The following is a 71,868-nucleotide window of genomic DNA, read 5'->3' as shown; positions in this document are numbered from 1 at the left end:
GTCTGGCGAAAGCGTGAGCGGAAGAACAAATGGCTAGAAATGTAAGGAGGGGTGACAAAAATTTCTTCAGGTATATTAGTGAAAGGAGGAAGACTAAAAAGGGAATTGTGAGACTGAAAGATGCTGAGAACCACTATATACTGTAGATAATGATGAAGAAAAAGCAAATTTGCTAAATAGATACTTTTGTTCTGTTTTCACAGAAGAAAATCCTGGAGCAGGACCGCGATGGACTGGCAAAAGTACATGTGAGAATGGAATGGATATAGCACCGTTCACGGAAGAGAGTGTGTATGAACAACTTAAAAATCTAAAGGTGGACAAAGCAGTGGGACCGGACGGGATCCACCCCAGGATATTGAGGGAGCTCAGAGAGGTTCTGGCGGGTCCTCTTAAAGATTTGTTTAATAAATCCTTGGAGACGGGAGAGGTTCCGTGGGATTGGAGAACGGCGGATGTGGTCCCTCTTCACAAAAGTGGTGATAGGGAAGAAGCTGGAAACTACAGGCCGGTAAGCCTCACTTCGATTATTGGAAAAGTAATGGAAGCCATGCTGAAGGAAAGGATAGTGAATTTCCTGGAAGCAAATAAGTTGCAAGATCCGAGACAACATGGTTTTACCAAAGGGAAATCGTGCCAAACGAATCTCATTGAATTCTTTGACTGGGTGACCGGAGAATTAAATCAAGGACGTGCTATGGACGTAATCTACTTAGATTTCAGCAAAGCTTTTGACACGGTTCCCCACAGGAGGCTCTTGAATAAACTAGACGGGCTGAAGATAGGACCCGAAGTGGTGAACTGGATTAGGAACTGGTTGACGGGCAGACGCCAGAGGGTGGTGGTAAATGGAGTTCGCTCGGAGGAGAGAAAGGTGAGTAGTGGAGTGCCTCAGGGATCGGTGCTGGGGCTGATTCTATTCAATATATTTGTGAGTGATATTGCCAAAGGGTTAGAAGGTAAAGTTTGCCTTTTTGCGGATGACACTAAGATTTGCAACAGAGTGGACACCCCGGAGGGAGTGGAAAGCATGAAAAAAGATCTGCGGAAGCTAGAAGAATGGTCTAACATTTGGCAATTAAAATTCAATGCGAAGAAATGCAAAGTGATGCACTTAGGGAGTAGAAATCCACGGGAGACGTATGTGTTAGGCGGTGAGAATCTGATAGGTACAGACGGGGAGAGGGATCTTGGGGTGATAGTATCTGAGGACCTGAAGGCGACGAAACAGTGTGACAAGGCGGTGGCCGTAGTGTGATAAGTAAGGAGGGTGTCCTATACGGTGTAGGCCACTAGAGGGCGCTAGAAGAAGATGGAGGTCGCTAGGACCGGGGAGAGCCCTGGGAGGTCCACAGGTGCAGGCGGTTATGGGCTGGGTCCTGTGTAGCTAATTAACCACGTTATACCCCACCTGAGTTGTGAAAGGAAGGGAAGTGAGCTAGCAGCAGAAGAGAGAAGCCCCTGAAAGACACTGGCTAAACTTATGGATTTGGGGTGGACTGGGTGTCCAAAGGAGATCAGCAGGCTGAAAGTCCTGGGGTAAGAAGTCCCTAAAGCATTAGTGTTTGACTGTGTGTCCTCAGTACCTATAGGAACTGTGTCCGAAGAAGAAAAGACTGTGTGTCTAGAACTGTGTGTTGAAAGAGGGACTGTGTGTCTAGAACTGTGTGTTCAAAGGAGAGACTGTGTGTCTAAAGTACTGAGAGAAGCAGGCTGCAAAGCCTGGGGTTGAGAGTCCCCAAAGTATTGGTGTTGTACTGAGCCCATGTATCTGTGTGGGGAGGCTCAGTGTGAAGATCTATGAAAGTATAAAGTATTAAGCTGGAAGAAGTGTGCCCAGGGGCTGGAATAAAGAGTTGGCTGAGAAATATGCAGTTGGTGAGACCTGTTTAATTTGCTGAGTGGAAACCAGGTCACACTGAGTGAGAAGGGGTAGCACACTAATCTGCATATGATTTGCATATTGAGAACCAGGTCACCCTGAGTGAGAAGGGGGATATCACAGTAGCTAGAAGATGCTAGGCTGTATAGAGAGAGGTGTGACCAGCAGAAGAAAAGTGGTTTTAATACCCCTGTACAAGACATTGGTGAGGCCCCACCTGGAGTATTGTGTTTAGTTTTGGAGGCCGTATCTTGTGAAGGATGTGAAAAAAATGGAAGGGGTGCAAAGAAAAGCTACGAGAATGGTATGGGATTTGCATTTCAAAACGTATGAGGAGAGACTTGCGGACCTGAGGACCCTGGAGGAAAGGAGAAACAGGGGTGGTATGATACAGATGTTCAAATATTTGAAAAGTATTAATCCGCAAACGAACCTTTTCCGCAGGTGCGAAGGCGGTAGAACGAGAGGACATGAAATGAGATTGAAGGGGGGCAGACTCAAGAAAAATGTCAGGAAGTATTTTTTCACGGAGAGAGTAGTGGATGCTTGGAATGCCCTCCCGCGGGAGGTGGTGGAAATGAAAATGGTAACAGAATTCAAACACGCGTGGGATAAACATAAAGGAATCCTGTTCAGAAGGAATGGATCCTAAGGAGCTTAGCCGAGATTGGGTGGCAGAGCCGGTGGCGGAAGGCGGGGATAGTGCTGGGCAGACTTATACGGTCTGTGCCAGAGCCGTTGGTGGGAGGCGGGGATAGTGCTTGGCACACTTACACGGTCTGTGCCCTGAAAAGGACAGGTACAAATCAAGGTAAGGTATACACAAAAAGTAGCACATATGAGTTTATCTTGTTGGGCAGACTGGATGGACCATGCAGGTCTTTTTCTGCCGTCATTTACTATGTTACTATGATTCCCACTGTAGCTCCTTGTGACTATGGACAAGTCACTTAACCCTCCATTGTCCCAGATACAAAAAAAGTACCTGTATATAATTGTAAACCGCTTTGAATGTAGTTGGAAAAACCACAGAAAGACGGTATATAAGTCCCATTCCCTTTCCCCTAATATAGATGTAGCATGTTGAGAAATAGGTAAAACATATATGAAATCTATAAAATATGAACTGTGACTAAAAGCAAGCATATATAAAAAATATATAGCTCAAAGAGCTATAAATAGTGCTGAGCATAATATTGTAAACAGAATATAAAAGAAAAAATGAAACTGGAGTTGAAAAGTAACAGCTGGATGAATGACATGTACTCAAAAATAGCAGCTTTTTAGTGTTGTCATGGTGTTCAAAAAATATATTCAAAACCAAATGAATAGAGAAGAGGAGGTATGTAAAATAAATATTCAAATTAAAAATATATAATATAAATGAGAGTAGTATTCACATCTAAAAGAACTTATAAATTGGGTATCCTGAGGTATATAGAGAGTACAATGTCTGTAGAGAGCAGCCAGGTGAAAAAATGCCAAAACCAATGTGAATATATAAATAAAAACACAAAAAAGTATGGGAGTCAATGAAAAGACAATTACAAAACCTTCTTCCGACAAAGGTAAGAAATGTTGACCGCAGTGTATAGTGAAAATTACACTAAACATCGGTAAAAGAACAAAGAAATAAGAAAATGCTAATTGAAACAAAACAAAAAATGTGGACAGAAGTGAAAAAGGTTGCTCGTAGTGAAGGAAACGTATGTGAAAAATAAATAAATAAAGGAACAGCGCAAAAAATTGAGACGGTGCCGTATGTCCAGGGTTAAAAAATGGAAAATAAGTATGTAAATACACAAAAAATATGAGTCACTGAAAAGACTAAAACCAAACTGCCTTCCGAAAAAAGGCTGAGAAAAGCTGCCGCAGTGTATTGTAGTGAAGTTAATGTAGCACTAAACGTGAAAAAAAAATTAAAAAGAGGAACTAATAATGACACGGCAGTAGCAGGAAGTGGTTACAGGAGAGATGGGTGGAGTTTGGAAAGGGATTCACTGCTTTTGGGGTGTGTGACCTGTATGGTTGTGCAGGTCACCATAAATGAGAGGGTACTGCTAGAGTGGTGTGCCACCCCCATATCCTTCCACATCATCAAGTGTGTGTTTGGAGGAAATTCAAAACTGTGTTTTTGTTGTTGCTGGTCCCCATTTGTGGAATTCTCTTCCTTTGGCCACTGTGTCCCAGTGTAAAATGCAGTTGAAAACTTGGTTGTTTGATAAAGCGTTTGCCAGATGGGAGGGTTTTCAGGACTTTTTGGGGCATTGGATAATGTTTTATGTGTTATTTTATGAGCCTTGTACTCAGCCTAAATGTCTTGATAGGCAGGTTATAAATGTATTAAATAAATAAATCATGTGGGACAAGGAAAGAGGGGGAGTGGGGTGGGGGATAATGGTGCTGGGCAGGGAATGGAAGAGAAAGAAGGGGTGATGTTTGGTAAAAGGAGAGAGAAAGAGGGATGTTGTGCTGGAATTACCACAATAAAGGGGGGCACTGTGCCAAAGCTGTTACTACCAAACGAGGTGCCAATTTCCATTTTTGCCGAAGGCACTAGTCAGTACTAACTCAGCTCCTCAAGCCAACCACATATTCTGTGACTGCTAGAACTTTGGCAGGTAGGCTGGCACAGAGTGGGTTGACATGAATACATGCCTGTGGATTCATTGATTTTCTGCTCAGCATATGATCTTTGGGGATTTCAGCAGTGGCATACCAAGGTGGGGGCGGTCCGCCCAGGGTGCATGCCGCTGGGGGGTGCTGCGCGCACCCAGGAAGGAACCTGTTCTGGAGCAGAGGGAGCATGGAAACGAACGAAGCTGACCGGCACGCGGCACCCCCCAGTGGCGTGCACCCGGGGGGTTATTTTGCCGGGGGGGGGGGGGTTCGCGCTGCACCGGGAGGGCAGGGCACATCGGCGATCCGCCCCGGGTGTCAGCCCCCCTAGGAACGCCACTGGGTTTCGGTCTGAGAGCAGGAAGCATCACATGCAAATGTGGCCCTTGAGGCTGTGGAGCAACTGATTGCTGAGCTTCCAAGGTTTGTACATGCAGGTGGTGAAGCAGCTCATAAAGCCTTTCTGGATGTGAAACTGCTATTGTATTTCAGTCTGTGAGGTCCAGATATTAATCAGGTCTGGGGCACTGGGAATGGTGTCAGCCTGTGCATCTTATCTCACTGAAAGTATTGATCATATTGGTGGAGTTCCTGGTGTAAGAGGGTATTTTTTTTGTACAAGAGGTCTTAAAAACTGAGGAGTACACAGTTATGGAACGCACTACCCACAGCCCTGAAAACCATGGATGATCTAATTAACTTTCACAAATCTTTGAAGACACACCTCTTCAACAAAGCCTACAAAGAGAACCCTTAATGACACAAAATCACCACACTAATCCACCCAGATATCAAAATACAACTCGGGCATTACCCTATCTAACACCTTCTTCTCTAATTCCTCACCCAATCTTTGCTTATCACTGATTGTATCTAAGATCCTGTCATGACTATGTCATAACAACACTCTGTAAGCCACATTGAGCCTGCAAATAGGTGGGATAATGTGGGGTACAAATACAATAAATAATAATCTCTCTATATAAAACGCACCTCCAACGTTCTAATGAAGCCTCACTTTCCCAACGTTCCAAAAGTGAGGTGGCTGAGACCAATTTTCCTCCATGAGTGTTTGCCCCGCCCACGCGTCAAACGTGATGACGTCAAGGGTGGAGCAATGACACTCACCAAGTCTGGGGCAGGAGGAGGCGTGGTCTGCAGGGGACGAAGGGCACACCGAGGTACATGAGGGCGGGTGCGCTGTTGATGTTCATCATTTGCTCTGCACTGAATTCCCTTGCCTGCCCTCCGGTGTTTCTGCTTTGTTCCCTGCCATTAGGAGGACAGATTACGTATGTAGGATTTAATCATCTCTCCTCAGAAGCAGAAATCCGGTCCCTCTCTCTGGCAAATAACAAAAGAAAGTCTTCTATGTGCTCGCTAGATACTTTCACTTCTACAGAAAACAAGATATTTCTAAAAGAAGGGGGCATTCGGAGTACAGAAGCCATACGGGAAACACCTGCTTTCAGGCTTATATTAAAGGGTCTTATGCAATGCAAAAATCACTCCCCTTCCCCCCACCGTACAAACTGACTGTGTTGGGAAAAAGGTATTCAGTAAGAGATCACACACAAAGCAGGAAGCACCCGAAAATGTCTCATTTTAATGTATCCCTTTTCACAGCACTGCTACTAATGAGGCAGCCATGGGCATAATTATATATATATAAGAAATGATATTAAAAGCTTGAAGTTTGAATTCTCTTCAGTCCTGCAGGTAAAGGAATGCAGGCTGGATTTAATTACTTAGAGAGTCTGGCTCTGTTGAGCTGGAGGTTAAAAGGGTCAGAGAGACTTTCTTTGATTCTTTTGTGAATAATGAAGGCTAGTTCAACATCTGTATGCTATTAGGCATGCTGAGCAGCCTTTGTAAGCGGGCATGAGTCAGATATATTGTAGTTTAAAGATTAGGCAGAAATACTGTTTAGAGAGAGGCAATAGATTAGAATTTAGAAGTTCTTGATATTTAGAATATGTCTTATAAGGATGCTTATTTTAGAATATGTTTTATTCTGTAATTTCTATGTAGAATATTTGTTCAATTCTTTGTCTGACTTTCTAAGCAAAGACTGCAGTGAAGAGGCCAACATGTGTTTTGAGTTTTCTGTGGTCCTAGCAAGTTCTGTGTAAGAAGCTGATAGGTGAAAAAGGTCAGGAAAAGCTTCTCTTTGATTGATTAGCTAAGTATAGGAATGGTCCTGAAAGTAACAACAAGCTATGCCATTAAGAAAGACTGGCTTTTGACCCCTTTAATGAATGCCAGAGTTCAGCTAGCAGGTAGTATGAAGCTGACTAGGAATATGAGAATAACCAATGTCAGATTGGGCCTCTTAGTCTCTAAGGGAACCCAGTTTAAGCTATAGATGAGAAATCAATCATAATGAGAAATGTAAGAGTTCTAGTGCCATATTGTCTGGCTTGAGGGGCCCCAGGTCAGAGGTCAGTTTGAGAAATATCAAACCTATGTAACTGATATTTTAAAAGTAATGATTGGTTGAGGCAAGGTAGCCAATCTATTCCTTAACCAATTGGAGAGTAGAGGGGGGCTAGGCTAGGAGGGGGATAGAACAGTATTTAAGTGAGAGCAGAAGCAGTTTACGTCAGAAAAAAGCTGGAAGATAACAGGAGAGACAGCAGAAGAGAAGCAGCTGAGACAGAAGCCACAAAGACACAGAGAGCTGAGAAAGAGAGAAGAGAGCTAGAACTGATGTCCTACTTTGTTTGCTGGCAAATAAAGAAGATTTCTCTCTCATTCTGGTGTGCTGTCTGACTCCTGAAGTATCATAAATTCATGCCTCCATTCCTGCAACACTAATAAGCCATCTATCGCAGTCAGGGAATGGATTTTCACTAAATGCTGCCAGAAACAAAGTAGCTTTTCCAGAACAAACAGAGACATTCTTCAAGGTGTGTCTCAGAAACTAAAATCTTCTCTCTATATAAAAGGCACCTATTTTAATGCTGACACCTGGCGATGGTGCTGCAGGAACAGGCACAAACTGGGACAGACAGAGGGGGAGGAAGGAAGGGTGGGTGATGACCCTGGAACTAGGAGGGGGGTGGGAAAACCATGGAACTGCGAGGGGGGAGGGAAAACACTGCAACTGGGACGCAAAACCCTGTAACTGGGAGTGAGGGGGGGAGAGGAAAACACAGGTACTGGGACAAAAAACCCTGTAACTGGGAGGGAGGGAGGACCATGGAACTGGAAGGGAGGGAGGGGGGTTCAGGACCCTGGAACTGGGAGGGAGGCAGGGAGGGGGTGGGAAAACTAGAACTGGGAGGGAGGGAAGGGGGGTACAAAAACCATGGCAATGCGAGGGAGGGAGGGGTTTGACAACCCTAGAACTGGGAGGGAAGGAGGGAGGGGGTGGCACACTGTCGCCCCCAGTCTCACTCTCTCTGTCACACACACTCACTCTCAAACACTCTGTAAAACACACACACTCCGAGGAAAAGCTTGCTAGCGCCCGTTTCATTGCTTTCACTCACTCACTCACTGTCTCTCACATATACTCTCTCTGACACACTCCCTGTCTATCACACTCTATCTCTCTGTCACACACACACAGTCGCACACACACAGACACTGTCTCTCACACACTCTCTCTCACACAAACACACACACACGCTGTCTCTGTCTCTCTCTCATTCTCTCTATGACACACACACTCCATCTCTCACACACACACTCTCTGAAACATACACACTCCGAGGAAAACCTTGCTAGCGCCCGTTTCATTTGTGTCAGAAACGGGCCTTTTTTACTAGTAATAAATAATAACAAAAACAGATAAAAGGTTCTAAAATGGATCCTATTGCTGATATAATAGGTCTACCTGGGTGTGACTAAAAGGACATCTATAATCTTTGGAAGTATGTAGATGGATAATACGACAGGGTGGGGGACACTGAGGAAGTCAGTTTCTTTCTGAGTTAGGAATTGGCCATCCTTAACCAAACTGATCACTTTAATGATCTTTTTTTTTTTTTTTTTTTAGGAATGACAGTGGGGTCACTTTTCAATTTCTTATAAAAAGTTTCATCATTAAGTTGTCTCTTAATTTCAGATATATAATCTTTCTTGTCCATGACAACCACCACTCTTCCTTTTGTCAGCAGGCTTGATAATTATGGATTTATCATTCTTCAGAGTTTTAATAGCATGATGTTATAGAAAATTGTTATTTTTCTCTTCATAGGAGCCAACTTTTCAGAATCATTGGGGGTGCTCAATTTAATACAAAATACCAAGTACATTTAAAGGAAATTAAAGCATGGTGGATTGTGAACACAATTGGCCAGGCTATCTCTACATGTACAGGGATGTCTTGTGGGTAAAAAAAAGACATTAGGGGAAGCACTGCAAGTCTCAGTAGTCTCTCTTCCTCCCCAACCCCAACTCATTGCTGCAGCTTACCACCCTACATCCAGCCCAACTACACCACACTCACACTATGCTTTCCATTCCACCCAGGCCCATCTATAAAATCCATATTCTCTCCCTCCCAGCTCAAGTCCCTTTTCCCTATCTAACCTGTGCACACCATACACTATCACTTCTCTGACTATCCCCACTTCTTTCTCAGTCCCTTCCTGCCTTAGAGGCCCTGCGCCGGTGGCAGGGGCTGTTTTTCCCCACGTGCCGGGGCCCTTTTTATCACAGCTGGCCTTACCGCATGGCCATGCAACAGGGAGCCCTTACCACCACTCATTTAGGTGGTGATAAGGGCTCCCGCGATAACCTGGCAGTAACCAGCGCACACATGGTGATGCCTGATTACCATTGGGTTATTGCCGCGCAAGCCATTTCTGGGGGGGGGGGGGGGGGTGTTCTTTTTCCCCCAGAAATGGCGCATGGTCAGGGCGGGACCACCGCTGGTGACCTTGTTGGGCCGGTGGTAGTCCCGAAAGAGTGAGCAGTAAGCTCGCATTGGGCTTATTGCCACTCTTGTAAAAGGGCCCCTTAATGTCATCTTCTTCCTCTCATCATCTTATTTTTTCCCCTCACTTCTTTCTCCCAATATAGTTTTGCTTTTGTTTTGGGGTAGTATGTTTAATACCCCCCCTCCTGTATCTACACTACTTCCCCGTTCTATACTTCTTCTGACCTGACCTACCCCCTACTAATTTCTCCCCTCCACCCCCATTAGATTCCCTCTCACACCACCTTGATCAGTGCCCCTCTCCTGCAGGCTAGGCTCACCCATCCCTCATACCCTCTAAGCAGAGTCATCTCACATTTCAAATTTTTTATCCCCCACCCTTCCTGGTAAGGATCATATTCCTACTCCCCCTTCCCACTGAGCTTACCTGATGAAGGTAACTGGCTAAGTCTGAATATTGATGTAGCTGCCCAAAAATAAACCGGATATTCAATGCTGGTCACTGGAAACAACCTGGTAATGAATATTCGGGTTTAGCGTTGACCGCTGGAGTTAGCCGGGCTAACTCCCACAGTCTGAGTATCGGCCCCAATGTTCCTACAACTTGGAAACGAGAAAGTGAGGAAGTTCCTAGACTGAGGATTAGAGTTACTATCAGACTGTTGAATAGGTCCTTGCATATACTGTAGCTAGGTGCAATCCCGTAAACTAACTGGCCAAAGATATCCTACAGAAATTCACGTGGCCAAATGTAGCCACTAAAGTGGGGCTCAAAAACGGGCGGATACCTGGTTATGTCGGATGATATAACTGGCTATCTGCTAGCCACTAACAAGTGAAATTCAGCTGGAGATAGCCAGCTATCCCCCTCTGAATATCATCGGATAGCCAGTTACAAGGCATTTAACCGGCCAGTTAAATTCTTTTCAATATCCGGAGGGGGGGGGGGGGGGGGGGGGGATTGTGTATAAATCTTTGCATTCAACCAGTTTTTATTATATGGCATCACACTGATGGAATACTTTGCCATCTAAAATCAGGCTCTGAGATCCTATGGACTGTTTCAAAAGGTGCTGAAATCTTTTTTTTTTTATTTTGGAGATTTTTGGATTTATAATAAGACACTGTGTTTCTTTTAGTCCTACCATAATTCTATTGTGCTTATTTAGCTTTTTACAAAGTGTAAGCCACATTGCGGATATTGTTGGATAGAAATGGCCAATAATGTAATGAACGTAGAGGGAACTGCAGAGTAAATGCATGTGCATGTAAAGGGTCATGGATTTGATATACTGTCTTTCTGTGGGTACTTTTTCTGTCCCTAGTGGGCTACAATCTAAGTTTTGTACTTGGGGCAATGGAGGGTTTGGAGACATGCGCAGGATCATAGGCAGGGCCGGTCTTAGGGCGAGGCGACCGAGGCAGCCGCATAGGGCCCCGCGCGGCACGCCTGGGGTCGCCCTGCCCGCCGCTCCGCCTCGACGATCGATTGCTGTTCCATAAAAAGTTTGAGAAGCGCCGAGTAGCAGGCAGCGCCTCGCGTCTGCCCTGCTAGTAAAAATCTCCTGCACGTCGTCGGGCCGGCCTTCCCGCATTAAGTCCCGCCCTCCTCTGAGGTAATAGGCTATTACCTCAGAGGAGCTATTACCTCAGAGGAGGGTGGGACTTAATGCGGGAAGAGCCTATTACCTCAGAGGAGGGCGGGACTTAATGCGGGAAGAGCCTATTACCTCAGAGGAGGGCGGGACTTAATGCGGGAAGGCCGGCCCGACGACGTGCAGGAGATTTTTACTAGCAGGGCAGACGCGAGGCGCTGCCTGCTACTCAGCAATTCTCAATTTTTTTAAAAAAGTTAGTGGGTGCAGCAGGAGTTGGTAGGTGGGTCGGGTCGGGGGGGGGGGGACAGATGGGAGAAGGGTGTGGGATGGGGGTTCTCAGTTGGGGGGAGGGGGTAAGGGGGACAGATGGGAGAAGGGGGTGGGATGGGGGTTCTCAGTTGGGGGAAGGGGGTAAGGGGGACTCAGATGGGAGAAGGTTGCAGGGTGGGGGTTCTCAGATGGGGGGAGGGGGTAAGGGGGACTCAGATGGGAGAAGGGTGTGGGATGGGGGTTCTCAGATGGGAGAAGGGGGCTGGAACTGGGGTTTGAGAAGGGGCCATATGGGAAATGGGGGCCATGCATGGGGCTGGTGGGAAAATAGGGCATGCGTGGGTCAGGTGGGAGAATGGTTCTGGGGCTGAAAAGGGGGGCTCTAATACAAGGCATGTGGATGAAGGGGGCTGGAACTGGGGGCTGAAAAGGAGGGTAGGTGGGATAAGGGGGCTAGTACTGGGACTGGAGGCTGAAAAGGGGCAGGGGCTGAAACTGTGGGTACTGGGGGCTGAAAAGGAGATAGGGAGAAGTGGCTGGGGCTGAAGCTTGGGACTGGTGAGAGAAAAGGGATGGGGACTGGGGTTGAAACTGGGGGCTGAAAAGGGGGCAGGGAGGAGTGGCTGGGGGCTGAAGCTCGGGACTGGTGGGAGAAAAGGGCTGGGGCTGAAACGGGGGACTGGTGGGATAGTGGGGATGGAACTGGGGGTTGATAAAAAGGGGCAGAGAGAGGGGCAGATCCTGGATGGAAGGGGGAGCGAGAGGGAGGGCAGACCCGGATGGATGGGAGAGGGAGGGCAAATGGTGGATTGAAGGGGCAGAGAGAAAGGGCAGACAGTGGATGGAAGGGATAGAAAGGGCAGACAGTGAATGGAAGGGGCAGAGATAGAGGGCAGATGTGCACGAAAGGGGCAGGGAGAGAGGGCAGACATTGGATGGAGGGGACAGCAGAGAGGGCAGACACTGGATGGCAGAGAGAGGGCGAAGACAGATGCTGGATGGAAGGAAGACAGTGAAAAGAAGATGAGGAAAGCAGAAACCAGAGACGACAAACTGCAAATAAAATATATATTTTTCTTTTTTTGCTTTAGGATATAGTATTGTAGCTGTGTTAATAAATGTTTATAATAGAACATGTAAATAAGGTAATCTTTTTATTGGACTAATTTTAATACATTTTGACAAACTTTCGGAGAACAAAGCCCCCTTCCTCAGGTCAGGATAGGATACTGTAACAGCTCTATACTGTTGACCTGAGGACGGAGGTTTTGGCCTCTGAAAGCTAAATGTATTAGTCCAATAAAATGGTATTATTTTATTTTCTATATTTGTTTTATTTCTATTTGTTAATTTGTAAAGTGGTGATTGGTATTTGTTAGTTTTTTTTTCAAATTTACATCTGTTGTCTTTATATTTTGCACAGTACTAGGGGGCATTTTCTGTTTCTGTGGTGTTGTATTGTATGCAGAATCTGGCATCTTGGGGGTTCAGTTTAATTTTTGTCTAAATAGAAAGTTTAAATATTACTACTTATTCTATAGTGGATTAGGGTGTATCTGTGTTTGTGAAAAAGACATGGTTTTCAGTTGGCATTGACTGTGCAGGATCGACAAGCCTTGGAGCTGGGGGCCTTGGAGCTCGGAGGGAGGGGTGGCCGGCTCTGGAGTTAGGGTGGGTGTGGAGCTAGGGTGGGGGCGGAGCTAGGGTGGGGCGGGGCGAGGGTGGGGCCCCGTCAAATTGGTCTGCATAGGGCCCCGCACTTGCTAAGACCGGCCCTGATCATAGGGAGCTGAAGTGGGAATTAAACCCATTCCCCCAGGTTCTCAATTTACTGTCCTAACCATAAGGATGCTCCTCCAGGATGCACACTGTCCTCCCAATATTCAGTGCTATTTAACCTATCAGGAATGGCTCCTGGCCAGTTAAATAGTGTTTAACCTGTTATCCACAAATATTCAGCGGGAGATAGCCACCCCTCCATCCATCCATGCCCAGCAATTCTCCTCTCCTATGCCCCCTGTCCTTCCCTCCATCCATGTCAAGGAATTCTCCTCTCTCTCCTGCTCTCTTCTCTTCCCTTGCCCTCCCCTCCATCCATCCATGTCCAGCAATTCTCCTGTGCCCCTGTCCTCCCATGTCCAGCAATTCTCCTTCCCCCCGTCCTCCCCTGCTATCAATGTCCAGCGATTCTCCCTCCCTCTGCCCATCCTCCTCCTCCCGCTGCCTGCCTGCTTGAGAGTCCATGCCCCTGCCCCACCATCAGCCAGTGTAGCAATTAAGAGAGGCTGCCGGCGTTGGGGTCTTCCCTCTGCGAGTCCCGCCTACTTTGTTTCAACTTCCTGTTTCCGCATAGGCAGAACTTGCAAAGGGAAGTCCATGACCCTGGCAGCCTCTTTTAATCACTGCACTGCGCTGCTGAGTTACTAAAAAAAAAAGTAAGGAGGGTCATGGGGAAGAGGGGAGTGAGAGGAAGCGTGCAGGACTCGCTGGGGAAAAAAAAGGTGCCAGTACGCTGCGTACCAGCACAAAAAAAGCCCTGCTCTTACCTCTCCATACACTCCTTCCTGCCAATTCCAGACTCCATTTCTTTTATCTTGCTGCACCATACACCTGGAATAAACTTCCTGAGCCAGTACGTCAAGCTCCATCTCTAGCCGTCTTCAAATGTAGGCTAAAAGCCCACCTTTCTGAGGTTGCTTTTAACTCCTAACCCCTATTCACTTGTTCAGTACCCATGTCTGTTTTATCATTCCCACCTTAAGTAATTCCCTTATCCCTTATTTGTCCTCTTTCGTGCAGGGACTGTCTCCTTATATTCAAGTGTACAGCGCTGGGTACGTCTAGTAGAGCTATAGAAATGATAAGTAGTAACATCCAGTCTTACCACCGACCAAAGAAGTTAGCTAGGCTGCCTCCCGTAATCTGAATATTGGCCCCTGTATGCATAAGTGGATGTATGGCCAGTGTAGTGACTGGAGGAGATACATAGTTAAAATAAAACTGGAGAAAGTCCAATCAAGCAGTTGAATTTAGAGTAGATTGTAGTAGACAGGAATGGTTTGGTGGTAAAGATATTAGGAGGAGTTATAATAGACTAAGTGGGAGATAGTGAGAGAATGAATTTTGGTGATGTAAAGAAAGAAATAATACATGTTAGCAATTCCACACCTCCAACCCACTAGCCTTCTACTGTCTTTTGTCCTTTGCTATTTTTTCCTGTTCCCATGAGTGTGAATCTGTAACTTGAATGGTAAATAAGAACTCAGACAAGAATAAAGATTACATGAAACCATACATTTATTTTGTTAGAACAAATGAACTAGAAGAATAATTTCTAACAGAGGAGATGCAGGAAGTTAAAATATACCACATCTTTAGTTACTTTCTATTTACTACTAATCATTTCTATAGCGCTAAATTTATTTATTTATTTATTTATTTTTATTTAGAGAGTATTTACTATATTGTCTTAACTAACAGGCGGTTTACAATTCTATCAATAAAAGGATAATCAATTACACAAGCACAATTGTACCCAAAGGACATTACAGAGAAGACTTATTTGCATCTCATATGAAATTAATCGACTAGTTCTAGACTGCAGCTTTGAAAATAAATACTGCCTTTGAAATACTTCAAGAAAAATGTCCATCTTATACAAACACCAGGGGTTTAAATGGAACAGTCATTAAGATGCAGATCTTGTTCATGAAAAATCTAAATTTTTGAAGTCAACTGAGCACCTATATCTGCCATCCAGAAACTTGGAGCAAATCAAGTTTGCTAGACATGGACAGGTGTGGTGCTGGCGCTTCCCAAGGAAAGGAACCTTAAAGAAAAACAGAGAAAAAGCAGAAGGAACATGTGAGATACAGCACGAGATTTCAAATGAATTGTTCACTTATGAAGGTCTGAAGCTACTACTACTATTCATTTCTATAGCTCTACTAGACATATGCAGCGCTGTACACTGGACATGAAGAGACAGTCCTTGCTCGACAGAGCTTACAATCTAATTAGGACAGACAAACAGAACAAATAAGGGATTAGGGAATTACTAAGGTGGGCACTGAACAAGTGAGTAAGGCTTCAGAGTTAAAAGCAGCATCAAAAAGGTGGGCTTTTAGTTTTGATTTGAAGACGGCCAGAGATGGAGCTTGATGTACCGGCTCAGGAAGTCTTTTCCAGGCATATGGTGCAGCAAGATAAAAGGAACGGAGTCTGGAGTTAGCAGTGGAGGAGAAGGGTGTGCAGATAAGAGAGATTTACCCAGTGAATGGAGTTCCTGGGGAGGAATGTAGGGAGAGTGGAGAGGTACTGAGGAGCTGCAGAGTGAATGCACTTATAGGTCAATAAGAGGAGTTTGAACTGTATGCGGAAACGGATAGGAAGCCAGTGAAGTGACTTGAGGAGAGGGCTAATATGAGCATAATGACACTGGCGGAATATTAGTCGTGCAACAGAATTTTGAACAGATTGAAGAGGAGAGAGATGGCTAAGTGGGAGACCTGTGAGAAGCAAGTTGCAATAGTCTAAGCGAGAGGTGATAAGAGTGTGGATGAAGGTTCTGGTAGTGTGCTCAGAAAGGAAAGGGTGAATTTTGCTGATGTTATAGAGAAAGAAACAACAGGTTTTAGCAGTCTGCTGAATATGTGCAGAGAAGGAGAGGGAGGAATCGAAGATGACCCCAAGGTTACGAGCTGATGAGATAGGAAGGATGAAACAGAGAATGGGGGAGGAGGAGAGGTTGGTTTAGGGGGAAAGATGAGAAGCTCAGTCTTGGTCATGTTTAGTTTCAGATGGCACTGAGACATCCAGGCAGCAATGACAGACAGGCAGACTGATACTTTGGCCTGGATTTCGGCTGAGATTTCTGGTGTGGAGAGGTAGATCTGGGAGTCATCAGTGTAAAGATGATACTGAAAACCATGGGATGAGATCAGAGTACCAAGGGAAGAAGTATAGATTGAAAAAAGAAGAGGTCCCAGGACAGATCCCTGAGGTACACCAACTGACAGTGGGATAGAAGTAGAGGAGGATCCACTAGAGTATACGCTAAAGGTACGCTGGGAGAGATAAGAAGAAAACCAGGAAAGAACAGAGCCCTGAAATCCAAGTGAGGACAGCGTATCAAGGAGCAGGCTGTGATTAACAGTGTCAAAAGCAGCAGATAGATCGAGAAGGATGAGGATAGAATAGAGACCTTTGGATCTGGCCAGGAACAGATCATTGGAGACTTTAGCGAATGCTGTTTCAGTTGAATGAAGAGCGCGAAAGCCAGATTGAAGTGGATCAAGAATAGCTTGAGATGAAAGAAAGTAAAGGCAACGGCGGTGAACAGCACGTTCAAGTATCTTGGATAGGAAAGGGAGGAGGGAGATGGGGCGATAGTTGAAAGGACAAGTAGGGTCCAATGAAAGTTTAAGGAGTGGTGTTACTACAGCACGTTTGAAGGCTTCAGGAACAGTCACAGTGGAAAGTGAAATATTGAGGATAATGATAGATAAAAGGGATGACAGTAGGAGAGACAGTGCTAAGTAGATGGATGGGAATAGGATCAGAGGAACAGGTAGTTAGTTTTGAGGAGGAAGAAAATGTGCAGTTTCCTCTTCAGTGATTTCAGAAAAGGAAGAAAAAAAGGCAGGTGTTGAAGGAGGATTGAGAGAATCAACTAAGGGAAGGGGTCGTTGAGATGGAGGTGACACGGCTGAGAATTCAAGTTTAATCTTGTGAACCTTATCATGAAAGCACTCAGCCGGAACCTGGGGAGAAAATGAAGGGAGAGTTGAAGGTGAAGGCACTCTTTGAGTAGACAGTTCAGTGTGGCTAAAAGACATTGAGGGTTTGAGCCAAGAGAATTTGTCAACTGGATGTAGTAGTTCTGTTTGGCAAGTAGAAGAGCAGACTGGAAGGAGGTCAGCAAGAATTTGAAATGTATGAAGTTAGCACGGGTACGGGATTTCAGCCAAAGGCGTTCAGCATAGTGGGCACAGGAACGTAGGTAGTGGATTCTAGAGGTCAGCAAAGGCTGGGGTTTGGTACGTTTTACAGAACAGGGAATGGGAGGAGCGAGAGTATCCGGAGCAGAGGAGAGAATAGTATTATAGGAAGAAACAGCCTCATTGACAGACCATTAATCCGCAAACAACTCTTTTCCAGAGATAGGAAGGCGGTAGAACGAGAGGACATGAAATGAGATTGAAGGGGGGCAGACTCAAAAAAGATGTCAGGAAATATTTTTTCACACAGAGAGAGTGGTGGATGCTTGGAATGCCCTCTCACGGGAGGTGGTGGATATGAAAACAGTAACGGAATTCAAACATGCGTGGGATATACATAAAGGAATGCTGTGCAGAAGGAATGGATCCTCAGGAGCTTAGCCAAAATTGTGTGGCGGAGCCAGTGGGGGGAAGAGGGGTTGGTGAGGATAGTGGTGGGAGGCGAGGATAGTGGTGGGCAGACTTATACGGTCTGTGCCAGAGCCAGTGGTGGGCAGGGCCGCCGAGAGGGGGGGACAGGGGGGACAAAAGTCCCCGGGCCCGGGCCTCCAGGGGGGCCCGGCGCCGAGTCCGTGGGTGCTCGCCCCTCCGTGCGACTCCTAGGTCCCTCCCTCCCTCCGTCCGACTCCCAGGGCCCGCCTCCGTCCCTCCCTCCGAATTGCAAAAGCGATCTTCTTCTTACTTCTTCGGCGGGGGTTACGGCGAGAGCAGCACGCAGACGCAGTGAAAAGCGTGCAGGCTCCCGCTTCAGCCTTCCCTCGTTGTCTGTCTCTCAGCTCTGGTCCCGCCTTTGAGGGCGGGACCACAGACAACGAGGGAAGGCTGAAGCGGGAGCCTGCACGCTTTTCCCTGCGTTCTCTTCTGCATGCTGCTCTCGCCAACCCCCAACGAAGTAAGAACAAGATCGCTTTTGCAATTCGGAGGGAGGGACGGAGGGGGGCCTTGGAATTCAGTCGGATGGACGGAAGGAGAGGGGGGCCTTGGATCTGGGAGGGAGGGAGGGAGTTTAGTAGCGCTATAGAAATGATAAGCAGTAGTAGAAGGGCCTTGGATCTCAGGGGGGGGGGGGGGGGAGAAAGAAGAGATTGCTGGACAAGAGGGCAGGGCATGGGGGAGAGAGAAGAGATTGCTGGACAAGAGGGCAGGGCAGGGGGGAGAGGAGATTGCTGGACAAGAGGGCAGGGGGGAGAGAAGAGATTGCTGGACAAGAGGGCAGGGGGAGAGAGAAGAGATCGCTGGACAAGAGGGCAGGGGGAGAGAGAAGAGATTGCTGGGCAGAGGGGAGAGGAGAACTGCTGAACATGGATGGATGATTGGAGGGGGCAGGGGAAAGAGGAAATTTACTGGATATGGTTGGATGGAGGAGAGGCCAGGAGAGAATGAGGAGTTGCTGGACATGGATAGATGGAGGGGAGGGAAGTCAGGAAGGAGATGCACATGGATGGAGGGAAGGGAAGAGAGGAGAAATGCTGAACATGGATGGATGGAGTGGAGGGCAGGGAAGAGAGAAGAAATGATGGACAAGGATGAAGGGAAGGAAAGACAAAGGAAGGAGATGCACACGGATGGAGGGAAAAGGAAGAGAGGAGAAATACTGGATATGGATGGAGGGGAGGGAAGACAGGAAATACATGTACATGGATGGAGGGGAGGAGAGTGAGGAGAAATGCTCAATTTAAGGGCTGGATCGGAACACTTTCAGGACAGATGCCGAAACTTGAGGAAGGATAGGGACAGGGTTACAGATGGTAGACAGGACGCATAAGGACACAGGAGGATGGTGAGAGAAAAAATATCAAATGGAAAGAAGACACTGCATAAAACAGAAGATGGGACCAAAGCAAATAGAAAAACTATGATCAGACAACAAAGGTAGAAAAAAGTATTTTATTCAGAATTTATTAATTGGAATATGTCAGCTTTTGGAAATGTGTATCTGTGATATTTTTCATGCAAGTTTCAATTTTTCTAGTATTGCTGCATGCTGAGTCTGACTTCTTGAGGTAACTTTCTAGTTCAGTATTTTGCCTTCATATTTTTTATTTCTAGTTCCTTGTGTCATATCTGTTGCCATGTGTTTTTCATGTGTGATCAAGGTACAGTATTCTGCTAGTGTGTAGTATTTGCAGCCCTTTTTGTTTTGTTTTTCATTAGGTTGTGTACTGGTGTTTTAGAGCCCGGTGTAATTATAGTGCTGCCTTTCTACGCATAAGGTTGTAGTTCGTCCTGTCCTTGGAATTAGTGCTGTTATGCTGTTATGGTTTGGTAAGGTTATGAGTGGGTTTTTGCACAAGTTTGTGTATAGTGTTTTGCAGTGGAGAGATTGTGTTTTGGCTTTACTGAGGTGGCACCAAAACATCAGAAAAGGTGTAGAGCCTAAATCATGACACACTACCTCTTGAAGGATCTACATATAGTGCAAGGGCCCGGCAGGGGGGGTGGGGGGGCCAGGGGCGGCCTTGTCCCGGGCCCGGCCCAGTCTCTCGGCGGCCCTGGTGGTGGGAGGCGGGACTGGTGGTTGGGAGGTGGGGAATAGTGCTGGGCAGACTTATACGGTCTGTGCCAGAGCTGGTGGTGGGAGGCAGGGCTGGTGGTTGGGAGGAGGGGATAGTGCTGGGCAGAATTATACTGTCTGTGCCCTGAAAAAGACAGGTACAAATCAAGGTAAGGTATACACATATGAGTTTGCTTTGTTGGGCAGACTGGAGAATTCCTTTATTAAATGAAAGCGGAAAATCAAATTTCAATACATTACATTGTGCAGTTATAAAGCCAGCCCCTCTATACTTTTATACAAAAATGCAAAATTTACACAAAAAAAAGTCCCCCCCCCCCAAACGTTCAACTCAACTTCAAGCGTACATGCTTCCACCAAACCCCAAAGGTCTTTACCCCCACCTCCACCCGTTCCCATCGGGCCACTTCCTGGACAGCTCGGACAACGTCCCAGGAGACCTGCTCAGCAGACCTGCACTCCTGGCCCAGGGACACCCCGCAGCGAGCCATCCATAGGCAGTATCTGATGATAACTGAGATTAGAAAGGCGGTACCTGGCTTTAGCCGCCCCGTCTCCCCCTGCCTCCCATACACCCAGTCCGCATAGGTGTAGGACGTGAAGCTGGGGATGGCCAGCAAGGCAGCCACTCTCCGGCAAACCGCTACGGAGAATGGACACTCCTTCAGGAAGTGGTCCATGGTCTCCAGCCGGCCAGCACACTCCCCCCTCGGGCAGTCTCGGTCCTGCTGGTTTATACACCGAAGGTTTGCCCTAACATACAACCTGCCATGTAGGGACAGCCAGGCAATGTCCTTGTACTTGTGTGGGATGCGTTTGGATGAAATAAAATGCAGGCCCTGCCTCAGCACGGGCTCCGGAGCATCCCTAAGAGCCAGGGGAGAGGAGAAGCGTTGGGAGCGAACCCGCTCCACCCAGATCTCCCTCTGCCCTGCCCTAACTTCCTCCCATGTAATGTCCCACAGCCGAACCAGCTTTACCAAGGATTTGTAGTAGCCTACCCCCTCTGGGAAACCTTTCCGCAACCGTCCCACCCTACCTCCCCCCAACCAAGGACCCCAAAATCCCTCCCACCACTGAACAACACTGTGTACCCATCCTGGGGCATCCAGACCCCCCGCCCGCCCCAGGTTAAACTGGATGAAGAGGGAGGAGAATAGCAAGACTGGGTTTACCATTCCCACCCCCCCTTCCTCCCGCGACCGGTAAGTAATATTACGTCTAACTGGGTTCATCCTGTTCCCCCACAGGAGTTGAAAGAACATGCTGTAAATTGCCGTGAAACAGCGTTCCGGCAGGAGACAGATGTAGCTCAGGAAGAGGAACATGGGGACCACCTGGCTCTTCAGCAACCGGACCCGGTCCTCCATGGGCATCCGCCACCCCTTCCAGCGGTCCACCTTCTCCCTCGCCTCCGCTATCCTTTGTTCTCAATTTTCCCGCCCGTAATCCCCTCCCCCAAAATGCACTCCCAAAACCCTCATTTTCTCTATCCCATCCGGGAACCCACCCCCTAAATTAAACCGCCGTCCCTCCGGCCCCACTCACAAGCTGGTGCTCTTGCCCAGGTTTACCCGAGACCCCGAAGCCTGGGAGTATTCTGCAAGGGTCTCCCACAGCCTCCTCCCCTCCCTGCGATCCGCCACCCAGACGGTGACATCGTCCGCATAGGCGATGACTCGCAACACATTCCCTTTGCCTACCTCCACCCCTCTGAGCCCGTCCTCCCCCCCCCCCCTTTCCAGCCTCCTCACCAGGGGATCAATGGCAAAAGCGTACAGCAGGGGGCTCAACGGGCACCCCTGCCGCACCCCCGCCGAGATCCCCACCTCCGCCCCCCTCCATCCATTCACCAGGGGAAAGAATCGCGCCCCCGCATACAATAACTGAAGTTGCGCGATCCATTCCCCCGGGAATCCATAGTGGTCTAGGACCTTCCATAAAAAGCCCCACTGCACTCGGTCGAAAGCCTTGTCCTGGTCCAAGGCCACGACCAGCCTGCCCTCTCCCACCCGACTACGTTCCAGGCCCTCCCTCACCAAGGCCACTGCCTCCAGCACCCCCTTCCCGGGACCCCACACCCCTGCGGGGCTGCCAGCACTTCCCCGGCGATCTTTCTCATGCGGGCAAGGAGCATGTGAGCGAAGATCTTCCGGTCGGTGTTCAAAAGTGCAATCGGCCGCCAATTTGCCACATCCTGGGGGTCCTTGCCTTTGCTAAGGAGGACCAAAGCTGATGCCCCCATCGACTCAGGCAAGGATCCCCCTGTTCGTGCCGCCTCCCAGATTGCCAACAAGACCGGCGCCAACTGATCCCTAAACCACTGGTAGAACTCTGCTGGGAGTCCGTCTGGCCCCGGCGCCGTCCTGCGCCGCAAGGCCCCGATGGCCTCCTGTACCTCCCGCAGCGTCCACGGCCGTAGCAAGGCCCGAAGATGAGGCCCCCCCTTATCCACCCCTGGGGTTTCCTCAATGTACCACGCCATGGCCTCCTCCCCCAACCGTTGGTCCAAAAAGACCCGCCCAAAGTGGGTCCCCACCACCTGCAAGATACCTTCCCTAGATTGCTGGAGCGTCCCCCCCTCATCCCTTAACCCCTCTACCACCCTCCTCTCCCTTCTTTCCTTAGAGCAGTCATACGGGTTCGGGCTGAGCAGCTTCCCGAAGTCCCGCTCATAGACGAGGGAAGAGTACCGATTGTATTGTACCCGTTCCACCTCCTGCTGCAAGGCCTCAATGTCCTCCCTCCTCCCTCCCCTGGAAATCAAATTGTCCCTTCGCTTCCTCAGAGCAGTTCCTAGCCGGGTGACCTCCCTCCCCTGCCTCCTCGCCTGACGGAGAAAGAACCCCCTGGTGCGGTGTTTCAAAACTTCCCACCAGTCCCCTAGGGAAGGGAAAACACCCTGAATACCCTGAATACCCTGATACCTGGTCTGCCAGAAACTCCAGATACTCCTGGTACAACACCCCCTCCCTCAACCATTTCTGATTTAAACACCACAATCCTTTCCCCAATCCGTGAATCCCCCCTCCCCCCAGCTTGACCAGCACCATCTTGTGGTCTGAGAAATCAACCTCTACCACCCTTGGTGCCTTCCCACACGCCCCTCCCCGAACTAAAACTGGTCGATTCTACTTCTACAAGTGCCCCGGGCAAAAGTGAAATCCTGCGTCCCACCACCAAACTCTATGTGCGCGTCCACCAATCCCGCTCCCTTCATGATTCCTGCTAGCCGTACCCCATCATAACCGACTTGCGCCGCCCTCCCCCCCTATCCTCCTTCCTCAGGACTGTGTTAAAATCCCCCCCCACACTAGCTGCCGTGAGGTGTAAAGGTACGGCCGAATTTTCCCAAACAGTGCCGCCCTTCCCCGTTTGCTTTGCGGCCCGTAGATGTTAATCACCCGCAAAGCCACCCCCCGCAATCTAACATCTAACACCAGACACCTCCCAATTCCCAGCTCCACCACCCTCTGGATCTCTACTTTAAAGGTTTTGAAGAGGATGTCTATCCCCCCATACCGTTCCCCTGCCAGACCCCAAATAGAGGGCCCCCATCTCCAGGCCTGCTTTGCCCGCCGAACCTCCTCCAGCGTTCGCAGCCTGGTCTCCTGCAGAAGAAAACAGTCCGCCGCCACGGCAGAGAGGCCATCGAACGCCAAGCATCTCGCCGTCTGGGAGGCGACACTAGCCACATTAAGTGTGGCGAATGTTAACAGCAGTCCCGCCATCATTGTGCCGTTCCATACCCCCTGCCCTCCTGGCTACCTTCCCTCTGCTCCATACTACCTCCAGGGATCCCTTCCCCTTCCCCCTCCCCTTCCTCGTCCGTCCAGTCCCGGACCCCTAGCTCAAAAAGCCCCCCCCTTTCCTTACTTTCTTCCTCCCCTTCTTCCTCTTTTCTTCGCCCACCTCCCTCCCTCCTTGGGAGTCGCCCACTGACCCTCTCCCTCCCCTCTCTCCCGCCCCTTCTGCCCCTTCTTCGACCCCCTCCGTCAATCCTGCCTCCAGCCCATCCTCCCTCCCCTCTCTTGCCTTCATACCTGCCTCCTGTCCTACCCTCCTTTTCTCCCCCACCCTCCCTTCAGCCCCCCCCAATCTGCCCCCCATCTCCCCGACCTCCTCCACTACCATTTCCTCCTCTTCATCCCTCAAAACCTTCTCCCTATTCTTCTTCTTCCTTTTACCCGCTGTTCCCTTTTCAGCATCTGCCATGCTTTCCAACCCATCCTGCCGGCTCACCCCATCCTCTCCTTCCTCTCCTGCCAGTTTGTCACCCCCTCCCTCATCTTCCAATCCCCTAAATCTGTTCTCTACTTCTATCCCCATTCCTGCCCCCCTCCCCCTTCCTCCCGTACCCCTTTCACCTTCCGTTGTTTTTTTGACACCCGCGTCCAACCCTCATCTGCCCCGTCCTGCCGCTTCCGCCCTCCCCCCAACCCTCCCCCACCTCCCACTCCCTGTCCCTCCGCAGCTCCTTTCCCCCCCACCCCGGGAACCTGATCTCGCCCTACATTCCCTCCCCCCCTCTCCCTCTGAACTGGACCGCCCCCTCCCATGTCCTCCTCTCCCCCGTTATGGGAGGCCCAAGGGCAAGCTCTGAATGCATGCCCCAGACCCCCACACAAATTACACCGGATAGATGCACAAGACTCCGTAGGATGCTCCTTAGACCCGCACTTCCCACACTGTAGTACTGGGCACGACATACTAAAATGTCTGAATGACCCGCACTTGTGACATTGCCGCGGCTGCCCCTTGTAAAAGCAGAGGATCCGATCCCTGCCAATGAACGCCGCGGAGGGAATGTGCTGGGTCACGTGCCCTGCCTGCTTCAGCCTAACCTGCGCACCCCATCCTCCCGCCCACACCCTACTGGGGTCAGGGAGCTTGGACAAGGGGGTACGCAATTCTGCGTACCGCTGTAGCCAGAAGGCCAGGTCCGCCCCTGAGATGGATTCATTTCGGACCAGCAGGGTTACCTGCACCAGGTCAGGTCTGCTGATCGGTACGGCCCTAAAGTTTCTCCAATCCCCTTACCCCCTCGTATTTCTCCCAGAAGACCTCCATGCCTCGCTGGGTCAGAAAATAACATCATATTCTGGGATATTCACCGGGTGGATACAGGCATAGAGGTCCTCTGGGAGAAATCCTAAACCCAGGACCAACTTCAGGGCCTCATCCCTACTTGGCATCCCCCCCTCCCCCACCCACCTTAACTGAATCACATTCCTCCTTTTGGGAACCTGGCCTCCCCACCCTCCCCCCATCCTTCCCCAATGCTTCCTGCTCCCCCCATTCCCTCTGCGCCCGCCCCTCCCACCTACTACCGCCGCAAAGGATGGAGCACCCCCCCACCATCCCCCTCCTCCATCTCCTGCACTGAGACCCCCCTGCTCCTGCTGCGCCGTACCCCCCTCTCTCTCTGCCCCCCCCCTCAACCTCCCTCCCTTCTCTCCCTTCTATCAGCAGACTTTGCACATCCCCTGCCTTCACAGTGTCCTTCTGTACCATTTCCCCTGCAGGAAAAAACCTGCCATTGTCCCCTTCAACACGTTCGCCAGAGACAGTGAGAGCAGGTTCCCCTAAATACTTGTTCCCCTCCCAATGCCCCTGACCCCCTCCCACCGAGCCAACCCTCCCCTCCCAGCCCGAACACTCCCCCCTGGCTCGCACCCCCGCAGCCTGGCCAACTTCAAAGTCAAAGGTACCAGTCAAGTTTCTTTCTGGCGCACACTGCAAGGCAAACACCTCCCGCTCCTCCCCCCCTCCTTCCCCCCCGGAACCTGCTCTCTGTGCTGGGTCCCTCCTTGCAACGTGCTGCTCCAGCTTTCCCTGTGCGGGCCCGCTGTTTTCCTGGGAACTGGTCTCCCCTCTGGCGTCCTGCTTCGTTGGGACTTCCTGCTCTGCCGTTTTGCCAAGTAAGCGTGGCTTCCCGCACTCCAGCACCGCTCGCTCTCCCAAACGTGGGGAATCCTCCTGCGCTGTAGCATTCTCCCCTACCGGCCACTGCAGCTCCTCTGCGGCCGTCCCTGCTCCTCCAGCCTGATTGGCTGGCGCCTCCTGCTCCAATGTGCTGGGCGGGCGTGGCATCCTGCCACCCGGCAGCGCAGTTCCTTGCCATTCTGAACCTTTTTGTGGGGAACACTGTGTGGCCTCCTGTGCTTTCTCTATCGAAAACCACTCCTTGTCTTCACCTGCCTTTCTTCCTGCATTCTCCTTTAAGAGGCAGCTCCCTGCTGGAACAGCTCCACTTTCAGTCCTTAGCCCTGCTGCAGGCTGATTGGCTGGAACATCCTGCTCCTCAGAGCTTTGTGGGTGAGGCCTCCCAGGCTGTGCTGGGGCAGGCACTTTTTCCTTGCCGTCTGCTCCTACTACAGGCAATGGGAACAGGACAACCTGTGGCTGCAATTGCCTCTGCCTACCCCTTGCCTCTTCTCCAGGTAAGTTCTCTGTTTCAACTTCCACCACCACTTCTGTGGAAAAAGGTCTCTCTCCTGAAATTCCAGCCTCTGTTTCAACAATGTGAAAAGTCTTAGTGTTAAAGTTTTTTTCCTGTTCTGCTCTCCCACACTCAGGTGCTCTCAATGAGGCTTCCACAGCCCCACCTTCAGTCCTGCTTACTCCAGAAGCTGCCTGCAGAGGCCCCGACTGACTAGCAAGGTATTGCATGAATTTTAATGTATTTTGGGTGCTTGTTCCTGGCAGCTCCCCTGATGCTTCAATGTTCTGGGGTCCAAAGCCTGGGCTGATTCCTTCCTGCTCTGTTTGTTGCTTCCACTATACCGAGGCTGACGGGGCCTGTCCCCCCGAGGCCATCCTGTCTCTGTTGATATAGAGTTCTCTCAGAGGATTTCCAGGGCCTTTCCTCAGGGCCCTCAGCAGATGTTCTTTTTTCTGGAGAAGCCTAAGCAGCCTGGTTTCCTCTTTCATATAGGTCTTGCGATGCTCTGCTGGGGCCATCCTGCTCAGGGCTTTTGCCATTTTGACTCGCTTCCCCAGGTCCATCACCTCCTTCTCCGTACTTTTAATTCTCTTCACCATTTTAATTATGCCACTGGCCGGGTCCTCTGGATCCTGGCAGTAGTCCACAAGCTCTTCCTCCTCTAGATCGTCACTGTCCTCACTGCCTTCCTCCTCCACCTCCAGCAGGGCCTCCTGACAGATCTCCATTACCACTCTTTCCTTCTCAGACCAGCTCTTCTCTAGGGCCTCCGCCAGCTCTCTCCCCCCCTCACCTGCTGGATGTCGTGCGGCCGCGAGGGGGGTACCAGTCCGGCTTCCTCCCTTAGAGTCTGGCCCTCTTCTATCCACAGGGCTCCTTTCCCTCCTCCCTGCGGCACTGCAAGGGAGGGGACCGCTTTTCCTGACCCTCTGGTCCCTGAGCCCAAGAGGCCCCATGGCCTGGGCCCGTCCTGGGGAACGCTCCCCAGAGGCTCTCCACATCCTTGGGGAGGGAGCTAGGCCTCACTCCCTTCCCACTGGAAGTCTGCAGAGCTCTCTGAAACACCTCCTTCCACCTCAGCAGACTGGATGGACCGTGCAGGTCTTTTTCTGCCGTCATCTACTATGTTACTATGTGTATTCGTTGGGAGTTTGCTTGCTCTTCTCATTGCTTGTGGTTTCTGTGTGTGCTGGTTGTTACCAGCGTGTGCTTGATTGCTTCACTACACTGCACCGGAGTCTGTCCTCTGCTTGGCTGGTGTAGTTTTGTCTGTGGTAAGCTCGTCCCTGCTTTGTTTGTTTAGTTCCCCTTTCCTCAGTTTTAACCCTTTTTGTGCAGAGCTTGGTATTTGCCTTCTGTAAGTCCTGCCTCTGTTGGCAGCCTCTCTGTATTTTGTAATCAGTTCTGTTTGTTTGTTTAAGTTTCCCTTTCCTCAGTGTTAACCCTTTATGTGCAGTGCTTGCTTTTGCCTTCTGTAAGCCCTGCCTCTGCTAGGCAGCCTTTCTCTGGTGCCTGCCTTATCCCTTTTGGTACTCTTGTGTGCCTGCTTCTTCCCTGTCTTTATTTGAGAGCAGCCTTTTCCTTCAGCCTGTTTTCCCTGTTCAGCCATTCCTGTGAAGCTTTGCTCTTGTAGAGTCCATGTTTACAGTGTCCCATTCTGTCCCCTGCTTTGTCTTTTTCCCTGTGGGCTTTGCCTTCTGCTACCTGTGTCTCTGTGTAGCCTTTGTTGGCATTCTGTCCCTCTGGTCGTAGTCTGTACCTGCCAGCTTTTTGTCTGTTGCCCTTTCCTTGTGTCACTAGCTAGCGCTGTGTGCGTTGCATGAGCTCCAGTTCCTTTTGGGACCCCTCATTGTTCTTTTCTCTTCCCTAGTGTATGACTTGGTTCCAGTTCGGCCATGGGGCCTGTACGCTTGAATTCTGTATGAATGGGTTCCAGATCAGCCGTGAGGCCCGTCTGAGTGGTCTATCTCCCTTTTCTGGTGGTGCTTGTTGATTGTCCTGAGTGTGCGGGGCTTTGTAGCTGTGGTATTGCTTAGCACCTGTTTGGTCTACCCTAGGCCTTGGCCAAGGTCCTTCCTACGCCTCGGCCTAGGCACAAGGGCTCATGAGCAGATTAACAGCCCTTAGGTCTAGGATGGGATGCATCCTCCCTGTTTTATTCTCCAAACGAAAGTCCCTTGAATAGAATCCCAGCCCTTCTTCCCCTGGTGGAACGGGTTCGACCACATTGGCCTGTAAAAGGGCGGAGAGTTCCTCTGCAAGTACCTGCCTGTGCTAAGAGCTGAACGAATGAGCTCTTGGTGGGCAACTTGGAGGTTTGGATTCCAGATTGAGGATGTATCCTAACCAGACTATTTGAAAAACCCACCGGTTAGTTATGAGAGGCTACCTTTGGCAAAAAAACATTAACCTCCCCCTAACCAGCAAGTCGTCTGGGACAGACACTTTTATGGTGGCTATACTCTGCTGGCGCCAGTCAAAAACCCATCCCTGTTTTTTGCTGGGGAGTAGCAGGGTCCTTGGGCGCACACTGTTGATGAGAACGAGCATGCTGGGGCTGAGCCTGAGTAAGCTGGCGAGATGCCGCAGTGGACGCCTAGAATAGGAATAGGGACCACTCTGGGACCCAACAAAATACCTCCTAGTTGAGGAGTAGCAGAAGGTGCTCAGCAAGAGAGAGAAGCCATAGCATCAGTATGCTTCTTGATCTGGTCAACCAGATCTTCCGCCTTCTCTCCAAAAAGATTATCCCCCCCCCCCTCCGGTCAGAAACACGCAGCCATGGGAGTGTGCGCATTGCTATACCTTGAGTAGAGATCCTAGATGCAACATAAAAAGTGTCGTAAGTGCCCCTGGCCAAGAATTTACGACCAGCTGGTGAAAGTATTCAGCCTGCTCTGAAGGGAGGGCATCGACCAAAGTTGACAAGCTGCCTCACCGAGTTCCGCAAGTGGATGCTCGTGAAAAGCTGGTATGACTGAATATGGGCAGCGAGCATGGCGGCCTGATACATCTTTCTCTCAAAAGAATCCAAGGCCCTAGCTTCTCTGCCTGAGGGTGCCAAAGCATAGTCCCTAGAACTCTTGCGGAATCCAGCACCATGGAGTTGTGGGGTAACTGAGACCTCATCAACCCAGGCTCCCCGTGGATCCGGTACTGGGAATCTGCCTTCGGGGCAACAGGGACAGACAGAGGGGATGCCCAGTTCCACATAAGGACTTCCCTGAGTACCTTATGAAGAGGAGCTGTCACTGCCTCTCTAGGTGGAGAGGTGTAGTCCAGGACCTCAAGCGTCTCAGCCCTGGGCTCATCCTCCATGTCTATGGGGAATGGAATGGCCTGAGCCATTTCCCACACAAAAGATGAAAAGGAGAGGCTCTCAGGAGGAGTCAGTCTCCTTTCAGGTAGAGAGAAAGGTTCAGAGGGAAACCCAAAGGACTCATCTGATGAAAAGTACCAGGCATCTTCCTCTGACACCTCTCTAGGTGGAGAGGTGTAGTCCAGGACCTCAAGCATCTCAGCCCTGGGCTCATCCTCAATGTCTATGGGGAATGGAATGGCCTGAGCCATTTCCTGCACAAAAGATGAAAAGAAGAGGCTCTCGGGAGGAGACAGTCTCCTTTCAGGTGGAGAGGAAGGTTCAGAGGGAAACCCAAAGGACTCATCTGATGAAAAGTACCAGGCATCTTCCTCTGACTCCCATGAGAGCTCCTCCTCGGTGTCGGAAAGCACTTTCCTCAGTGACTTCCGAGACCAAATCTGCCTCGACGCCAAAGACCCATGGTCTCGATGGTGATGTTGAGGGGCTGACCCCCACATGGACTATGGCGAAGCTTCCTTCATCAACGTCGATGGGAAGTCGACCTGGGTGGCAGCTAATACCGGAACTGCAAGAGGCATCGAGCTCGGGGACTCACCGCAGGTGGAGAGCCAGAGACAGCAGCAGCAAGTGGCATGGTAGACGCAAGCACCCCCCAACGCCGATGCAGATGTACCCAGCAGTCCCTCCATAAGCTCTGGAAGAAAGGCCTGAATGCGCTCGTTGAGAGCCTCCATCAGAAAAGGCTGCGGGCCCGGTGGAGCAGTCGGCAGTGTTGCCTGAGTTTTGGGAGCAGGAACCAGGCTGCTAAAAGACCAACACTTCTACACCTCCTGTATGGAGGGGGCATGGTCCTCCTGGCGTCAACACTTCTCGGGTGCTGAATCCCTTGGCGCCCCAGAGCGCCCATCACCATGCGTTGAGGGAGAACGGTGTTGGTTTTTCTTAGCCTTCACTCGATGCACCTCACCGAAGCTCCTCGGTGCTCATGAGGACAACGTTGAATCCCCATGTTGCCTTAGGGTTGGGTCCGACGATGGACGGTCCCGGGGGGGGGGGGGCTGCATAGCAGGAGACCTCGAGGCAGGTGCAGTCCCACTTGATGCCTCACTGCTCCCAGCATGCCGTGGCCTCTCAGCAAGCATGCCTACCTCCACTCCCGTCGATGCGTCCCTCGATATCAACGCCACCGACCTTGGTACCAATGTCGATGCCGACGTCGAAGGACCAGACAGAGCCCCCAAAAGGTTTTCTCTGTATGCTTCTCGAACCAGTTGAGTCCTGTTCTTCATACGAAGACAAAGGACACAACGAGCTGGCCCCAAGGCACTGGATACACCACGAAGGTATCTATGCCTGAGATGGTTTGGTTGCACCAAGTACAACATTTGAAGCAGCTGGGAGTCTGATGACATCGAAGGGAAGACAGCACTGGCTAAATCAAAAGTCACGATTGTGCCAAGAAAAAGGGCATAAAAGGAGGGAAGGACCCAGCCAAGCAGCCTAAAAGTGGCTGCAACGGAAAATAAAGTACACAAGTACATAAGTACATAAGCATTGCCATGCTGGGACAGACCAAGGGTCCATCGAGCCCCTAACCCTGTCACTGACAGCGGCTAAAAGAACAAGCAATTTGTCCCGCCCATCCTAGAAATACTGTATTATTCCCTCGTCCATTCAATAACATTCTATGGCTTTTTCCTCCAGGAAGCCGTCCAACCCTTTTTTGAAGTCCGCTAAGTTAACCGCCTTAAGCACCTTTTCTGGCAGCGAATTCCAGAGTTTAACTACGCGTTGAGTGAAGAAAAATTTCCTCCGATTCGTTTTAAATTTACCACACTGCAGCTTCATTGCATGCCCCCTTGTCCTAGTATTTTTGGAAAGCGTAAACAGACGCTCCACATTGACCCGTTCCATTCCACTCATTACCTTATAGACCTCTATCATATCTCCCCTCAGCCGCCTTTTCTCCAAGCTGAAGAGCCCCAGCCTCTTCGGCCTATCCTGATATGGAAGTCGTCCCATCCCCTGTATCATCTTTGTCGCCCTTCTCTGCACCTTTTCCAATTCCACTATGTCTTTTTTGAGGTGCAGCGACCAGAATTGAACACAATACTCGAGGTGCGGTCGCACCATGGAGCAATACAATGGCAGAATAATATCCTTATTTTTGTTTTCAATCCCTTTCCTAATGATAACCAACATTCTATTTGCTTTCCTAGCCGCAGCAGCACATTGAGCAGAAGTTTCCAATGTATCATCAATGATGACACCTAGATCCCTTTCTCGGTCCGTGACTCCCAACGCTGAACCTTGCAAGATGTAGTTATAGTTTGGGTTCCTCTTTCCCACATGCATCACTTTGCACTTGTTCAAATTATTTTGTAAGCTCTTTTGAGCAGGGACTGTCTTCTTCATGTTCAATTGTAAAGCGCTGTGTACGACTGGTAGCACTATAGAAGTGATTTATAGTAGTAGTAAACGTCATCTGTCATTTAGACGCCCAGTCTCCCAGTCTCGTAAGGTCCTCTTGTAGTTTTTCACAATCTTTCCGCGATTTGACTACTTTGAATAACTTTGTGTCATCAGCAAATTTGATTACCTCACCCTCATCTCTAGGTCATTTATGAATATGTTAAAAAGCAGAGGTCCCAGCACCGATCCCTGAGGGACCCCGCTAACTACCCTTCTTCCATTACGAATATTGACCTTTTATGTTTCAAGAATTTTTATTGATGATAAATACATTAGACATAACCATAACAATTCAAATCTGACCTTTGAGTATTGTAACATGCTTATGAACATGAATATAGAAATCATGCCACTTTAATCATCAAGGATTTTACCTTTTTCCCCTTCCTCTAGCCTATGGTCCCAGTGGTTAACAATCCAGCGGCTCGAACAGCTCGACTCAACAATTGTCTTATTAGGTTACAAAATATAATACATTACCCAGATAACAAGAGGTCCTTATGCTGTATTTGTTTATCCAGCTGTCAAGCCCCTATCCCTCTCCTGCCCTCTACCCTCCCATCCCTACCACCCCCTCCCATACCCCCCCCCCCCCCTTAGCAGGCAGAACCAGATTCTCTTGTTCTCAGCCGGTTACCATACCTTCAGGTTAACCAGAGTTAAGGAGCAAACTATGCCCCCTGGGGCTCAACCGCTGTAGGTACGGGGCCAAAACCTGAAGAAATAGCTTTTTACATTTAGCTGAGCACTTTGAATCCCGAGCTTCCCAGGCAGCCAGAAGATGTACCTGGTTCCGCCAATGCCAATAGGTGGGAGCCTCCGGAGAAGTCCAATATTGCAGTATGCACTTACGAGCAACCAAACTCAGCTTCCTGCAAAAGAGAGCTGCAGGTGCATGGCAGGGGCGTAGCTACGGGTGGGCCTGGGTGGGCCCAGGCCCACCCAATCTTGGCTCAGGCCCGCCCAAATGACGACGACTGGAACGGCGACTTTTACCCGAAGTCGCAACGACGAACGGGCAGGCAGCGCTGCGGTAGTAAAAGCAACAAGTCGACTGGTTCGACTCTCCGTCCTTCACTTCCCTCCCTCTGCGTCCCGCCCGAAAGGAAATGACGTCAGAGGAAGGCGGGATGCAGAGGGAGGGAAGTGAAGGACGGAGAGTCGAACCAGTCGACTTGTTGCTTTTACTACCACAGCGCTGCCTGCCCGTTCGTCGCTGCGACTTCGGGAGTAAAATGGAACGGAAGTGAGCCAGCGGCCAGCCTATCGCGTCCACTCACTGTAAGTAAAGATCACTGTTTGCACTCCCCCGCGCAGCCGTCGCCGTTCACTTACACAGCAAGCAAACCTGTGAGCTGCTGCATCCACGTTGTCATTCTTTACAGGTGGCTGGGAGATGCTGTGAAGGGGGAGGGGGAGACGCTGGATAGAAGGGGGAAGGGGATGGACAGAAACAGGATGGGCAGGGGAGAGAGGAGAATTGCTGGACAACAGGGATGGATGGATGGGAAAGGGGAGAAAGGAAATTTGCTGGAGATGGATGGAGGAGAGGGCAGGGGAGAATGGAGAGTTGGTGGACATGGAGCGGAGGGCAGGGGAAAGAAGAAAATTTCTGGACATGGATGGATGGAAGGCAAAGGAGAGAGAGGAAATTTGTTGGAGATGGATGGCTGGAGGAGAGGGCAGGGGAGAATGGCGAGTTGGTGGACATGGAGCGGAGGGCAGGGGAAAGAAGAAAATTGCTGGACATGAATGAATGGAGCGGAAAGGGGAGAGAGGAAATTTGCTGGAGATGGATGGATAGAGGAGAGGGCAGGGGGGAATGGAGAGTTGCTGGACATGGATGGATGGAGGGGAAGTCAGGGGAGACAGGAGAATTGCTGAACATGGATGGATGAATGGAGGGGGCAGGGGACAGAGGGCATTTGCTGGATAGGGGAGAATGGAGAGTTGCTGGACGAATGGATGGAGGGAGGGAGGGGAGAGAAGTCAGGAAGGAGGTGCACATGGATAGAGGGGATGGAAGAGAGAAGAAATGTTGGACAAGGATGGAGGTAAGGAAAGACAAAGGAAGGAGATGCACATGGATGGAGGGGAAGGGAGAGAGGAGAAATGCTGGACATGGATGGAGGGGAGGGAAGAAAGAGGAAGTAGATGCACATGGATGGAGGGGAGTGAGGAGAAATGCTGGATATGGATGGAGGGAAACCTGCTGAGTTTAAGGGCTGGTTTGGAACATGTTGAGGGCAGATACTGAAACTCGAGGAAGGATAGGGGCAGGGCTACAGATGGTAGACAGGATGCATAAAGACACAGGAGGATGGTGGACATGGTGAGTGAAAAAAGATCAAATGGAAAGAAGACACTGCGTAAAACAGAAGACACTGGGACCAAAGCGAATAGATCAGACAACAAAGGTAGAAAAAAGTATTTTATTCAGAATTTATTAATTTGAATATGTCATCTTTTGGAAATGTGCATCTGTGATATTTTGCATGTAAGTTTAAATTTTTCTGGTATTGCTGCATGCTGAGTCTGACTTCTTGAGTTAACTTTCCAGTTCAGTATTTTGCCTTCATATTTTTTAATTTCTAGTTCCTTGTGTCATGTCTGTTGTGTCATGTGTGATCAAGGTGCAGTATTCTGCTAGCATGTAGTATTCGCAGCCCTTTTTGTTTTGCTTTTTTTCACGAGGTAGTGTATTGGTGTTTTAGAGCCTAGTGTAATAACAGTTCTGCCTTTTCAAGCATAAGGTTGTAGCTCATCCTGTCCTTGGAATTAGTGCTGTTATGGTTTTTTTTTTTTTTTAATTTATATGAAGTCTTTATTAGTAAATGGTACATTCTTTCAACAGTACAACCCGTGGCAACAGTACCACTTAGAACATTGCATAATGACAGAGGTATGGTTTTACAAGTCAAGTTTCTCCTAACAATACCAAAACCACAACACTTTAGCATATGGTACGTGTTGCCTCCGCATCAGAACATGAATGAAGTAATACTGATATCCTTCAGAACTTCAAATTTTTTATAGAGTTTTTATAGTATAAGACAAACAAACTCCACTCCTCCCCTCCCCTTACCCCTCCCTCGCCCAACCCGGACTGGTTTTATGAATCAACAGTTACATTATGTATGAAGGAGAAAGGAGTCCCAAATCAGGTGCCATTTATTGGTGCGATTGCTCCGCTCTGCAATAAGCCGCTCCATCTCACACACATATCTCAGCTTTCGAATCCACCGAGTTAAAGGTGGAGTCGTAGTCTGTTTCCAACAGGCTGCTATAACAATTCGAGCTGCACATGTGGCATAGCGCATCAATTTTTGTTGATTAGCTAAGAGGCCTGCTGCTTTAGCAGAGAATAAGTAGATAGTGGGCTGCCATGAGATCTGTACCCCCAGCCACAGCTGCAGCCTACTATGGACCGCTTTCCAGAAAGCCTTTATTTTCTTACAATGCTACCAAATGTGTCCCATGGTTCCCTTCACTCCACATCCTCTCCAACACAGCCCAGATAAGGTAGGGTAAATACGCTGTAAACGCTCTGGTGTCATATACCACCTAAATAGGACTTTAATGGCATTCTCTTTAAATGGCACATGAGATGATATCCCCGCCGCGGCCTGTTCCATCCTCTCCCATGCCCCCTCCTCTAGTTCGATACCCAAGTCCCTCTGCCAGCTTTTCCTATGGAGTGTGTAACGGGGTGTTTGTTGAGTGATAATATGATGTAGGCGAGATATCAGCCCTGTAGTCGTGCCCGGCCCCTCACAAATTTGCTCATGAACTGATTGCTTCCTGCGCAATACTTCCTGTATAGCTTTTGTCTTAAAAAAATGAGTAAGTTGAAGATATGCATATTTGTCAGACACCACTGTCGGGAACTGTTGTTGGGCTTCTGCAAAGGTCAGTATGGTCTCCCCATCGATCAGCTGCCCCCATGTTCGCAAACCTCCCTCATACCAGCTAGTAAATATGCCCCTCTCTGTCCCCGGGACAAACAATGGGTTATACGCTATAGGGGCGAGGCGCGTCAATAAGCAGCTACGCTGTGGAAACAGACTGTCCCAATTAGCCATGGTTACGTATATAGAAGGACATAGCCCGTCTTCTAGGCACCTAAGGGACCGCGGTAGCCACATTAATGCTCCCAGCGGTCTATCACCCAAGGTAAACTGTTCCAAATCTACCCATTGCCGGTCAGGGTAGGCCTGAAACCATTCCACAGCAGCACGCGCCTGAGATGCTCTATAGTACCAAGCTATGTTAGGGACCCCAAGCCCTCCTCTTTTTCTATCCTGATACAGAAAGGCCCTTGCTAACCTCGGACGTTTACCAGCCCAGATGAATCGCACAATACGGTCTTGTAGAGCAGCAAGAAATTTGCGGGGCAACGAGATCGGAAGAGCCTGGAATAAATACAGTAAGCGCGGTAATATGTTCAGTTTAACTGCAGCTATTCGGCCGAGCCAGGAGAGCGCAATATCTCCCCATCTCTCCATGTCAGCGGATAGAACTCGGCCCAGTCCCTTGTAATTTGCCGTAAAGAGGTCAGGGAGCCCAACCGTTATGTTCACCCCCAAGTATCGTATGCTCCCACTAGCCCACCTAAAAGCATACGTATCCTTTAAGGTTTCCACCTGGTCTTCGGGTAGGGTTACGTTTAGAGCCTCAGATTTTGACATATTTACTTTAAAGCCGAAGACTGTCGAATACTGCTCAATGTTTTTCAAGAGCTCAGGAAAAGATATTAAAGGGCGAGTAATAAACAATAGCACGTCATCTGCAAAGAGGGCAAGTTTATGTGCCCTCCCTACTATTGTAATTCCAGTGTTCCCCGGATTAGATCTAACCCTGGAAGCAAAAGGTTCCATAACCATGGCAAACAACAACGGGGAGAGTGGGCAGCCCTGTCTAGTACCTCTGTGCAAAGTAAAAAAGTCGGAGTAGCCTCCGTTTAGTCTGATACATGCTTTAGGCGAAGCATAGAATGTTTGAATCCATCTACAAAATTGGGGACCTATCCCAAAGGTCTCCATAACCTTGTACATGAATGGCCAGTGCACCCTGTCAAAGGCCTTTTCAGCGTCTAAGCTAAGAAGGCACATAGGCCTGTGCAGTCTTTTTGTCAAATACATTAAATCTACCACTTGTCTCGTATTGTCCATTGCTTTTCTATAGGAAACAAAGCCCACCTGATCAGGGTGGATAATCGCTGGAAGCAAGGGGGCTAGTCTATTGGCCAGAACTTTGGCTAAAATTTTGACATCTGCGTTCAGAACAGATATGGGACGATAAGAACCACATTCCGTGTGATCCTTGTCTGGTTTCGGTATCACTGCTATCCAGGCCTCTAGCATGGAAACCGGTAAAGATTCCCCCCGCCCACTTTGGTTAAACAGATCAGCCAGGAGTGGAGACAATTCTGGGGCAAACTTTTTATAGAACTCATTAGGGAGCCCGTCCAGGCCAGAGGACTTACAAGATGGTAAATGTTGAATAGCTTTGTTTATCTCAAGCGGCGTGACCGGCTCATCCAGCAGGTCTCGCTGCTGGACTGTTAGGGAAGTTAGATCAGTCTCAGCTATATAGTTTAGAATGGATTCTGCTGGGGGATTTATTTCACGGGTGTATAAATTGCTTCCTAATAGCCTCCGATGTATGCAACATATTTCCCCCCCTCTCCCTGACATGTGTTACAGCCTTTTCCACCTTTTGCCTACGCAGCCGCAAGGCCAGAAGGCCCGCCTTATTGGAGAATTCATAAGAATAGACTTTCGATCTAGATTGCAGTTGGCTTAACTGTTCAGAGTAGATAGAGCTCAACTGAAAGCGCTGAGCTCGCAACTCCTCCAGCACAGCCTGAGAGCCCTCTACTTTGTGTTGTGCTTCTAACTTCTTGATCCTATCCATGCATTGGGCCTCTTGCTTTCTACGAATCCGCGCTCTCCTACTGGCCAGCTGTAAAAAGTTGCCTCTCGATACTGCCTTCATAGCATCCCACACAATGCTCAGGGGGGGCCCAGACTCCCTATTGATCTCGAGGTACTCTCTCAACATTTTCTTACAACCCTCTACCACCTCACCCTCCTGTAAAATTGTGGCATTAAGCGCCCATCTCGTATCCTTGGTCTCCGTCTTAATTGTAGGTAAATTAACCCAAACTGGGGCATGATCTGATAAAGTTGCACTACCAATTCCCGCTCCTGGCCCCTGCTCAGCCAAGGCTAGATCCAAGAAGATATAGTCAATGCGTGAGTACGATGCATGCACTGTGGAGTAGTATGTATAATCTCTCACTTGCGCATTGTTCAAACGCCACACATCTAGGGTCCCTAAGGAAGTGGCCAAGGATCCCAACGCCCATGCATCCCGGGAACTTACAGGCTGTACAGGTCCAGAACGGTCCAGACTCGGGTCCATAACTCCGTTGAGGTCACCCCCCAATATTATAGAACCCTGGGCAAATGTTGCTAATAAAATTTTTTATTTTTGTATAGAAATCCCTCTGGTGATCATTCGGAGCATATATACAGGCTAGGGTTATTTCCGTTTGGTCTAATATTGCATGTATGAACAGATACCGCCCTCCAGGGTCCCTTTTGATCTTTACTATTTGGGCTGCGACTGACTCATGAAATAACACTGCCACCCCCCTTTTTTTAGATCCCTCATTTGAAGAAGCAAAGAAGGATTTGGGATAGCTAGGGTGGGAGAGGAGTCTTTCATGTTTTCGGCGGAGGTGTGTCTCCTGCAGCAGGACTACATGAGCCTCTAACTGTCTGAGTTCTTTGTATAATTTCTGCCGTTTTTGTGGCATGTTCAGCCCCTTCACATTATAGGATAGAATCTTAAGGTGTGTATTCATAGTTAAAACACAAGAGAGAACAGCACAAGCACAACATAACACCCACAGGACTCACCCCCTCCCCCCTCCACTTACAAAATACCAGTCCGAACCCACCCTCCCTTACCCTCCCCTTAAACCCATTAATCAACTCCCTCTTCCCCCCCCCCCCCTTTAAACACCATCCCGGAGATACCTTCTCTCCGAGTGGGATGTGAGAAAGTAACCCACTGAATATCAGGCAAACCCAGCCTCCCCCCGCCCCAACCCCCAGCAATTGCCATACTACCATCAAAACTAAAAGCCCCTCCTGTCCCTCGTCTGATCTGTTCAACGTCAGACATTGCTTACTTTATATAGATCATTTCTCTTCATATTACTCTTCTCATTACCCCTCTAGTGGTACTAAAACATTCCCCAACACATTATGCACTTCTCCCAACTAGAAGAGAATCCCCCTCTTCCCCTTCCACTAGTGGTGCACATACAGACCCTTCCCCTGTTAAGCATAAAACATCAAGAAAGCTTAAATCAGAGTAGTCCGAGAATCTCAATAAGCATAGTCTTTTGGTTACCACGACTGTATCCATCTTCCTTCCGATATCCACAGAAGCCAGGAACTCAAGCGACAAGCTTCCATGAAGCCGTCACAGCAACGTTCAGGTCCCCTCCGCTGCCACTTTCCTCTTCGGGTTACTGCGTTTATTGGATGCAGGGACTCTCTGCCATTTTTGTAGTTTTGCTTTCGTTACGGGTGCCAGTTCCCCTGAAGGCGCCTTTGTGCTCACCAGGCCCTCCGCGTGCAAGATCACCCAGGCTTCAGATAAGGAGCTAACCCTGTGTCTAGATCCCTTGATGGTAAAATTCAAAGAAAAAGGGAAGCCCCATCTATAGACAATCCGCTCCTTGATTAAAATATCCAGAGCCGGTTTCAGGAGGCGTCGCTGCTGCAATGTGAACTGAGAAAGATCTTGATATACCATAATCTTGGCTCCGTTAAACTCCAAATCCTGTTTCTTCTGAGCCCAGGCAAGAATTTGTTCTTTTACTTCATATTTATGAAATCGAACAATAATGTCTCGCGCTCTGTTTTCTTGACGAGGGCCCAGGGCTCTATGAGCTCTATCCAGCTCAATGGCCTCTACTGTTATCTCAGTTCCCCTCAGGGTTGTGCATATGGTTTGCACGATTTGTGGGACATCCTCCGTTTCTCCACTCTCTGGAATTCCGCGAAACCGGAGATTATTTCTTCGACCTCGGTTTTCCAGATCGTCCAATTTGTAAGTCAGATCTTTTGCCTTTTGGTCGAGTTCCTGTATTTGGGCCTCATGGGCGGTTAGAGACTCCGCGTGCTCATCCAGCCGAAATTCTGCTTCCTCGACTCGGCCCCCCCAGTTCGCGGAGGTCCGCGCTGAGCACCTCCATTTTGTCTAGTATTTCTTCTTTCGATTTTTGAATGTCCTCCTGGATGCCAGACAGGATCTGTCTGAGTTCGCCCGAAACACCCTTTTTAGTAGAGGGCCTCCGTGATTCCACCAGCGATAAAGCCGAGTCAGAGTCAGAGGGCGAGGCCTGCGCCATTGCCTCGTGGCGTTTTGGCGTTTTGCTCAGCCCACCGCTCGTCGACTTCTCCAAGTCTTTATTCCGTGCTGAATGTGATTTGCTCATTCTGGTCGTCGATAGTTGCCTACCAAGAGCACTTTGAGGTGGCAAAAATAGCAGATGGGTCCTATTTTTAGCTTTTTATTGCTGCGAGGAGCGGGAGCTAAGAAGCTAGGCAGCCATTGCCAGTGGTGACGTCACTTCCTCAGTGCTGTTATGGTTTTAAAGAGTGTATTTTTGCACAAGTTTGTGTATAGCATTTTGCAGTGGAGAGATTGTGGGATAATGTAATTATATTTAAAAATATCAATTTTTCCATTAAGTATATATGTGGTTATACTGATGCAGGGCAGCTGTTGGGCAGACTACTTAGAAATCCATCATCAAGTGAATTCTTAGGCATTATTTTGTAGGATCCCAAGAGACACTACTCATACTTATATAGACAATGTGTACCCACCCATATTAGCTCTGGGCCCACCCAAAATCTCAGGTCTGGCTACGCCACTGGCGCGCGGAGAGGGGCAAAAGCCTGGGGTTGGTCTAACAAAAATTGCCTTTCTGTGCCTGTAATTTTATTCCCCATCCGGATCAAAAATCCTCGTACCCTCTGCCAAAATGCTCGGATTTCCGGGCATTGCCACATGGTATGATAAAAGGAGCCTGGAACCCCTCCGCATTTAGAACAATTGGAGCCCTCTGTTCCCGTCAGATGAGCCAACTATGCCTTGGACATATATCCTCGTAAAATCACTCTGTATCCACACTCACGCAATCTTTCATCTGTGACTACCTGCCGGATCCCCTTCAATGATGCCACCACGTCCCAAGACGCTAGGGAGGATCCTAAATCAAGTTCCCATTTCTGTTTAATTTCCTCATATCGCCTACCAGGCATACAATGGGCCAGGGCCCCATAGAGCCCAGAAACCGAATGTCTTTCCGTTACCATTTTACTGAAAAAGTCCCGGAGTCGTTTCCCCAACTGGACGCCCAGGGCGGCCTGGTTCAATGTCTTCAGATAGTGTTTCACCTGCAGATAGGCGAACCTACTACCCCAATCCGACCCTATCTTGCCTTGCAAGGCCTCATAAGGTGTCATTTCTCCAGTGACTTGTATCAAGTGTTCCAGTTTGGTAATACCCTGCCTTCCCCATTTGCCAAAAATCAGGTTATCGTTGCCCGGTGGAAATGCTACATTTCCTACAATTGGTAATTGATCTGAAGCTTCTGGGCATCCACCCAATTGACTTATCCACCACTGCCACACCGCTCGTAAGGGTCCAAGCAATACACTCTGTTTAAGATTGATGGGTAGCTGGCTATGCGGTAAATGAAAAAGTGCAATCACGTGCGGGGCAAAAAAAGCGTTTTCCAATGCTATAGGCATATAATATTGCGTGTTATTGAGCCAGTCCCCTACATGCCTAAGCAAACAGGCTTGATTGTATAAAAACAAATCCAGGAAACCAATACCTCCCTGCCTCCACCTGCCCACCAACAAGTCTTGTCACATCTTTGGCTTTTTCCCAGCCCAGCAAAAACGGCAGAAGAGTCGCGTAGCGTTTTTTTAGGTCTTTCTTCATCAGACGAATTGGCAACGTTTGTAATACGTACAACCAACGGGGGGAAATCACCATCTGAATAAGATGTACTCGACCCATTAGTGACAAGGGGAGCCCCATCCAAGAGTCTAGCTTTTGTCTGGTAGTCTCCAGCAAAATCTTTACGTAAAGTTGGTGCAGTTCAGACGCATTCATCGTGAGTCTGATCCCAAGATATTTAAAAGACGCAGTGGCCCACCGTAAAGGAAAACTGGCCCCCCCAGGCCTGTTGATCCAAGTCCGGGGAGGCCAATGCCTCCGATTTAGGCTAATTATCCGAAAACCCGCATAGTCCCCATATTCTTGAAACGACTCTAACAATGTTTGTAGCGACATACGCGGTTGCATAAGGTGTACTAAAAGATCATCGCCGCGATTTTGAAGTTTTGAGAGCCCATGTCCACTCCCTGAATCATAGGGTTGTCCATAACCTCTCTTATAAGGGGGTCTAATATCAAATCGAAAAGAAGGGGGGACAAAGGGCATCCCTGCCTCGTACACTTTTTAATGGGGAAACTCTCAGATTCTATCCCATTAACCCACATCGTTGCACTAGGGTTAGCGTATAGGGTTTGGATTGCCTCAAGAAACCACCCCGAGAAACCATATCCCTCTAACGTGTCGAAGAGAGAGCCCCAGTGAACGTTATCGAAGGCCTTTTCCGCGTCGAAACTGACTAACAACGATGACTGGCCATGGCGAGAGCTATATTCCAGGGAGGCTATGATCGCCCTCAGATTTTTACTCACCACCCTGCCTCCCACAAAGCCTACCTGGCTTTCACGGATGAGCTGGGACAGCAAGCGTGCCAGTATTTTTGCCAGTAGTTTCGTGTCGTAATTCAATAGAGATATGGGACGATATGATGTCGGTTCTAATGGGTCCCTCCCCGGCTTAAGTAATACTATTATTTGCGCCCGATTCAGGTCTGGGGGCATCGTCTTGGCCTCTATCAACTGGTTTAAAACTTTGTTAAAGTTGGTGTAATATCTTCCCCCATTAATTTGTAAAATTCCGCGCGAAGGCCATCTGGTCCTGGGGCCTTCAACAGTGGACTGTATGCTATAACCATGGCGACTTCATAGTCCGTAATGGGCTGATTGAGATGCTCTGTGCGGGTCAGCTGGGGCACTTTGAGGTTGTTTAAGTACATCTGGTTGGCGAGGCCTAAATCCTCTGGAGTGACGTACAGATCTTTGTAATACGCCTGAAAGGTGTCACAGATCTCTTTATCTGAAGTATAAAGGTCTCCCCCCCTCCTCCCTCAGAGTGTGAGGGTAGTCTTAGTTCCTCCCCGTGCTTTAATTTGTTTGGCCAGCAGTTTACCCGCCTTATTTCCGTGTTTGTAAAGCATGTAACGGTAATATAGTTGGGATTTGTGTGCTCTCTTATGTAAAAGCTCATTCAGTGCAGACTGATAATCTAGCACTTGTTGTTTATGGGCCGCCATATCTGTCTCCCCAAACCGTTTCCGTGCTTGACAGAGTTGTTTGCTCAATCGTAAGATTTCTCTATCCCTAGAGACCCGCACAAAATGTGCGTGGCTGATAATTTCACCGCGGAGCACCGCTTTGGCTGCCTCCCAATATAACACTGGTTCATTTTGGTGTTCCTGATTATGTTTCGTATAAGCCTCCCAACTAGCACGTAAGCGGCCTTTTAGTCTTGGGTCTGTATATAACTCCATGGGGAATTGCCACCTATTACTCTTCTGGGTTTGGCCCCGGGGCTGCCACTCCATCAAAACCCCCGCATGATCAGATACCGTGTAGGGGCCAATCTCCGCTGCTATAACCTCCCCAAATAAGTGGCGTGAAATCAAGATATAATCTATACGTGACTGAGTCGAGTGGGCCCTCGAAAGGTGCATGTAATCCCTCAGGCCTGGATGTAACACCCGCCACACATCAATCAAGTCTAGCAGCTGGCTCATCTGTAACAGTCCTCTGTTGTTATAGTATACCGAAGAGGTGCTCGGGGCTGACCTGTCCAAAGAGGGGTCCCAGGCTGCATTGAAATCTCCTCCCACTATTAGCGCTTTATTGGAGTGACTAAGGAGGAAAATTATCACCAGTTGGAAAAACTTCCTATCATAGCTATTGGGAGCATATATGTTGCATATAAGCAATTTTTGATGCCCCACTGTTGCTTCCAAAATAACATATCACCCTGTCGCATCAATTAAGAGTGGGTTAATTGTCATGGCAACCCCTTTTCGAAATAATATCGCAACCCCTCCCCTTTTCCCCTGCGCATGCGCGGCTACACAATCTCCTACCCACCAGGTACTGAGTTTGGCGTGCTCTGCCTGAGACAAATGTGTTTCTTGCAGCAGCGCAATATCTGTTTTCTGTCTATTTAATTGTTGCAATATCTTGGACCGCTTAATTGGTGAATTCACTCCACCTACATTCCATGAGACAATTTTTACTATAGTTCCACTTGTAATGAGATAAGCTGTGGCCTAAAAACCTGTGTTAGACATGGAGGAGGATGGCCCAGCCTCCATCCCCGCCAGTTTCGATCTCCTGTATCCATTGCTATTCTCCTAAAAGTCTGAATATGAGCTCCTTCCCGCCCCGCTCCCACCTTTACTTCTCCCCTCCGTATCCCTCCGCTGAAATTCCAAAAGCTCCTACACCTTAGTTCTACTCTGGTCCCTTTTTGCCCTCTGACCTGCCCACCTTTACCCTCCCTTCCCATCCCTCCCCCCTCCCCCTCTCCCCAACTGCCCCCATCCCATGCTTCCAGGACCCAGGCCCAAAAGCCGGGGCCATCACTTCCTACGTCCCTCCCTCCATAATCAACAGAATGTAGAAAAAAGAAACAAAAAACACCTCCTTACATTTGGACCCTATACTGTCCCATGTGAACCCCCTCTCTTCCAAAAGTCCAAATGGGAGGGTTCCTGCTGTGGCCTTTCAAACTTGTCCAACAAACTCTTGAAACCAGATCAAATCAACCGCAACTGTCCAACTTCTCCTTCTCCGTTCAGCACAGTTAACAAAACTTCTGCCAGTTCCGTGGCTATTAGATTCAAAGGATCACTCGTATTTCTTTTCGTCTTCACTTCACGTAGTTTCCACCCCTCTTGCATGCTGCTCCTATTCTCTGGCCCCTTCAACAGTCCTCTAAGGTGGCAGTTTCCAGCTGTTGCAAAAATTTGTCATACACTTTGGTATTACCATTATGTGTTATGCGCAATTTTGCAGGATATTGTAAGGCAAATCTTATTTTTTTCTGAAAAAGCCGGGAGCAAATCTCCGAAAACGTGTGCCTCTTTGCCGCTATACCGGCGGAATAGTCCTGGCAGCAGCGGATTGTTGCGCCCTCATAGGCCAAAGACTTCCCAGCTTGCAGTTGCTGCAAAACTTCCTGCTTCTGTGCATAATTCAGAAAGCGTAAAATAACCACTCTCGGTCGGTTTGCTCCTGTGACTTTTGTTCCCAGCCGGTGGGCCCGCTCTATGCGCAGCGGCCCTAAGGGGTCTGGGAGTTGTAGTTCCGTCGTCAGCCATCGGGATAAAAAGATTTCCAGGCCTTGATCCGCAATGGTCTCCGGGAGGCCCACCATACGGATGCTATTACGTCTGGACCTATTTTTGAGGTCCTTGATTTTTTGTTCTAGTGCCTGCATTTTTTTTTGTTGTTGTTGCTACTGGGCACTCTCGACCGTGGTGACCCAGTCTTTGACCTCGCCCACCCGCGTCTGAAATGCTGCAGTGGACAGCTCGGTAAGTTGAGTCTACACTGTTTCTAATTTCGAGTCTATAGGTGCCAGCCAACGGTCTAGCAGTGTTTCCATCACGGCGGACATTTCTGCTGTGATTTCGGAGATCCAGGTCGAGGAGATCGTCGGACCTGGCGGGCTTGTGGGCGGCGCCATTTTGTCCTCACTGCCCCGAGCGCGGAGCTTATCTTTATGGGTACTTTTCAATGTCATTTCGGCACTGGAGAAGCTGAAACGATATTCGGCAGCCTAACAGCCCTTTTAGGCAGCGGTAGGTACATAAGTACATAAGTAATGCCACACTGGGAAAAGACCAAGGGTCCATCGAGCCCAGCATCCTGTCCACGACAGCAGCCAATTCAGGCCAAGGGCACCTGGCAAGCTTCCCAAATGTACAAACATTCTATACATGTTATTCCCGGAACTGTGGATTTTTCCCAAGTCCATTTAGTAGCGGTTTATGGACTTGTCCTTTAGGAAACCGTCTAACCCCCTTTTAAACTCCGCCAAGCTAACCGCCTTCACCACGTTCTCCAGCAACGAATTCCAGAGTTTAATTACGCGTTGGGTGAAGATACTTGCGGTTTTATAGCCACGGTATGGGTGATCTGAAGGGAGGTCAGGAGCCGGAGAGAGCGCTGTATTCAACCTCTCTCGGTCATGACGTCACCGGAAGCCCGAATATTGACCTTTTAATCCTACTCTCTGTTTCCTATCTTTCAACCAGTTTTTAATCCACAGTAAGACACTACCTCCGATCCCATGTCCCTCTAATTTCCTCTGTAGTCTTTCATGAGGGACCTTATTAAACGCCTTCTGAAAATCTAGATACACAATATCAACCGGCTCACCTTTGTCCACATGTTTGTTTACCTCTTCAAAAAAATGCAGCAGATTGGTGAGGCAAGATTTCCTTCACTAAATCCAGGGCTTTTTTTGAGGGGGTACTTGTGGGTACTGAGTACCGGCACCTTTTCCATTGTCTGCTAAAATTGATCCAAGGACCCCAAGTTTTAATGAAAGAGCTCAGGCTCTACACACCAATTCAGCCTTGTCATAGATTCTGTTACTGGTTGAAAGGTCCTGGCTATTGTGGGGTGGGTCCCTCAGTGATCACCCCACCCCTGAAGGGTGGCCTAGCATTTGAGTACCGGCACCTTTATTGCTAGAAAAAATGCACTGACTAAATCCATGTTGACTTTGTCCCATTAGTCCATGCTTTTGAATTTGCTCTGTGAGTTTGTTCTTGATAATAGTCTCTACCATTTTGCCCGGCACTGACGTCAGACTCACTGGTCTATAATTTCCCGGGTCTCCTCTGGAACCTTTTTTAAATATCGGCGTTACATTGGCCACCCTCCAATCTTCCGGTACCACGCTCGATCTTAAGGATAAATTACAAATCAATAACAGTAGCTCTGCCAGCTCATTTTTTTAGTTCTATCAGTACCCTAGGGTGAATACCATCCAGTCCAGGAGATTTGCTACTCTTCAGTTTGTAGAACTGCTCCATTACGTCTTCTAGATTTACAGATATTTCAATGTTTTTCCGACTCTTCAGCTTCGAATAGCCTGTCCGGCACCAATATCCCACTCAAATCTTCCTCGGTGAAGACCAAAGCAAAGAACTCATTTAGTTTTTCTGCTATTTTTTGTTTGTCTTCCTTGATCACCCCTTTTACCTCACTTTTTATCCACGCCGGCTGTTGTTTGGTTTTCCGTCCTCCTTTTCTGATACGTGGAATATGTTTGGCCTGGGCCTCCAGGATGGTCTTTTTGAACAGCATCCACGCCTGTTGTAGGTTTCTTACCCTCTCAGTCACTCCTCTAAGTTTTTTTTTTTTACCGTTCTTCTCATTTGATCATAGCTTCCTTTTTTAAAGTTAAATGCTAACATATTTGACTTCCTAGGTTTACCACACCTCTCTTTTTGAAAGCAAATTTCAAAGGTGATCATGTTATGATCACTGTTGTCAAGCGGGGGAAAATAAACTAAAGAAAAATAAAGGGAAACTTTTTTTTTATTTTTACAAAATGAAACAAACTAAGAAAAATATGAAGAAAACTCGCAAGGCACTTCAACAAAAATGGTCAAGGCTCTTTCCTGGGCACACAGAGGACCCATAGAGAATCACTGCGGCTCCTCGTGCACAAGAAAAAGAACTGAGGAGCGCAGTGGATGGGAAGGCATTCAGCACATGCGCACTCAGACATGTGGTGCGCTGGAAGGATCCAGCAAACTTTTTTGCTATTGTAAATGCCGGTTCCCAGGCTGGCGCGGATTGCTGACCACACTGTGAGAATACTACAGCCTGCTTGTCCTCGGAGAATAGTGTAGTCACACATCTTATACTGAATATTAGTGCTTAGCCAGCTAACTCACATATCTCACACCGAATATTGGTGCTTAGGTAGCTAAGTCACACTTCTCACACTGAATATTCACACTTAGCCAGCTAACTCACGCGTCTCACGCTGAATATTAATGCTTAGGCAGCTAAGCGGGGCATAATTGAAAGGGGCGCCCAAGTATTCCTGAGGACGTCCCGGCGAAGGGGCGGGGAAACCCTTATTATCGAAACAAGATGGGCATCCATCTTTCGTTTCGATAATACCGTCAGGGACGCCCAAATCGCGAAATTTACGTCGACCTTAGAGATGGTCGTCCTTAGAGATGGTTGTCCCTGATTTTCAGTGATAATGGAAACCGAGGACGTCCATCTCAGAAACGACCAAATCCAAGCCATTTGGTCATGGCAGGAGCCAGCATTCCTAGTGCACTGGGCACCCTAGGGGGGCACTGCAGTGGACTTCAGAAATTGGTTCCAGGTGCATAGCTCCCTTACCTTGGGTGCTGAGCCCCCCAAAACCCACTACCCACAACTGTACAACACTACCATAGCCCTAAGGGGTGAAGGGAGGCACCTACATGTGGATACAGTGGGTTTCTGGTGGGGTTTGGAGGGCTCACATTTACCACCACAAGTGTAACAGGTATGGGGGCATGGGCCTGGGTCCGCCTGCCTGAAGTGCACTGCACCCACTAAAACTGCTCCAGGTACCTGTATACTGCTGTGATGGAGCTGAGTATGACATTTGAGGCTGGCATAGAGGCTGGCACAAAATATTTTTAAAGATATTTTTTGAGGGTGAGAGGGGTTTAGTGACCACTGGGGGAGTAAGGGGAGGTCATCTGGTCATATCGCCAACTTTTTGTACCTTGATCATAAGAAAAACATGACCAGGTAAAGTCATCCAAGTGCTCGTCAAGGACGCCCTTTTTTTCCATTATGGGTTGAGGACGTCCATGTGTTAGGCATGCCCCAGTCCCGCCTTCGCTATGCTTCCAACACTCCCTCGTGAACTTTGGTCGTTCCCGCGACGGAAAGCAGTTGAGGACGCCCAAAATCGGTTTTCGATTATGCCGATTTGGGCGACCCTGGGAGAAGGACACCCATCTCCCGATTTGTGTCAAAAGATGGGCGCCCTTCTCTTTCGAAAATAAGCCTGTAAGTCACATGTTTTGTGCTGAATATTAGTGCTTAGGCAGCTAAGTCACACGGCAACCGGCAGGGGCAGGCAAACCACCCAAACAAGGATCAAGACTGGAAACAGACAGGATTGGTACAAGCAGGACCGGAACTGAAGCTGAAGACAGCAAGGACTGCAACTGAAGCTGAAGACAGCAAGGACTGGAACAAGCTGGACTGGAACTGAAGCTGAAAACAGGCAGGACTGGAGCAAGCTGGACTGGAGAGGTAGGACTGGAACAGTCAGAACTGGAACTGAAGCTGAAGACAGGCAGAACTGGGACAAGCAGGGATGAGACAAGCAGGACAGAATACTAACAGGGCAGGAACTAAAGCTAAAGACAAAGCAGAGCTGTAGCAGAAGATTACAGACTGGAGACTAAGCAGGAGCAGGCTGGAAATGCAACAAACACACACAGACAAGAACTCATCTGAAGACCTCTGTTGCAAAGGCAAGGCATAAAAATTCCCAGGTGCTTATAAGGGCCTTTACTGATGATAAGAATGAGGCTTGGCTGCAGGAACACCAGAGCGAGGCTTGACTGCTAGAACATCAGAATAGGACTGGATTGATTTCTGGAACACAACTGGGAAACAGGGAAAAAGCAGTCCACAGCGGCCATAGGACCAGGTCACGGGGAGGAGAGGCGAGTATAGGAATGGGGCACGGCCACAACCATAACACTAACTTACACATCTGAATATGAATGCTTAGGCAGCTAAGTGCTATTTAACTGGCCAAAACAGCGCTGAATATTGAGCCCATGGTATTGACTTTGGACCCAATATTCAGACCGCTGGAGACAGCCTGCATAAATGCCGCGATGGACGCTGAGTCTGGATATTCAATGCGAGGCCATTTCCATTGACTGGCATTGAATATCCAGGTTTTGTGGGCCGGCTCAATCTTAACTGGCTAAGTGAATATTCAGCACTGGCCAGTTAAATTTATAGCTGCGAAAGATAGGACTGCTATTTAGGCAGTCCAATTTGGCTGCTAAATTTAGCCAGCTAGCGCTTGAATATTTGCAGATAGCCATAACATATAGACAAGTATTGCCATACTGGGACAGACCAAAGGTCCATCAAGCCCAGCATTCTGCCAAGCCCAGCGCTAACTGCAAATATTCAGCGGAGATAACCAGCTATCTTGTGCTGAATATTAGCAGATAGCCGACTAAATGCTATTTAACCATCCAGGAGCCATTCCTGGTAGATTATAGCGCTGAATATCGGCTGGTATATGTTGAATACTCTGTGCAAAACTCACTCAGTCCAAAAGCTGCTGCCTATTTTTCTCAAAACTGCTGCTGCTGGACTGTCTTTGACCAACATTAATGCCTTCTTTGAGGTCTGCTTCCAAGTAATACATTTTTTGTGTTCTGCGACAGTGTGAGTTGAAGACGTGGTCTCAGAGATCTGCTCCAGAAGAAGGATATTAGCCAAAACAGCAATGTAAGGAAATAAGAGATTGACTATAATTGGGCTCCTTCTTTCTGTTGACCTCTCTGTACTGCAGGGACTGCTTGAGCAAAATTTATACAACTACGTTTATTAAAATTATATTTAAAAATTGTATCATAAAAAGTATGTGATGGATAACTTTGTATAGGTTTTCTAGCTGGGGACATTGATGTTGCCTGTTTAAAGTACTCAAGTATTTATAAAAGTATTGATGAATGCTAAGCCTTTCCTAGAACACATATAGCAGCGTTGCAGAAACGGTTATAGTTTGAGCCATACACAACAGAAAAAAAAAACATTTTATGAATGAAACATCAGTAGGGGATTCAGTTTCACAGTTTATGTGTGTATGGTGCCACTTACATGTACAAGTAAAGATTTTGTACAAGACTGGCTAATTCTGGAGCTGTCCTTTGAAACTCTAACTTTCTCCTCAGGCAGGTTGCTCAAAATGTCTGAGAGGAAGAACTATTCACCCAAAAGCATTCTTATAAAGCCTGGTCCAAATGAGAAGTCAGCCAGGAATTAACATCTATACCTATAAGAAGCACCTTTTCTTAAATTGCTACCAAAATGCCAGATTCAAATCCTACTGTGGCTTCTTGTGATCTTGGGCAAGTCACTCACCCCTCCATTGCTTTGGATACAAACAAATTGTTAGCGCTGTGAGGACAGGGAAATATATATGCTACCTGAATTATTACTGGAAAGGTGTAAGTTAAATCCCAAATCCCTTCCCCTCTCCAATTCACATATATACATTTTATTTTACAATTTAATAAGATTGACACCCATATATACAGGGTGATTTAGATTTAAGGTGACACACTTTCCTGCATACAGGGATTTAATAAGAACAAAGAATCAGACTGTGAAAAGGCTCTAAGATGTGGAGTAATATGCGGTGGTGAAAAATAAATATTCATTGAATACCTTGTGACTGAAAGGATGGCATTCTTCCCCTTCCTGCCCCAGTGGGGTACACATCCTGAGTCCTCGCAGCCAAAGACTGATGGCACAGCAGGTCCTGACTCCACACTGCACATCTCTTTCACATGCCTAGAGGGAGGCCAAAGAAATGTCAATTATACAGACAAAAGTGAAAAATCTGCACAAATTAAATCAGAGAAAATTGGAAAGTGCATTTCAACAGTGAAAATAAATGAATCCACTTAATCAATCAGCAAAGTACGTAATATATAAAATGAAGGCATGTATTCTTATGTTCCATTGAAAATATACTCCCCCCACCCCCAATATTCAGCCGGCGGCAGGCAGTAGTGCTTTGAATGTCCGTCGTCGGCGTTCAACCCACATATTCAATGCCGGGCCATTTCCAGCAACTGGCAATGAATATCCAGGTTTTGCAACACTGCCTAGCCCATAACCAGTTAAGTCGATATTCAGACTTAACCGGCCATGACTTAGCAGGCATAGGTAGGCCTCCTTTTTATGTGGCCTTATTTGCTCGCTAAGCCTGGCTGGTCTAGTTCCAAATATCAGGACTTAAAACGGTGACGCCCCCAACATTGCCGGCTTTTTCCGGTGCTAATCGGGCATTTTCAGTGGTCATAACCAGTTAAATACTTTCCCAGCCAGATAAATAATATTGAAAAGAAGTATGGGGCAATTCTACAGGTTGCCTTCATAGAAGCCTATTCTAAAACAGCACATGAGCACCCAGGTTCCATTATAAAATACAAATGTAACCCGGAACCAGTGTATCTAACATTTAGCTGCCCACAGTTATACCAGCCACAGAGCTCCTAAAAGCGGCAGGGATACATGTAATTTATAGTATTTGATAAGTTACATATGAGTCTTGCCCATGGCTTACTTTTGTGTACAAATCGACAAGCACAGAAGAACAAAAGACCCTTGCACAGGTCAAACTAGCAGGCAAAACACAGTGAAGGTGACACCAGAGATTATGTCAAAGCAAAACGTCCACAAGACTAAAACAGTTCACATCAGGAGTTTTATTGAAAGAATGCAATGACACGAATCGTGTTTCAGCCATGAAGGCCTGCATCAAATAAATGAAAAAATATAAATAAATCAATATACCTTAAAAAAATAACAGCAAATAAGAAACATAAGCAGAGGAAACACAGTGATCTAATGACATATAAAACCATAAAATACCTCTAGTGACACACGTGGTTATATGTGTCAATAATGCTAAAATATGTACAAGTGCGAACAACATGAAAAATGCATACTCTAATACTCTTAAAAACCACATAAACAACATAATGCACACAGAGATATATATATAACTAATATATAAACAATTAAAAGACTAGGGATCACATTGTCTATAAAGCACCAATCAGGTAAATGGATTCGTAAGTGTGAGCATCAAGTATGTACATAAAAGTACGTGTGAACAGACACAACCGCAAGGAAAGAAACAATCACAGTGGAGCTTAACTAAAAATTGGCTATACTGTCCAATGCACTTTATTCAATGGGATTGTTATTGTAAACCAATAGTGATATTGAAAAATCATGTGTGTGGGAAAGTCACTTAACCCTCCATTGCCCCAGATACAAATAAGTACCTGTATATACTAAGTAAACCGCTTTGAATGTAGTGGCACAAACCACAGAAAGGCAATATATCAAGTCCCATCCCCCATCGCCCCCCTTTGTTACTGGTTATATGAAAAGAAAGAAAAAATATTTACTGTAAGTAGAATGGAGGGTGGTATGGACCAATGACGATTTTGGTATGTAAAGCACTGCGTAACCCTAGTAGCGCTCTAGAAATGTTAAGTAGTAGTAGTAGTTGTGGGTAAACTTTAGAACCACAACGTGATACTGCTGAGGTCCTTTTCTATTAAAACAAGAAAAGTGGATGCGATCACTGGATTTTGTGATATTGTTATATATTTGATGAACCAGAACAATTTGCCATATTAATTTGTATAAAATAGTACAAACATGCATTTATGTTTGTTTTGTCCATATTCTAGCCAATCCTTGTTCAAATCTGTCTTGCACATATTGGAGGCAGTTTTATAACTGGCCACCCTCTTTTAGGTTTCCTGATTTCAGTGGGAGCCCTATTCTCTAACAGACTCTGTTATTACCCACAGTTATCTGCTGGCTAAGGCAGCCTTATCGTATCCCGTGAGTTGTGTGTTATGTGAGTTGGAGTGGAGGAGTGGCCTAGTTGTCAGTCTCTGGCTGTCTTCAAGTCTAGGCTTAAAGCCCACCTCTTTGCTACTGCATTCGACTCCTAACCATGACTCTCTTACTCAACACCCTCACTTATCACCCCTACCACTGCAATTTCCCCACCCCTAGCTGTCTGTTCGTCTGTCCAATTTAGATTGTAAGCTGTGTTGAGCAGGGACTGTCTTTTCATGTTAATTTGTACAGCGCTGCGTAAGTCTAGTAGCGCTATAGAAATGTTTAATAGTACTAGTAGTAGTTGTTAGCGCACTGGTCTTGCAATCTAGAGGTGGCCGGTTCAAATCCCACTGCTGCTCCTTGTGATCTTGGGCAAGTCACTTAACCCTCCATTGCCTGAGGTACAAACTTAGATTGTGAGCCCTCCTGGGACAGAGAAATATCCAGTGTCCCTGAATGTAACTCACCTTGAGCTACTACTGAAAAAGGTGGGAGCAAAATCTAAATAAATAAAATGTGTGTAAGTGGCAGTTCTGCCCATACCCTCACATGTGCTACCTGTATGAATGCCCCCTTAACACTAAATGTGATGCCCCTTCCCGAATACTGTTTAGTCGGTTTGCAGCCACTTATGCACGTTAAGTTTTGCACTTATCTGTGAAAATGCTGGTAAGCTGTACAGTTACATATATGTGATACATAATGCTATGGAGGGATGGTCATGTGCCTGTTCAGGATTGGGGGGGAGGGGATTATATTGTTTTCTACTTGTTATTTGGAGTCCAGGTCTAAACGGGCAGCTGATACTTACACATACCTCAGAGGAAGTGTAAAAGCCAACAAAAATGTTCTCTCAAATATGTGTATTTCCCTTGTAAAATGAGAAATGCATGTTTATGTATTAACAACATCCAAACCATGCACCCACCACACCCCCAGGGATACACATGCACATGTGCAAATAGCAGCTTTCTAAACTCATTTGTGTGTTTATGTCATCAACAAATGTAAATATTATTTACACATCTAGATACTTCTAGAACGATTTCCATAGGTGTCCGCATAAAATATCATCATACTAGCTGCTGAAATCGTGGCCAAAATGCAGCCAAATATATTTAGACTGGCTCTGGAGTTGGTGTAAATATTCACATGTAGGTGCTTTATAACCTATGAGGGTGATTTTCAGACCACAGACCAGCTGTTATGACTGTGAGCCCTTGTGCCCCGACTGAGCACGGCTAGGAAGGAGTGACACCGCACTCGGTCAGGCAGCCAGACAACCCCTAGCTTCACCTGGGGAGCGACCGCCGTTCCCTGGGAGTTGAGCCCCCAGGTTCGGGCAGCCACCAGGACTTCTGGAACAGGCGGGGTTGCACGACCACTGACCAGACAGGCAGGCAAACAGACACAGTCCAAAAGCCAGGTAAATCCGTAGGGCAAAGAGTAGTCAAAAACAGTCCAAGGTCAAGGCAGGCAGCAAAACAAGCGAGGTCCGGGAAACAAGCCAAGGTCTGGAACACTGGCACTGAAAGCAAGGAGCACCGGCGTGGACCTCAAACACAATTGAGGCCAAAGCAATGAAGAACTGAAGGCAGGGCCTTAAGTAGTGGAGGAATTAAGCTCAAGCATGTGCAGCTGATTCAAGATGGCTGCCCCCATCAGCAGAGGTGCCTACATCCAAATATGGGCTTCCTTCCTGACCTCGTTACTCCAAGATGGCTGCCCCCTCCTGAGCTAGCCAAGATGGCTGCTGACCTTGATCCAACCAAGATGACGGCTGTCAGAAACAGGAAACAGAAACAGACCCATCCTAGAGAAACCACATCCAAAATAGCCGGCTATCTCAGCCGGACCGCACCTCGCCAGCGAATCGGCCGCGCAGGCCTGTAACCAGGTGAGGAACGTAACACCAGCTAACTTTCATGGTCAGCACTGAGCCTGAATATTCAATGACGGGCCATTTCTGGTGACAGGCATTGAATATCCATTTTATTTTTGGCCAGTTTCAAGATAACTGGCTAAGTCGATATTCAGACTTAGCTGGTTATCTTGAAACCAGCCAAAGATATTCTAGGTTTCATGTGGCCAAATATGGCCACTAAACTTGCTTTAAAAAAAATCGGTTGGTATCACATCTTTATTAAATGACCCAACATGATCTGAGTATCGGCAGAGTGCCTGCGTCAGGGGTCTTTGATGCTGTAAGTTATCTCTTAAAAGGGATCCAATAGAAGAAAATCTATCAAACTAGAATACAAAGATTCCAGGAAAAGTGGGACGCTAAAACACTGTGAAATACACAAATCCTGCATGTCACAGAAACTCTTTTGAGAAAACTTGTTTTAAAAGTATTTCTGCATATCTGCATTGAGTGTCCCCTAGTCTTTGTACTTTGTGAAAGAGTAAAAAAATCTATTCGCTTCTACTTGTTCTACACCACTCAGAATTTTGTAGACCTCAATCATATCTCTATCTCTCTGTTTTTCAAGCTGAAAAGCCCTAAACTCTTTAGTCTTTCCTAATATAAGAGGAGCTCCATTTCCTCTATCATTTTGGTCACTCTTCTTTGAACCTTTTCTAATTCTGCTATATCTTTTTTTCTGATACAGCGATCAAAATGGAACACAAGGTGAGGTCAAACCATGGAGCAATACACAGGCATTATATATTTGTACGTTTGGGAAGCTTGCCAGGTGCCCTTGGCCTGGATTGGCCGCTGTCGTGGACAAGATGCTGGGCTCGATGGACCCTTGGTCTTTTCCCAGTATGGCATTACTTATGTAGTCTTGGTTTTATTTACCATTCATTTCCTAATAATTCCTAGCATATTGTTTGCTGTTTTGACCACCCCAGCACACTGAGCAGAAGATTTTACCGTATTGGCTGCAATGACACCTAGATCTTTTTCTTGGGTGATGACTCCTAAGGTGGAACTTAGCATTAGGTAACTATGATTCGGATTATTCTTCCTAATATGCATCACTTTGCATTTGTCCACATTAAATTTCATCTGCCATTGGATGTCCAGTCTTCCAGTTTCCTAATGTCTTCCTGCAATTTTTCACAATCCACTTGTGTTTTGACAACTTTGAATAGTTTTGTGTCATTTGCAAATTTAATCACCTCACTTGCCATTCCAATTTTCAGATCATTTATAAATATGTTAAATAGCACCGGTCCCAGTACAGATCCCTGTGGCACTCCACTATTCACCCTCCTCCACTGAGAAAAATGGCCATTTAACCCTACCCTCTGTTTTCTGTCCAATAACCAATTTCTAATCCACAAAAGGACATTACCTCCTAACCCATGACTTTTTAATTTTCTCAGGAGTCTCTCATGAGGAAGTTTGTCAAAAGCTTTCTGAAAATCAAGATATACTACATCAACCGGCTAGGTGTTGGCCAGCTCCACCTAATGCCAAAGTCCAGACATGGTCTGACATTGAATATCCAGGAATAACACCGGTGACGGTCAGCAAAATGCTTGCCGCAGCTGTCTGATTATTTACCCCATGGTCTATATTATTTTCTGGATGCTCTTTTTGTTTATTATCTTCTCCTTTTGAATTTAAATACAGTATTTTAGGTATTACTTGTCTACTGCATATCCTATTTTTGTTCCTTAATTATTTTGTTTTTGTAAACCATTTTGCTGTTATTTGTATGAAAGGCAGTATAGTGAATAACCAAATATCTTTATACCACATTATGGGATCCTTTTACTAAGGTGTGCTAATAGATTTAGTGCACACTAATGATTAGCATGTGTTAAATGATAAGATGCCCATTATTCCTGTGGCCATCTTATCATTTAGCGCATGTTAAATCTGTTAGCGCACCTTAGTAAAAGGACTCCTATGTGAGAGAGAAAGTCCCACAGAAATTTATTTATCAGACAGTAAATAGTTTGGTTGCCATGTAAGTTCACTTGAATGCATTTAAATAAAAGATAACAAATAAAGAAAATAACCTATGGTGGTATCTTTTTATTGGACTAACAATATATTTCCTGACCAGCTTCTGGGCGTTAACACTGCTGAGAGTAATGAAACAAATTGTAATAGGATCACAAAATGAAACCCTGATCATTTTTCATGTAAATTGTTAATGATAATTATTTAAATGTTTAAAATTATATTAATCAAACTATATCACAGTATTTATTTTATCTCATTTTTGTTATGGTTCAATCATTTTTATTAATGTTCAACTGTCCAAACAATCATAACATTTCTGTTTTATCCACAATTTTGGTATCACTTAAGTATACATAAACAGAACTCACTCAACTAGAACATCAAAAAAAATTTTCCCCCTTTTTCTCCCCTCCCCTGTAATCCTGTTGGTGTTTCAACCCTACACTCCCCTTTATCTCCCCTCTCCCCTTCCCCTATTGTTTTACAGTTCAAGGTTGCTACAGACTTGAATATCAATGTAGAGATCAATAAAAAGTTCAAATGTTCAACAGGCGGCCTCTTGCCGCCGGGGGCAAGGTCATCCAAAACGGAGCCCATCGTGTTTTAAATCTCTTTCCTGCTGGTGATGAAATGTCTCCCACTCCAACTCATTCCAGGCGCAACAATGTTATCATTTGTGTGCGCCATTGCTGGATACTTGGTTCTGTTGCAGACAACCAATTTATAAGGATAACCTTTTTTGCCATGACAGTGGTCCACACTGCAAAGTCTCACAGACCTTTTGGTGTTGGTTTTCCCAAAGCCGGTTGGCCGAACAACAGTTTGGCGTCCAATTGCCAATTTGCCGTCCACCATCTGCTCACTTGCTGTGTAACTTGTGTCCAAAAACGTTTAATATGTGGGCAGTTCCAAAACATGTGCCCTAAAGTTGCACCTCCCCCCCCCCCCGCACTTAGGGCAGGCGCCATCTGGTGATATTCCCATGTGAAAAGCTCTTCTGGGCGGGATATACCAGCGTACAGCAAATTTATATTGTAACTCCCAGTGTGACTGTGCCCACATTGTCCTTCTTATTGACAAAATGTGCGTTCTGTATAATTCTTCAGGTAGAGATAGTCCCAAGTCCATATTCCATGCTTGAGCTATAGCATTATATTGTAATTCTGGTGCTGTATCTCTGATGTGCCTGTGGTGGAAGGATAGCGGCACCTTCTGTTGTGCAGGGAGTGAAAAGGCATCTGCTAATTCTTCTTGGACATCCTCCGTTAGATCTTCCCATTTCAAACTGTTCACATAGTGCCGCAGTTGATAATAATGAAATATATCAGTATCCGGCAGGGAGAATTCCTTCTGCAAAGCAGGGAATGTTTTAAGCTTCCCTTCTACAGTCAGTACATGATACAGGTAGGTGATCCCTTTAGTCTTCCACACTACAAATCTAGGGTACAGGTTTCCCGGCGGGAAGGAGGGGTTCCCACAGAGTGCCAGAAATGGTGTGACTGTGTGTTTGAACTGATGCAACCTGCACACCCAGCGCCACACCGCTCGCGCGGTGGGTATAATCCCTGTCAATTCAAGAACCTCTGGGATAACACTGGTTCCTGAATGCAACATATGGCTAAAATGAGTCTCCCCAGTCAATTGTAACTCCATGGTTGTTGCTGTGTAGTGTTGTGTATCTCTTTACCAATCTGTTATATGCCTCATCCCTCCTGCTATCGTAATGTGCCTCAAACTGATCAAGCCCAGACCCCCATATTCTGCCGGGATCTGCAATATTGTTAAAGGAGCTCTTAGTTTCTTGCCCTTCCACAAAAATGTTTGCGTGACTCGATTCAACTGTTTTTCATCTTCACTTTTTAAGTATAATGGTAAGACCTGGAAAATATATAACCATCTGGGGATAATGATCATATTAAATAGCGCTATCCGGCCTAGTAGTGATAATGGGTATGTGGACCAGGTGCGTAATGCTGCACTTGTGTCAGTCATTAATTTTGTAACATTGACTTCATACAGCCTGGAAAGATCTTTTGGGATCCGGACTCCTAAATACCTAAAAGAGTCCCCCACCCAGGGGCTTAGCCATGGGTGGGCCTGGGTGGGCCCAGGCCCACCCAGTTTTGGTTCAGGCCCACCCAGCAGTGGAGGCAGCGGAGCGGAGGGAGCAGGCTGAGCTCCGATCCCGCATTTGCCTCCCTCTCTCTCACGGCAGCATAGGTGCCCCGTATAAGAGGCTTGCCCGCCACTGCCCCGCCCCCCGCCGCCGCTGCCCGCCGTACCTCCTCGCCCCTTCTTCCACCATGTCCAGCAACCCTCCTCTCCCCTTCTTCCACCATATCCAGCAACCCTCCTCTCCCGTCTGCCCTGTTTCCTTCCTGCCCCCCCCCCCCCGCCATACCTTTAAATATTATAGTTTTGCTGGAGTCGCGGGCAGCCGGCATTGAAGACATCGGCAGGCTTACGCCGGTTCCAGCAGCCTTCCCTCTTCCCTCGTTGCAAGTTGGATGATGGCTCCGCCCTCTTCTGACGTATTTCCTGTATCTACGAGGGCGGAGCCATCATCCGACTTGCAACGAGGGAAGAGGGAAGGCTGCTGGAACCGGCGTAAGCCTGCCGATGTCTTCAATGCCGGCTGCCCGCGACTCCAGCAAAACTATAATATTTAAAGGTACGGCGGGGGGGGCAGGAAGGAAACAGGGCAGACGGGAGAGGAGGGTTGCTGCACATGGTGGAAGAAGGGGAGAGGAGGGTTGCTGGATATGGTGGAAGAAGGGGAGAGGAGGGTTGCTGGATGGAGGGAAGGGGAGAGGAGGGTTGCTGGATATGGTGGAAGAAGGGGAGAGGAGGGTTGCTGGATGGAGGAAAGGGGAGAGGAGGGTTGCTGGACATGGTGGAAGAAGGGGAGAGGAGGGTTGCTGGATGGAGGGAAGGGGAGAGGAGGGTTGCTGGACATGGATGGAGGGAAGGACAGGGGAGAGGAGGGTTGCTGGACATGGATGGAAGAGAGGGAAGGGAGAGAGAAGAAATGCTGGACATGGATGGAGGGGATGGAAGAATGAGGAAGGAGATGAGATGAGGGAAAAGGAAGAAAGGAGAAAAACTGCACATGGATGAAGAAAATAGGCAGAAGCTGGATCCACTAGACAGTCAAGTCTGCAGAGGACCCAGCTTTTACTTATAGATATAGAGCAAGAAATGAAGAAGAAAGGAGGAAAGTAAAGAAATAAATAGAAAGGAAGCCCTGGAAACGGAGTTAAGAGGACAGATAGCAGCAGAATTGGATACTGGGCCAGCATGATCAGAAAAACAGTCACCAGACAACAAAGGTAAAAAAAAATCATTTTATTTTCATTATAGTGTTTGGAATATGTCCACTTTGAGAATCAGGTGCTCAACAATAAAAGTTTATATTTATTTACTTATTTATGGCATTTTATCCCACATTAAACATGAATTAAATTGGAACCTGGGATCATTTAATTTTTTTTTCCTGGAGACAGTAATGCATTGCCCCCCCCCCCCCCCAGGCTCTCTCCCCGGCTATAGCCAGCTCTGCAATTTTGAGGGGAGGTGCACAGGTGGATGGGGGGGGTGCAGAGGTGGACCGGGGAGAGAGCCTGTTGTTAAACATTTACCAGCACACCACTATCTAGTGCCCACCCATCCAACCTGTTGGCCCACCCAAAAATTGACTTCTGGCTACGCCACTGCCCCCACCCATGATAAGGGGAATTGATTTTTCCAAGATGCATTGTCTTCCCCCGTTATGTTGAGTACCTGTGTTTTCTGAACATTAAGGGTGAAACCCGATAGTACCCCAAAACCCTCTATGATGGAAAGCAGATTTGGTAGGGAGTCTCTAGGATTTTGCCAACACTTTTACCAGCTCTCCACCCACTTCTATCCCCTCCACCTCTCTTCCCCTCTGGATAGTCTGGTTAATAGGCTCTATTGTTAGTATAAATAGTAATGGAGAGAGGGGGCACCCCTGTCTGGTACCTCTGCTCACTGGGAACACTTCTGTTTTCACTCCATTGATACTTATTAATGCTTTGGGATCTGCATATAGTGTCTGAATCGCCTGCAGGAACCAGCCTCGAAATCCCATGTGACCCAACACCCCGAACATATATTGCCAGTTTACTTTATCAAAAGCCTTTTCGGCGTCGAGGCTAACCGCCAAAGCTGGTGTTTCCCGCTGTTGGCAGTGTGCCATGGCTAGTAACAATTTTCGCATGTTTTTAACTATTTGTCTGTTTTGTCATTTTTGTTATTAAATAGAAAAATATTAAAGATTTTGGGTCCGATATTCAGGTACCAGCGGACAGTGCATTTGCTGGACACCTCCGGTGTTAAACCTGTATATTCAATGCTGGGTCATATCCAACATTTATTTTAGCCATTAAAAAGTTAACTGGCTATGCCGATTTTCAATGCTAACCAGTTAACCTTTTAGCGGTCAAAAATAGGTTGTTATTTATTTTGACCACTCAGCATAGATGGTCTGGTGCTGAATATCCGTGTCTAATCCGCTATGTCACGCAGCTAGCCACTAACTGGGATATTCAGTGGGAGATGACCGGTTATCTCCCCCTGAATAACCATAGTTAGGTGCTTAAATGCTATTTAACCGACTGGGAACCATTCCTGGCCAGTTAAATACTTTTCAAAATCTGGGGGTGGGGGGGAAGTGTTGATTTTATATTGTTGGTGTTGTGAATTTATGACACTGCAATACTGCAATTCCAAAAAGATTCTTTACCTAGTTAAGATATCTTGAGTGGAAAAATTGTGAAGTAGTTGTATAGAATTATATGTAAAGCAGTCATATGGATTTAATAAGATACAACTTAAATAAAGGAACATTTATAGCACAAAAGAAATCATTATTAATCTAACTATGTTGTGACAAAATCATTTTCTTTTAAATATTGTGACACAGTATATTGTGGGCTAAGAATAAGATTGAAAATGAGTTATGTATGACAAAGGAATGTTAAAAGCAGAAAATTGATACTAGAAAGAAGTATAAAGATAATTTAGAGTTGATAAGTCATTGAGCAGGATATGAAGATACTGCTATATTCACTATACAATGTACAGCAGTTCTAAAGAGCAATTACAGGTAACAGAGAAAAGGAAATTTAATTCTTTCTGCATGGTATTTTAGGGATTAAAACTCCTCCAGCACTGGAAAAAAAACTGTCTTGAATTATTAACAGAGAGAACAGATTCCATTTTCTGTATGTTGTATATTCTTTTTTATTTACTGGATTGATTATTTAATGGATCTCCAAAGGGTTCTTTTATCAAGCTGCAGTAAAAGGACCCCTGCGTTGACGTGTGGGTTTGCCCCTTTTACAACAGCAGGTAAAAAGTTAACCACTTGCCTTATGGCCATTTCCCAGGGAAACCCATACCGTCACCTAAGGGGCCCTTTTAGTAAGCCATGTAGGCGCCTACGCGCAGCCAGTGCACGTGAATTTGGAGTTATTGCCTGGCTAGCGCGTGGCCCTGGCAGTAATTTCATTTTTGGTGTGCGTCTGCTAAGCTCGCCGGAAAATAATTTTTATTTTCTGGCACATGGCAGAAACCGAGCAGTAATCACCATTCTATGCACATAGACGATTACTGCACTGTTAACACATGAGACTTTACCGCTAAGTCAATGGCTGGCATTAACGTCTCAGACCCAAAATGGACATGTGCCAATTTTTATTTTTCCACATGTCCATTTTCGGCAAAAATGTTAAAAAGACCTTTTTTACAGGCACGCTGAAAAATGGATCTGCACGCACCGAAAACACGCGCCTACACTAGTGCAGTCCATTTTTCGGTGCACCTTAGTAAAAGTACCCCTAACCCAGCAACATGTGACGCTGATTACCGCCAGGTAAGCCCCCAGCACCAAAAATGTAAAAATATTTTTGAAGTACTGGAAACAGCTTGCAGTGGGGGCAGGGATTACCACCAGGCTCCTGCGTGGTAGTGCTGGATTGCCACAGGGCACATCTGTGGTGGGCTTGCTGTGCTTTAAGTAAAAGGGTCCCTAAGTAAGGAACAGAAAACTGTACATCAATATAATAAACATTAAAAACTTTAAAGATGATGATCAAGATAAAATTTTTGTCTAAGCCGTACTTTCTGTCTACGTCATGCAGCTGTTTCAGTTCAGTTTCTTGATTTTAATTGTGTATTACTGGAAATTCACCTTTTTTCTTTTATTCTAAAGTTAAAAGTCATAAAAGGAATACTCTTTTTAAAGAAATCACTGTGTTGGCCATTACACAATCAGATAATGAGTTTATTTTTAAGAATTGTGCAGATAGATTAAAACAGGTTTAAAAAATATCAGATTCAGAGAAGCTGTGATTGAAATGTCTGATTCTGCTTTTTCCTGGTTTATTAAGTCCTATTTATTTTATATGCAGACAAGTAGAAAGCTTTAATCAGTCACTAAATATTTTAGATATAACATTACTGACATTCATGGAAGCAAAAGAAGATATAAAATACCTAACAGTTTATGCAATCTTGTTATCAATATCAAATAATTTTATAGATGAATTTTATATCTTCTTGATTTTCATTGTTTATTATTATTTGATAAATGTTAAAAATATTGAACATAAAAACTGGACTCAAGTTTAACAAATCTTTTCTTAGCTGTTTAATATTAGGCTGCCTGAAAATACCCTAAGGTAACAAAATCATTGTTTGAACGCTAGAAAGCTTTACTTCTAATGTCATATGACTGCAGGCTCTTTTCAACATATGAAAATCTTTGCCCTTTACATCAGTTTTACAATGCAAACCATAGCAAAGAAATATAGTATTCAGACTTCAATATCTGGATTAAACAAACAAAAAAAAAATCTTACCCCAGTGATGACAGCACATCTGGCAAAAGTTATTAGAACCAGAAGGACACAGACTTGAATTGCAGTTTTCATGATTATCAGTAGAATGCCAGGCGACTCTGCACTGTCATGAGCCAGGACGGCTAGCCACGGAATCTGCTTTTCTCCCTGCTGTCCTCTTTATCAGATCAGTTAACATCTGCCTCCTGACTTGGCATGTAATGGAGTTAGCTCTTTCAGGCTCTTTCAGTGATGTGTTAAGCTGAAACTTTAAATTGGTTTTAGAAATCATAACCAAATTTGCTTGTACAATCCAACATTTGTGTTATGATAAATATATATTTTCAATAAAATTATGTATCATATATAAATTATTACAATTTTCAAACTGACTGCATCATGATGAAATCCTCATGTACTTTTTTTTACCTATGGGATTTGCACCAGTTTTTAAATGAAACATATATACCTGTTTTTTTCTAAGGGTTCACTTTTGATGAAAACATATGCAATCTATAGGGGTACATTCATCAAATATTTCCCACATGTAAGTCATTTTTTCACATAGGAAGTATTTTTTAATAAAATTGTGTGGGTATATATGCACGTGTGCTAATAAGAGCACATATACTTTAATATGGACTACACATAAGCAATTCCAGAGGCAGGTGTATGGGAAATCTGAGGCAGATCTACGAACATGCATATGCACAATAAAATTTAACTATTTATGGTACATTTCTACCCCACATTTTCCCACACATGCAGGCACAATGTGGCTTACATAAGATTAATAACATAAATACACAATACAGTAAGAGGTATGGTAAGAGACATTAAGCAGGGAAATATGTGAGTAGCCACAGAGGGTCCCAGCAGAAAGGTGCCTCTGTGTAATTTCTGTACTACTAGGGATTATTCTAGGAGCCTGTTTATATTACCTTTGTAAAACAGGCATAAAATTGTCACATTTAAAAAAATATTTTAAAACATTTTCTGCATTCAAGGCATGTTTTACACATGGGACATAACTTATAAAATGTCATGAGGATATAGACGTGTAAAAATACAACATACTGAAAGATAATGCCTATTTTTACATGCTCTGTGTGCAGGTACGGTGATGCACATCTTATTTTAAATATACTGTGTAATTCCGCATCTCTATTCTGCTAGTGAGTGGTGTGGAATATACATGGTAGTGGTGATTACCACCAGCTCTACAGACACTGCTGACACTCAGCTTCACCGATGTAGCTATATACTGCAGTTTACTTAAGGACAGCTTTTGTCCTGTTCTGAACTAAATTGCATTCACAGAACAGAACGCCTGTGAAGAACGTGCAGGGCTCATAGTGGACAAATGTATGACAATGGATAGAATACATCCTACAACAATGACTTGCAATAGTGTAGGAACGGGTTTTGAGCATGCAGCGATCCATTTTTCAGTGCACGTGTAAAAAAGGCCTATTTTATATTTTTGCTGAACATGGACGTGCAGCAAAATCAAAATTGCCGCGTGTCCATTTTGGGTCTGCGACCTTACCACCAGCCATTGACCTAGTGGTAAATACTCACTTGGTAACTGGGCGGTAATGACCCATGTGCGACAAATGCCACTTCGCGTGCATCCGATATGCACATCCAAAAATAAAAATTATTTTTCAGATGAACGTATCGGACACGTGCCAAAAATGAAACTACCGCAACAGCCACACGGTAGCCGGGCGGTAACTCCATTTTGGCAGAAGTTGGGTACGCATAGACGCTTATGCAGCTTAGTAAAAGGAGGCAGCTCAGAGAGGGTCAGGCAGGACCAATGAAGGATTTGTTTAATAGATCCCTGGAGTGGGAGAAATTCCACATGTTTGCAACAAGACAGCCATGCTCCCTTTTCACCAAAGTGGTAACAAAAACAAAAAGGTAGGAGTAACCTAGAGGGGCATAATCGAACGTCGCCGGCCAAATAGATCACCGGCGATCTATGTTGGCGGCGGCGCTACAGCTGGCCAGAACCGTATTATCGAAAAAGATGGCCGGCCATCTTTTTTTTCAATAATACGGTTTAGCCCGGCCAAATGCTTTGGAGTTCGCCGGGTTTGAGATGGCCGGGTTTGTTATTCAAGGCATTTGGCCGTGGGAGGAGCCAGCATTTTTAGTGCACTGGCCCCCCCTGACATGCCAGGACACCAACCAGCCACCCTAGGGGTCACTGCGGTGGACTTCAGAAAAGCTCCCACGTGCATAGCTCCCTTACTTTGGGAGCTGAACCCCCCCAAACCCACTACCCACAAATGTACTGCACCCACTAAAATTGCTCCAGGGACCTGCATACAGCCTCTAGAACTTATTGCTGCTGTATAACTTTGGCACACCAGTTCACACCTGAAGACTAATCTCTCTGAAAAAGTCCTTTCTTGAAATAACCACGTTTACTCACAGTTAACTGCAGATCAGAGGTTGTGCCCCACTGGCAAAGAGTCCCCTGGTACTAAGATTAGCAGTAGGTCAGAGCTGGCACAAAGGTGTACAATGCCCTCTTTCAGCACCATTCAAGGTTAGAACTACGTTCTCTGACGTGGGTAACACAGGAAAGGGAACTAAAACTGTCTTACAAAAATGGCCACTACCGCATAGACTACAACAGGAAACAAAACAGGGCACACTCTGACCCAGTTAGCAGGGGGGAAAAGCACCATGGGAGTAGAGCCCAGTACCCTACACCCACCACAATGCATTGCTAATGTGACTCTGCAGGGCAACTAACAGAAAAGGTGTCACACTCACCCGAGAGCCACATCGCAACCAGGGAAAGGCTGTCGGAGGATACAACACATTCTGCTGTCATGGAGGTGGGTACGTATTTGAGGCTGGCAAAAAAGATTTTTAGTTTTATTTTTTTAGTATGGAAGGGGGTTGGTGACCACTGGGGGAGTATGGGGAGGTCATCCCCCATTCCCTCCAGTGGTCATCTGGTCAGTTGGGGCACCTTTTTGAGGCTTGGTCGTGAAAATAAAAGGACCAAGTAAACCCGGCGAAATACTGCTTAACGCTGCTTTTTTTTTCATTATCGGTGAAAGCCGGCCATCTGGTAGCCACGCCCATGTCCCGCCTTCGCTAATCTACCGATGCCCCCTTGAACTTTCGCCGGCGAAGCGACGGGAAAGCGGCGATTCTGTCAAAAATGCTGCTTTCGATTATACCGATTTTGCCGCTTTTAAGAAATCGCCGGCCATCTCTCGATTTGTGTCGGAAGATGGCCGGCGATCACTTTCGATTATAAGCTGGATAGTAACATAGTAGATGACGGCAGAAAAAGACCTGCACGGTCCATCCAGTCTGCTGAGGTGGAAGGAGGTGTTTCAGAGAGCTCTGCAGACTTCCAGTGGGAGGAGAGTGAGGCCTAGCTCCCTCCCCAAGGATGTGGAGGGCCTCTGGGGAGCGTTCCCCAGGACAGGCCCAGGCCATGCGGCCTCTTGGGCTCAGGGACCAGAGGGTCAGGAAAAGCGGTCCCCTCCCTTGCAGTGCCGCAGGGAGGAGGGAAAGGAGCCCTGTGGATAGAAGAGGGCCAGACTCTAAGGGAGGAAGCCGGACTGGTACCCCCCTCGCGGCCGCATGACGTCCAGCAGGTGAGGGGGGGAGAGAGCTGGCGGAGGCCCTAGAGAAGAGCTGGTCTGAGAAGGAAAGAGTGGTAATGGAGATCTGTCAGGAGGCCCTGCTGGAGGTGGAGGAGGAAGGCAGTGAGGACAGTGACGATCTAGAGGAGGAAGAGCTTGTGGACTACTGCCAGGATCCAGAGGACCCGGCCAGTGGCATAATTAAAATGGTGAAGAGAATTAAAAGTACGGAGAAGGAGGTGATGGACCTGGGGAAGCGAGTCAAAATGGCAAAAGCCCTGAGCAGGATGGCCCCAGCAGAGCATCGCAAGACCTATATGAAAGAGGAAACCAGGCTGCTTAGGCTTCTCCAGAAAAAAGAACATCTGCTGAGGGCCCTGAGGAAAGGCCCTGGAAATCCTCTGAGAGAACTCTATATCAACAGAGACAGGATGGCCTCGGGGGGACAGGCCCCGTCAGCCTCGGTATAGTGGAAGCAACAAACAGAGCAGGAAGGAATCAGCCCAGGCTTTGGACCCCAGAACATTGAAGCATCAGGGGAGCTGCCAGGAACAAGCACCCAAAATACATTAAAATTCATGCAATACCTTGCTAGTCAGTCGGGGCCTCTGCAGGCAGCTTCTGGAGTAAGCAGGACTGAAGGTGGGGCTGTGGAAGCCTCATTGAGAGCACCTGAGTGTGGGAGAGCAGAACAGGAAAAAAACTTTAACACTAAGACTTTTCACATTGTTGAAACAGAGGCTGGAATTTCAGGAGAGAGACCTTTTTCCACAGAAGTGGTGGTGGAAGTTGAAACAGAGAACTTACCTGGAGAAGAGGCAAGGGGTAGGCAGAGGCAATTGCAGCCACAGGTTGTCCTGTTCCCATTGCCTGTAGTAGGAGCAGACGGCAAGGAAAAAGTGCCTGCCCCAGCACAGCCTGGGAGGCCTCACCCACAAAGCTCTGAGGAGCAGGATGTTCCAGCCAATCAGCCTGCAGCAGGGCTAAGGACTGAAAGTGGAGCTGTTCCAGCAGGGAGCTGCCTCTTAAAGGAGAATGCAGGAAGAAAGGCAGGTGAAGACAAGGAGTGGTTTTCGATAGAGAAAGCACAGGAGGCCACACAGTGTTCCCCACAAAAAGGTTCAGAATGGCAAGGAACTGCGCTGCCGGGTGGCAGGATGCCACGCCCGCCCAGCACATTGGAGCAGGAGGCGCCAGCCAATTGGGCTGGAGGAGCAAGGATGGCCGCTGAGGAGAATGCTACAGCGCAGGAGGATTCCCCACGTTTGGGAGAGCGAGTGGTGCTGGAGTGCGGGAAGCCACTCTTACTTGGCAAAACGGCAGAGCAGGAAGTCCCAACGAAGCAGAACGCCAGAGGGGAGACCAGTTCCCAGGAAAACAGTGGGCCCGCACAGGGAAAGCTGGAGCAGCACGTTGCAAGGAGGGACCCAGCAAAGAGAGCAGGTTCCGGGGGGGGGGGGGGGGGAGGAGCGGGAGGTGTTTGCCTTGCAGTGTGCGCCAGAAGGAAACTTGACTGGTACCTTTGACTTTGAAGTTGGCCAGGCTGCAGGGGTGCGAGCCAGGGGGAAGTGTTCGGGCCGGGAGGGGAGGGTTGGCTCGGTGGGAGGGGGTCAGGGGCATTGGGAGGGAAACAAGTATTTAGGGAAACCTGTTCTCACTGTCTCTAGCGAACGTGTTGAAGGGGACAATGGGAGGTTTTTTGCTGCAGGGGAAATGGTACAGAAGGACACTGTGAAGGCAGGGGATGTGCAAAGTCTGCTGATAGAAGGGAGAGAAGGGAGGGAGGCTGAGAGGGGGGGGCAAGAGAGAGAGGGGGGTATGGCGCAGCAGGAGCAGGGGGGTCTCAGTGCAGGTAATGGAGGAGGGGGACGGTGGGGGGGTGCTCCATCCTTTGCGGCGGTAGTAGGTGGGAGGGGCGGGCGCAGGGGGAATGGGGGGAGCAGGAAGCATTGGGGAAGGATGGGGGGAGGGTGGGGGGGGGGCCAGGTTCCCAAAAGGAGGAATGTGATTCAGTTAAGGTGGGTGGGGGAGGAGGGATGCCAAGTAGGGATGAGGCCCTGAAGTTGGTCCTGGGTTTAGGATTTCTCCCAGAGGACCTCTATGCCTGTATCCACCCGGTGAATATCCCAGAATATGATGTTAGTTTTCTGACCCAGCGAGGCATGGAGGTCTTCTGGGAGAAATACGAGGGGGTAAGGGGGAAAGGGGATTGGAGAAACTTTAGGGCCGTACCGATCAGCAGACCTGACCTGGTGCAGGTAACCCTGCTGGTCCGAAATGAATCCATCTCAGGGGCAGACCTGGCCTTCTGGCTACAGCGGTACGCAGAATTGCGTACCCTCTTGTCCAAGCTCCCTGACCCCAGTAGGGTGTGGGCGGGAGGATGGTGGGAGGATGGCGCAGGTAAGGCTGAAGCAGGCAGGGCACGTGACCCAGCACATTCCCTCTGCGGCGTTCATTGGCAGGGATCGGATCCTCTGCTTTTACAAGGGGCAGCCGCGGCAATGTCACAAGTGCGGGTCATTCAGACATTTTAGTATGTCGTGCCCAGTACGGCAGTGTGGGAAGTGCGGGTCTAAGGAGCATCCTACGGAGTCTTGTGCATCTATCCGGTGTAATTTGTGTGGGGGTCTGGGGCATGCATTCAGAGCTTGCCCTTGGGCCTCCCATAACGGGGGAGAGGAGGACATGGGAGGGGGCAGTCCAGTTCAGAGGGAGAGGGGGGGAGTGAATGTAGGGCGAGATCAGGTTCCCGGGGGGGGGGGGAAAGGAGCTGCGGAGGGACAGGGAGTGGGAGGTGGGGGAGGGCTGGGGGAAGGGCGGAAGCGGCAGGACGGGGCAGATGAGGGTTGGACGCGGGTGTCAAAAAAACAACGGAAGGTGACGGGGGTACGGGAGGAAGGGGGAGGGGAGGCAGGAATGGGGATAGAAGTAGAGAACAGATTTAGGGGATTGGAAGATAAGGGAGGGGGTGACGAACTGGCAGGAGAGGAAGGAGAGGATGGGGTGAGCCGGCAGGATGGGTTGGAAAGCATGGCAGATGCTGGAAAGGGAACAGCGGGTAAAAGGAAGAAGAAGAAGAGGGAGAAGGTTTTGAGAGACGAAGAGGAGGAAATGGTAGTGGAGGAGGTCGGGGAGGTGGGGGGCAGATTGGGGGGGCTGAAGGGAGGGTGGGGGAGAAAAGGAGGGTAGGACAGGAGGCAGGGATGAAGGCAAGAGAGGAGAGGGAGGATGGGCTGGAGGCAGGATGATGGCGGGGGTCGAAGAAGGGGCGGGAGAGGGGGCAGGGGGGGAGGGTCAGTGGACGACTCCCAAGGAGGGAGGGAGCTGGGCGAAGAAAAGAGGAAGAAGGGGAGGAAGAAAGTAAGGAAAGGGGGGGGGCTTTTTGAGCTAGGGGTCCGGGACTGGGCGGACGAGGAAGGGGAGGGGGAAGGGGAAGGGATCCCTGGAGGTAGTATGGAGCAGAGGGAAGGTAGCCAGGAGGGCGGGGGGTATGGAACGGCACAATGATGGCGGGACTGCTGTTAACATTCGCC

The 71,868-nt window shown here is 47.6% G+C and overlaps 1 protein-coding gene across 1 annotated transcript; it reads right to left on the bottom strand.

The window, feature by feature from the left end:
- Nucleotides 1-14,749: 14,749 nt before the first annotated feature.
- Nucleotides 14,750-64,977, bottom strand: PROK1 (prokineticin 1). The gene is made up of 3 exons (XM_030221443.1): nt 64,734-64,977; nt 51,723-51,848; nt 14,750-15,086 (listed from the first exon to the last, which is right to left on the bottom strand). The coding sequence occupies exons 1-3, from the start codon at nt 64,803-64,805 to the stop codon at nt 14,964-14,966; spliced, it is 321 nt and encodes a 106-aa protein (XP_030077303.1). The 5' UTR covers nt 64,806-64,977; the 3' UTR covers nt 14,750-14,963.
- Between the last annotated feature and the right edge of the window lie 6,891 nt (nt 64,978-71,868).

The sequence above is a fragment of the Microcaecilia unicolor genome, chromosome 12 (assembly GCF_901765095.1).
Source record: "Microcaecilia unicolor chromosome 12, aMicUni1.1, whole genome shotgun sequence".
NCBI lineage: Eukaryota > Metazoa > Chordata > Amphibia > Gymnophiona > Siphonopidae > Microcaecilia > Microcaecilia unicolor.
This window is presented reverse-complemented; position numbering and strand designations above follow the sequence as displayed.

Excerpts from the sequence above, each read along its gene's own strand:
- PROK1 (XM_030221443.1), bottom strand. The coding sequence starts at position 64,805 with ATGAAAACTGCAATTCAAGTCTGTGTCCTTCTGGTTCTAATAACTTTT. Across the intron at positions 51,849-64,733 it reads GATGTGCTGTCATCACTGGG|GCATGTGAAAGAGATGTGCA; the intron begins GTAAGATTTTTT and ends GCCTCCCTCTAG. Across the intron at positions 15,087-51,722 it reads GCCATCCTTTCAGTCACAAG|GTTCCTTTCCTTGGGAAGCG; the intron begins GTATTCAATGAA and ends TTTTTCTTTAAG.